A 72,089-nucleotide genomic window follows, 5' to 3' on the forward strand; every position below is an offset into this window, starting at 1 on the left:
AGAAAGTATACCCCAGAGGGAAAATAAGGGTGCCTGTTGTATACAACGGCAAGGAAATACAGGAGTTGTATTTATACGTTCTGCAAGATGGTGGTCCACCGTTGTTGGGACGTGAATGGATCAGAAAGATACGTTTAGACTGGCACTCCATTCAGGCACTGACGGTGACCAGTAAGAAAAAAAACGATGATGACGTCATACCTGGACGATTAAAAGAAATCTTGGCTAACGCCAAAGAAGTGTTTCAACAGGAACTAGGAACCCTGAAAGGCGCCACCGCCTCAATAAAAGTGGAAGATGCGGCAATTCCCAAGTTTTTTAAGGCAAGGCCGGTGCCATACGCAATTTGTCCAGCCGTCGAGGCAGAGCTGGAGAATTTGGAAAAAGCAGGCGTGTTATCCAAGGTAGATTGGAGCGAGTGGGCAACACCCATCGTCCCGGTCATGAAGAAAACGTTGAATAATGATAAATCTGAAGAACAGAGAAAAGTTTGCATCTGTGGGGACTTCAAGGTGACTGTAAACCCGGTTCTTCACACGGTACAGTATCCTCTTCCGAGGATAGAAGATATTTTCACCTCACTATCCGGAGGGAAACGTTTCACCAAAATTGACTTAGCACAGGCATATCTACAGATGGAGGTTGAGGAGGCCTCTAAAAAGTATCTCACGATAAACACACACAAAGGCCTGTATCAGTAAAATCGACTGGTTTTCGGAGTGGCATCAGCTCCGGTTATCTGGCAAAGAGCTATGGAGCAAGTCCTGCAAGGGATTCCGGGGACTCAATGCTACCTAGATGACATCCTTGTAACAGGAGAAAACGACATCGAGCACCTTGCCAACTTGGAGCAGGTGCTCACGAGGCTGAGAAAACGGGGCCTATGAGCAAATTGCCCCAAGTGCGAATTTTTCCAGAAACAAATATCATATTGTGGCCATGTCATTAACGAAGAAGGGTTGCATAAGTCACCTGAAAAAATTGAAGCGGTCGTAAAGGCCCCAGCGCCTGAAAATGTCTCACAATTAAGGTCGTTCCTGGGATTAGTAAATTACTATCATAAATTTTTACCAAACTTGTCGACGGTTCTGCACCCTCTTAACGCACTGCTACAAACAGGAGTAGTTTGGAAATGGAGCGAAGACTGTAAACGTGCCTTCCATAAATGCAAAGGCTTGATCACGTCCAGGGAAGTGTTGGCTCATTACAACCCATCACTGCCAATCAGACTGGCGTGCGATGCATCCCCTTACGGCGTGGGAGCGGTATTATTGCATAGATTCCCTGATGGCTTGGAGCGGCCGATAGCTTTTGCGTCACGCTCATTGAACTCAGCTGAGCGTAACTATGCCCAGATCGACAGGGAGGCACTCAGCCTGGTGTGGGGGGTGAAGAAATTCAACCATTACCTACATGGACAAAAATTTACCTTGTTGACTGACCATCAACCCCTCGTCTCCATATTCAACCCTAAAAACGGCGTTCCCATTATGACAGCGCAAAGGCTACAGAGGTGGTCCCTTTTCCTAGGGGCACACCAATATGACATAGAATATAAAGGAACAAAACAGCATGGGAATGCTGATGGGTTATCGCGCCTACCGTTGCCAACGGTGGAAGAGGCGCCTACAGTGGACATGTTCCACTCGACCATAGTGGAATGTCTACCGGTGACAAATTCTACCATTGAAAAGGAAACGCGAAATGACCCGACTCTCTCACGAGTCTACGATTTAACGGTGAAGGGATGGCCAGCACATGGCGAACCACTGTTGCCAGCATTCTCGCAAAGAAGAGAACAGCTGTCAGTGTGCCGAGGAACCTTGATGTGTGGATCCAGAGTGGTGATTCCACCCAAACTCAAGGATAGAGTGCTAAAGGAGCTTCACGAGGAGCATCTGGGTGGAGTGAAAATGAAGAACTTAGCCAGAGCGTTTGTGTGGCGGCCAGGTATTGATGGAGACATCGAAGAAATGACCAAGAGCTGTCTAGGATGCCAGAAAGTCCAAAACGCCCCACCACAAGCCCCTCTACATCCATGGGAGTGGCCCTCATCTCCATGGCAAAGGGTACATATCGACTTTGCTGGTCCATTTATGGACTCAATGTTCTTAATCGCGGTGGATGCACACCCCAAGTGGCCGGAGGTAATAAAGATGTCCTCCACCACCACGGAAAAAACCATCACAGTATTAAGGACCATATTCGCCAGGAATGGGCTGCCTGAACAGATCTGTTCTGATAATGGACCGCAATTTGTATCCGAAGAATTCAGGAAGCTCTTAAAAAACAATGGGGTTAAGCACTACACGTCCGCCCCATACCATCCCGCCACCAATGGATTGGCTGAAAGGTTTGTCCAGACCTTCAAGAAGGCCATAAAGGCCATGGGTAATGAAGACATAAATCTACAACATAAGGTAGATAACTTCTTGTTTGCGTACAGGAATGCAACACATGTGGTTACAAACCAAACCCCTGCCATGATGTTTTTCAATAGAAGACTAAGATGCCGGCTGGATTTGGTCAAGCCAAACATCAGAAGGGACGTAGAGAACCGGCAATTTCAAAGCATGAATGAAAGGCCAACTAGAACCTTCCAGATAGGTCAACCAGTTTTGGCCCGGGACTACCGTACCGAGAAATGGCAGCCTGGAACTATTTGCACACGACTAGGATCGCTGATGTATACCGTGGACATTGGAGAAAGCATAATAAGGCGCCATGCTGACCAGATCATAGAGTCATCCGAAAAAGGACAACCTACACCACAACTCTATACGCCTAGTGATGAAGCAGAGATACCCATAGTATCTACCTCCGATCCGGTGATACTGGAACCAGATGAACCCGACACTGGCATTGAAGCCGAATCGACCCTGCCAAAAGAACCTACTACACCACCGAAACCTACTACACCACCGAGGCGTTATCCGGACCGAGTCAGGAAGCCTCCAGAGAGACTGAATTTGTAATTGATTAACTTCAGCAAATGTGTATATTATTGTTCTTGTAAAAATTTTATTTAATGATTACTTAAAACGTTATGTACTATTTATCTAAAAGGGGAGGAATTGTAGTGTATGTACCTTTAAGAGGAACTATGTTTTTGAAGCCCCTGTATACTGTAGTATCAGTAGTGACCACTCGGGTATATAAGCCTGTGTAGCATCTTGTGTAGTTAGTTCACCTCCAAACTTTGTTCAGTAAACACTTGTTAAATCAACTCCTGCATTCCGTGTCTCCATTAACACACGGATCTAACAAAGACCACTGGCACCTCAACAGGATAGAAACCTTTTCTATTCACAAGTATCATGGAGTTGTTGTTAGGGCCCGATGGCCACACATGTTCCATCAATGACATCCTGCACTTTTGGGAAACCTACCAACTGGAAAGGTCTTGTTCTACTTTCTTCTTTCCACGGGGAAAGTATTTTCCAGGTAAACAAGGCTTTGGGCACATGTTTGATACATCAGTGTGCAGAAGACTGACTGATTTGACAAATGTCTGGTGAAGTGGTTTGGAAGGATCCAGTAGCGTAGAAAGTTAATGCAGTGGTGATCTTCCTAGCCACAAGCAGAGCTGTCCCTGTGGTGGAAGTTGTCTGGAGGTTGGGCATGAGGATAACTTGGTGACTGCCTGCCTCGTGATGGGTAATGGAGGCAGATCTCCACTGGTGAGCCTAGGTCTTAACACATGACTCTTGAGACAAGGGCGAATGGGTGTCAGCGTAATTGTAGACCAATTCAACGAGACAACCAATATGGTAGCAATCAGCAATTTTAATAACCAAATACAACTAGTTACACACAGTGACAAGACAGTAAGTACAAAAGATGGGTATCAGCCCAATCCTTTGGAGAGCAGATGTTCAAGCTGTCTGACCCTTTGTTCTGACTGCTTCTACTCTGCCCATCCCCCCAAGGCGGTTCTTTATATGCACCAACTCCATGACCATGAAATAATCCAGTCTCAGCCAATCAGTGGCACTGTAGCCAATTTTACCCATTCCGGTTGCCTGTCACTTTAATTCTCCGCTCCACTCCCACTCTGATCTCTCCGTCCTCGGCCTCTTACACTGTTCCAACGAAGCTCAACGTAAGCTCGAGGAATAGCACCTCATCTTTCGATTAGGCACTTTACAGCCTTCTGGACTCAACATCGAGTTCAACAATTTCAGACTATAACCTCGGCCCCATGTTTTCTTTTCTCTCTCACATGGCAGCTGTCGGTCATTCTGCCATTGCCATTTACACCTCATCAGAGTCATCTTTTGTTTCTTAACTTGTCCCTTTACCATCTCCTTTTGCCTTGCACCATTATCACTTTTGTCTTTTAATATCTCCTGCCTTCCAGCCTATCACAGGCCTTCCTTTTTGTTCTTTCCTCCCCTCCTCCCTTTCCCTGCCCCGCACTTGTTTAAAAATCTGTTACATCTCTAATTTTTTCCAGTTCTGATGAAGGGTCATCAACCTGAAACGTTAACTCTGTTTCTCCACAGATGCTGCCTGAGCTGCTGAGTGTTTCCAGCATTTTCTGTTGTTGTTTCAGATTTCCAGCATCTGCAGTATTTTGCTATTGTATTGGTAACTTTGGTTTGGGAGCAATTTGCATAAGATTGCCTTAAATTAGGAGCTGTAATGAGGCTTTGGATTCTTGCGAGGCATGCTAAATGTGTTGTTCTCTCCATTGTCATTGGCCCATATTTTCCGATCGCAGGCCTCCCGCGGGCGGAGGCCTGCGATCTGGAAAAATCTATGCCCTTACCTGAGGGCTCCCGGGACGCACACGCTTCCGATCCTGGGTCTCTCCAAACTCCAAATGTGCAGGGCCCACGTATCCCAGGGGTGCATGTAGTTCGCAGCATCCCTGGGATCACGTGGGCCATGGGGTGCCAATCAAAGAAAGGAATCTCCCTTCATACACTTGACAGGAAGACCTGTCAAAAAGAATGGAGATCACCCCAAAAACATAGTAAAACTTTAAATAAATTTTTAAATGATAAATCAGTGAAAACATTTTTTTTTTACTTCTTTCAACTCTTATCCTGGCGTAAGAATTGTAAGGGTTTTCTGTGGGTGGAGGGTCACCAAAAAGCAGAACTACCTGCCCACAGAGGCCCTTCTCCAGGGCAGCCAGAGGATCTGTCAAGACCATTCTTGACAGATTGGAAATGCCGGTTTTCAGCGCATGCGCTGTTCATACCTGAAACCGGCATTTCCGATGTCCCTATGCGTACACAGTGCGTACCCACCCGTAGGCATCGGAGTATCTGGGTCATTATCTATTTCAGTCTGTCTACTGTCTACCTTCTTTCTCTCTCACACACACCTTTCTCTCTCACTCAGTCTCTCTGCTCATTATCTCTCTATTACATGCTTTCTCTCTGCATCTTTCTCTGTTTTTTCTGTTGGTTACTCTCTCAGTCTTTCTGTTGGGTTGCTCTCTCAGTCTGTCTATTCATTGTTCTCTCTCTCTCCATCTCTCGCTCAATGTCTTTTTTGTTGCTCCTTTGAATTTTTCTGCCTCTCTCGCTGTATCTATTGGCTGCCCTCTGTATCTCTGCATCTCTCTTTCAGTCTCTGTCGGTTGCTCTCTTTCTAACTCCCTATTAATTCCTCTGACTCTCTGTGCCTCTCTGAGTCTCTTTATTAGTTGCTCTCTATCACTCTTTCTCTCTTTCAGTTGATTTTCAAAAAATGTTTTTAGAGCCACAATTAATGGTGTAAAATGTCCGTGGGAAATTCATTCCGGGAATAAAAGGACTCCAACTCACTTGGGTCCACAATTAAGAAACGTTGAGAGATATGTTGAACTTCAATAACAATGGCCAGCTCCCACACAGTTTCCAGAAAAATAGACTCATTTGTTTCCAAACAAGAAATCTGAGGAGCCTATTGCCTCAGGACGATTGGCCATTCAATCCCTCAAATGTGCTCTTTCTGTCTTGATTTTTTTTTAAACCAGCTGCACGTTCCTCTTCGAGTTTTTTCCCCTCTGTTCTGGAAGGTGCTGTAACATACCGAGGTCGTGCTTCCCCATGGCCAGCAGATTTGTGTACCTCCCCCGAGTGACCATATGGAAGGCTGGACACGGTGCTCTGGTCAGACGGAGCACTGCGTCAGTTCTGGGCTTCACACCTCAGGAAGGAAATCTTGGCCTTGGAGGGGGTGGAGCGCAGATTGAACGGAATGGTGCCAGTTCTGACGAAAGGTCATCGACCTGAAACGCTAACTCTCTTTCTCTCTACACAAATGTTTCCTGACCCGCTGAGTACTTCCGGCATTTTCAGTTTTTTATTTTAGATTTCTAGCGTCTGCAGTATTTTGCTTTAGTGGTATGGCTGCTGCCTGGCTGAGGCCAGCGATCTCTGGTCATACCAGGGATTGAACCTGGGCTCTTCCTGCGTTGTATGGCTCAGTTTCACAATCTATAGTGCAGTTACTAATTGAGCCACAGGGAGGCGCTCTAAAGTGCTTTTTTTTCTTCAGGTTCAATAGTGGCATTGGAGAGTTAAAGCAGGACAGAAGCTGTAGAAAGAAACAACTTGTATTTTTGAAGCGCCTTTCATGACCACGAGAGATCCCAAAGCGCTTCATAGCTAATTAACTACTTTTCAAAGCGTAGTCACTGATATAATGTAGAGAACGTGGCAAGATCCCACAAACAGTAAAAATAGAAACATAGAAGATAGGAGCAGGAGTAGGCCATTCGGCCCCTCAAGCCTGATCCGCCATTCAATGAGATCATGGCTGATCATCCAAATTCAGTACCCTGTCCCTGCCTTCTCCCCATATCCTTTGATCCCTTTAGCCTTAAGAAATATATCTAACTCCTTCTTGAATATATTTAATGAATTGGCCTCAACTGCCTTCTGTGGTAGAGAATTCCACAGGCTCACCACTCTCTGGGTGAAGAAATTCCTCCTCATCTCTGTCCTAAATGGCTTACATAAGAACATAAGAACATAAGAAGTAGGAGCAGGAGTAGGCCATACTCCTTATCTTTAGACTATGACCCCTGGTTCTGGACTCCCCGCCATCAGGAACATCCTTCCTGCATCTAGTCTGTCTAGCCCTGTTAAAATTTTATAAGTTTCAATGAGATCCCCTCTCATTCTTCTAAACTCCAGCGAGTATAAGCCCAATCAACCCAATCTCTCCTCATACGTCATTCCTGCCATCCCAGGTATCAGTCTGGTAAATCTTCGCTGCACTCCCTCCATGGCAAGAACATCCTTCCTCAGATGAGGCGACCAAAACTGCAAACAATACTCAAGGTGTGGTCTCATCAAGGCCCTGTACAACTGCAGCAAGACATCCTTGTTCCTGTACTCAAACCCTCTCGCTACGAAGGCCAACATACCATTTGCCTTCTTAACTGCCTGCTGCACCTGCATGCTTACCTTCAGCGATTGGTGCACAAGGACACCCAGGTCTCGTTGCACTTCCCCTTCTCCCAATCTATTGCCGTTCAGATAATAATCTGCCTTCCTGTTTTTGCCACCAAAGTAGATAACCTCGCATTTATCCACGTTATATTGCATCTGCCAAGCATCTGCCCAATCACCCAACCTGTCCAAATCATACTGGAGTTTCTCGGCATCCTCCTCACAGCACACACGCCCACCCAGCTTTGTGTCATCTGCAAACTTGGAGATATTACATCTAGTTCCCTCGTCTAGATCATTAATATATATTGTGAATAGCTGGGGTCCTAGGACCGATCCCTGTGGTACCCCACTAGTCACTGCCTGCCACTTGGAAAAAGACCCGCTTATTCCAACTCTTTGCTTCCTGTCTGCCAACCAGTTCTCTATCCAATTCAGTACCTTGCCCCCAATCCCATGTGCCTTAACTTTACACGCTAATCTCTTATGCGGGACTTTATCAAAAGCCTTCTGAAAGTCCAAATACACCACATCCACCGGTTCTCCCTTATCTATTCTACCAGTTACATCCTCAAAAAATTCCAGTAGCTTAGTCAAGCACGATTTACCTTTTGTAAATCCATGTTGACTTTGTGCGAACCTGTCACTGTTTTCCAAGTGCTCTGCCATTTGATAATGGACTCTAGCATTTTCCCCGCTACCGATGTCAGGCTTACCGGTCTATAATTCCCCGTTTTCTCTCTACCACCTTTTTTGAACAGTGGGGTAACATTAGCTACCCTCCAATTCATGGGAACTGTTCCAGAGTCTATAGAATTTTGGAAGATGACCAGCAATGCATCTACTATTTCTAGGGCCACTTCCTTAAGTAGCCTAGGATGTAGATTATCAGGCCATGGGGATTTATCGGCCTTCAATCCCATCAATTTCCCTAACACCATTTCCCTACAAATACTGATTTCACTCAATTCCTCCCTCTCATTAGACCCTATGTTCCCGACATCTCTGGGAGGTTATTTGTGTCCTCCTTTGTGAAGACAGAAACAAAGTATGTATTTAATTGTTCTGCCATTTCTTTGCTCTCCATTATAAATTCCCCTGATTCTGACTGCAAGGGACCTACGCTTGACTTCACCAATCTTTTTCTCTTCACATATCTATAGAAGCTTTTACAGTCAGTTTTTATGTTCCTGAAAGCTTACTCTCATATTCTAATTCCCCCCTCTTAATTAATCCCTTTGTCATCCTTTGCTGAATCCTAAACTGCTGCCAATCCTCAGGTTTACTGCTTTTTCTGGCCAATTTGTATGTCCTCTCCTTGGATCTTATGCTATCCCTAATTTCCCTTGTTAGCCACGGTTGTGTCACCTTTTTTGTTTTATTTTTATGCCAAACCGGGATGAACAAATTCTGTAGTTCCTCCATGCGATCTTTGAATGTTTGCCATTGTCTATCCACCGTCAACCCTTTGAGTAACATTCCCCAATCAATCCTACCCAACTCGCGCCTCATACCATCATAGTTTCCTTTATTTAAATTCAGGGCCCTAGTCTCTGAGTCAACTACTTCACTCTCCATCTTAATGAAGAATTCTATCATATTATGATCGCTCCGCCCCAAGGGGCCTCGCACAACAAGATTGCTAATTACTCCTTTCTCATTACATAATACCCAGTCTAAGATGGCCTGATCGCTAGTTGGTTCCTCAACGTATTGATCCAGGAAACCATCCCGTATACATTCCAAGAATTCCTCCTCCACAGTACTGTTACTAATTTGGTTAGCCCAATCTATATGTAGATTAAAGTCACCCATGATAACTGCGGTGCCCTTATTGCACGCATTTCTAATTTCCCGGTTGATGCCATCCCCAACCTCCACATTACTGTTTGGGGGTCTATATACAAGTCCCACTATCGTTTTCTGCCCCTTGGTATTTCTCAGTTCTACCCATACAGATTCCACATCATCAGAGCTAATATCCTTCCTTACTATTGTGTTAATCCCCTCTTAACCAGCAATGCTACCCCACCTCCTTTTCCTTTTTGCCTGTCTCTCCTGAATATTGAATACCCCTGGATGTTGAGTTCCCAGCCTTGGTCACCCTGGAGCCATGTTTCCGTAATCCCAATCATATCATATCCGTTTACCTCTATTTGCGCAGCTAATTCATGCACCTTATTACGAATGCTCCTCGCATTAAGACACAAAGCCTTCAGGCTTGTTTTTTTAACCCTCTTAGACCTTTTAGAATTATTATTTACTGTGGCCATGTTTGATTTAAACCCTTGATTTCTCTGACTGCCACCTTTGCTTTTCTCCTTCCTGTCTTTTGCTTCTATCTTTGTTTCCCTTTCCTCTGTCTCCCTGCACAAGTTCCCAACCCCCTGCCATTTTAGTTTAAACCCTCCCCCAGAGCACTAGCAAACACTCCCCCTAGGACATTGGTCCTGGTCCTGCCCAGGTGCAAACCATTTGTTTTGTACTGGTCCCACCTCCCCCAGAACTGGTTCCAATGTCCCAGGAATTTGAATCCCTCCCCCTTGCACCATTCCTCTAGCCACATATTCATCTGAAATATCCTTCTATTTTTACTCTGACTAGCACGTGGCACTGGTAGCAATCCTGAGATTACTATCTTTGAGGTCCTATTTTTTAATTTACCTCCTAACTCCCTATATTCAGCTTTTAGGACCTCATCCGTTTTTTTACCTATATCGTTGGTACCTATATGCACCACGACAACTGGCTGTTCACCCTCTGTGAGATAATGACCAGATAATCTATTTTAGTGATGTTGGTTGAGGGATAAATATTGGCCAAGACACCTGGGAGAACTCCCCTGCTCTTCTTCCAATAGTGCAGTGGGGTATTTTACATCCATCTGTGGAGACAGGCGGTGCCTCGGTTTAACATCTCATCTGAAAGACGGCACCTCCGACAGTGCTGCACTCCCTCAGTACTTGCACTGGAGTGTCAGCCTGGATTTTGTGCTCAAGTCTCTGGAGTGTGACATGAACCCACAACCTTCTGACTCAGCAGCAAGAGTGCTACCCACTGAGCCACCTGACAGTTAATAGGTAAAGAGATGACAGCTGTCAATCAAAGTGATGTGACTGAGCACTTCAGTGGACCCAGACATCATCACAAATGCTCCATCATAATGGTGAGCATTCAATGGGTGATGGAACATGAGGAAAAACAAAGGGAATCTTACCTTCCAATTTAAAAAAAATCATGTAATCATTTAGCTCTGCTGAGCCATACAGCCCAGGAAGGTTCGTGGTTTGATTCCTCATCTGTGCTGATCTCAGTAGGCGAGACAGCTGTGGGGCAACAAATGGCCTCAGTGCCCCATAGGTTACGGAGCGGACAAGATAGCTCCTGATCACCACTCAGTGACAACCCGCTTGAAAGCGCCCGTGTGTGGATGCCGAGCGAGGACAGGATCGGACTGGCTTGTGATACCCCCCTGCTGTTGAATAGCCCGCGCGCGCTCAACCGCCTCGGCTCACGGGTGAAGAACGGCCATCTGGAGGAGGTGGCGTAGGATGGACAGCGGGGGTAAGCGAGCGTGGGTGAGTGCGAGAGGGGGTGTATAAACCCGCACCGTAGTGTGTAGTGTAGCAGTGTCCCAGTGGGATGTGAAACACAGTGTGCGAGAAACATTAGAGTCCATTTGAAACACTAATTCCATCATTAGTAACACATGGCCACCTTTACCTTGGGAAACTCACACTGACAACAGAAAATAATTAAACGGAGAAAGCGCCTAGAGACTTTGTGGATTAAAATGCAAATAAGGAAGCTCAGTCAGCCATCAGTGCGCCCAGTAATGACTGGGAAAAACGTTCCCTAGTATATATTTAACCTATATTTCCTCCTGGTGTAGGCATAATGAAAAGACCTCACCTGCGTTTATACAGTGCCTGAACAAGTCGCAAAACACTTCACACACAATTAATTACTTTGACAGCGCCATCACCCCTGCCATGTAGGCAAAGGCGACGGCCATGTTTCACAAAGCAAGATCCCAGAAACAGAAATGAAATGAATGGCTGGTTAACATGGCTTTGAATATTTGTAGACTCTGCACAGCCCAGAGACACAATGCTCAGCAGGGGGTTGGCCAGATGGTACAACTTGCGCTGAGGGGCAGGCCATTCACACATATTGGCCCAGAACTTGGTGTCGGGGGCTTGCCGCGCGTGCAAGCCCCCTGATGTGCACTTACCCGGCGCGCCGACATCTGAAACCTGGCCCGCAGTGGATTTCCTGTCAGTGGCCCGGTTCTGATGTCGGCGCGCTGTGCTAACCTGACCCAGCGGCGTAGTTAGTGCAATGTGCCGGCTGGGATCAGGTGAGCACTGTTCAGCCAATCAGGGGAGGGGAAACTTCATTCATAAGTTTGAGAGTAAGAACTGTCAAACTCATGAGAAGTACTGCACCCCAAAACACTACTTAAACTTTAAATAAAATTTTAAAAAACATCCCAATCATTAAATTAAGTATAAATAAGTTTAAAAAAATAATTTAAACAATAATTTTTTTTTTTGAAAAAAATAAATTTTTAATAAAAAGGGTCTAAAACTAAACTGACCTTATTGTAGATTCTTTAAAATAATAAACCTGTGGAAAAAAAATTCTAAATTGCAGTAAAACACCACTTACCTGTAAAAATAAATACTTACGTGCGCTTTTTACAAGCGTAAAGACCGGAGGCCTTTACACATGCGCAAATCCCCCAAAACAGAGGAAATCCAAGACGCACGCACTGCCCCCTACAGCGCACGTGCTAGCCTCTTCACCTCTTGGGTTAGAAGAGAGGAAATGCCGGTTTTCAGCGCATGCGCTGTGCATGCTGAAAATCAGCGCTTCCTCCGGCCAGACGCGTGAGTACCCCTTCCGTACTCACGCGTTTGGGGAGGAATTACTGCCCCATTGTGTGTCAAGTTCTCCCCAGCGCTTGATGAGGGGAAGCCAAACTCTGCCAGATCTAAAAAAACCATCATTAGTTTTACACCAAAGGACCATTTCAGATCATTATAGGGTTGCAATTGGCACAAAATCAGAAAGCATGGAACGGGAGGCCAATCGACCCATCAAACCCGTCCCACCCACAGACCATCTACCACCCTGGTCCACTCCTCTATCACCCCCAGCACCCCTTCCCCTTCACCCGGCACCTTCCCGTGCAAGCGCAGGAGATGCAACACCTGCCCATATACCTCCCCCCTTCCCACTGTCCAGGGCCCCAAACACTCCTTCCAGGTGAAACAGCGATTTACTTGTACTTCTTGCAATCTAGTATAGAAACATAGGCCACTCGGCCCTTCGAGCCTGCTCCACCATTCAATGAGATCATGGCTGATCATCCAAGTTCAGTACCCTGTCCCTGCCTTCTCCCCATATCCCTTGATCCCTTTAGCCTTAAGAAATATATCCAACTCTTTCTTGAATATATTTAATGAACTGGCCTCCACCGCCCTCTGTGGCAGAGAATTCCACAGGTTCACCACTCTCTGGGTGAAGAAATTCCTCCTCATTTCAGTCCTAAATGGCTTACCCCTTATCCTTAGACTATGACCCCTGGTTCTGGACTCCCCAGCCATCAGAAACATCCTTCCTGCATCTAGTCTGTCCAGGCCTGACAGAATTTTATAGGTTTCGATGAGATCCCCTCTCAATCTTCTAAACTCCAGTGAGTATAAGCCCAATCGACACAATCTCTCCTGATACGTCATTCCTGCCATCCCAGGTATCAGCCTGGTGAATTTTCACTGCACTCCTTCCATGGCAAGAACATCCTACCTCAGGTAAGGCGACCAAAACTCCACACAATACTCAAGGTGCGGTCTCACCAAGGCCCTGTACAACTGTAGCAAGACATCCTTGTTCCTGTACTCGAACCCTCTTGCTACGAAGGCCAACATACCATTTGCCTTCTTAACCGCCCGCTGCACCTGCATGCTTACCTTCAGCGACTGGTGCACAAGAACACCCAGGTCTCTTTGCACTTCCCCTTCTCCCAATCTATTGCCATTCAAATAATAATCTGGTGGTAGATGGTCTGTGGTTGGTAAAATGTTGGAGTCCATTATTAAGGAAGCAGTAACAGGACATTTGGATAAGCATAATTTAATCGGACAGAGTCAGTATGGTTTTATGAAGGGGAAGTCATGTTTGACAAATTTGCTCGAATTCTTTGAGGACGCAACAAACAGGGTGGATAAAGGGGAACCAGTGGATGTGGTGTATTTGGACTTCCAAAAGGCATTTGACAAGGTGCCACACAAAAGATTACTGCACAAGATAAAAAAATCACGGGATTGGGGGTAATATACTGGCATGGGTGGAAGATTGGCTATCTAACAGAAAACAGATAGTTGGGATAAATGGTTCATTCTCGGATTGGCAATCAGTAACTAGTGGTGTTCCGCAGGGGTCAGTGCTGGGACCCTAACTCTTTACAATCTATATTAACGATTTGGAGGAGGGGACCAAGTGCAACATATCCAAGTTTGCTGACGATACAAAGATGGGAGGGAAAGCAGTGAGTGAGGAGGACATAAAAAACCTGCAAAAGGACATAGACAGGCTAAGTGAGTGGGCAGAAATTTGGCAGATGGAATATAATGTTGGGAAGTGTGAGGTTATGCACTTTGGCAGAAAAAATCAAAGAGCAAGTTATTATCTAAATGGAGAGAAACTGCAAAGTGCTACAGTACAAAGGGATCTGGGGGTCCTGGTGCATGAAACACAGAAGGTTAGTATGCAGGTACAGCAGGTGATCAGGAAGGCCAATGGAATCTTGGCTTTTATTGCAAGGGGGATGGAGTATAAAAGCAGGGAAGTCTTGCTTCAGTTATACAGGGTACTGGTGAGGCCACACTGTAGGTTTTTTTTTGGTATGGGATATTTGCCTGATCAGTCAGCCGTGTGTCTGAGCTGTTCCAGCTCCATGCGGATCGAATCGCTTCCCCTTTGGTTCTGACCGCCGGACTTATTTCAGTTGTGATGTAGACAAGACAAGACCAGTGGTTGGGTGCAAAGAAAATCAACGTTTATTGAAATAAAGAATAAATTGCTATACAGCGAAAATTATTATGAATACAGCACACTTTTACTTAATGGGGAGGAGAAAAGACGGACACATCGAGGGAAAATTGACTAAAATAACAATTTAACAAAATTCCCCTTTAGTTCCCACCCCTTTTACCTATCTAGGTTGCCTTATAATGGGCCAGAAAGTTTATGCTCACCAGTCTACGATGTTGAAATGCCTGCTCCGTGCCCTGCAGTCTGCCTTGGATTTTTCACCGTCCGAAGTAGATACCCCAGTGATTCAAAAGTAACTGCGGGTATTCCACTTCTTTGGGCGGGCTGTGACGTTCCTCTTGAAGGCAGGGCACCAGAGGCGAGGTGGTAGAGAGAGAGAGAATGGCTTCCTGAGTGGCTACCTTTATACCCCATTAGGAGCCCTTATCTTCGCGCCCAAATCTGGACGTAGCTGGGTTACACAAAAGGGACCGATCTGGTACACCAGTTTATACGGTAATGTGGCATTGCATTATGGGTATGACTCAGAGGTTGACCCTCCATCTTGGCTCATGCAATAAGAAATGTGCCTGGCCTCCAGCTGGTAAGAGATATGTCTCTCTGCTACACCGTGTAAAAAAACAGTTGGGTTTTGTTCCTAATATCTCGCTTCTCTCAGTTTTTGACCTGACCACTCGGATATCACATATTGGCGATGAGGATAAACAGATCACATCTTGAGAAAGAAAAAAAAAAAAAGGAACACTGAATAACGGATCATGCCTGCTACAGTAGGAAAGATCTCAGCTTTTGATGTTCAGATGCAGACCTAGGATGAATACTGCGAGGTGTTGATGCATTTCTTTGATGCAAATGATATAATTGAGGTCGGGAAAAGGAGAGCTATATTGCTCACTTCCGTGGGAAGTCAGATGTATAGTTTAATGAGAAACTTATGCAGTCCTACAAAGCCTGGAGACAGATCATTTGCTGACTTAGTGGCCTTGCTAAAGGACCATTTCAATCCCAGACCGAGTGAGATTGTACAGCGTTTCAAATTTAATTCACGGAACAGAAAACCAGGAGAGACTGTATTGGATTATGTAGCGGTGTTGAGGAAATTGGCACACAATTGCAATTACGGCAACAACCTGAATGACATGCTGAGAGATAGGCTAGTTTGCGGGATAATGGCTAATCGAATGCAGCGGAGATTATTGTCCGAGACTGGGCTTACGTATGAAAAAGCATTGGAACTTTCTCAAGCCATAGAGACAGCGAACCGAGATGTAAAAGAAATACAAAGTTCAGACTGGGCTACTACAAAGCAAGTTGCAGGTCAGGTTATTGTGCACAAGTTAAATATGCGTCAGAAACCACAATGTGAGCATGTAAAGGCATGTTATAGATGCAATGGCGATCACCTGGTGAGGGAATGCAGGTTTCTGGAGGAAAAGTGCCACAAGTGTGGGAAAAAAGGGCACATAAAACGTGCATGCAGGGCAAAAGCAATCGTGGAGGAATACAAACCAAAAGGAGGAGGAAAGCTGTGGTGATTATTCCTTGATTAGTAAAAGTATTATGATTCGTTGTTTGTTAACTGCCTTGGGATATGTGTTGTAATCTCATTGGTAGTTGATGATCACATGATGTGTTGTGGCTACCTTAAATTCAGTCCTTTTCTAGCCTTAGTTGGGACTGGATGTAGAAAGATATGCTGCTAATTTTAACGTTAATAAAGTCTAACTTTGGAAGGCAAATCTATTCTTTATTTCAATTTATTAACTTTAAGTTAGAATGGAGCAATATCTTCAACCAGAACGATTCAAGGCTGACCCCAATTCTGCTGGAGTGGATGATAAATGGAAACATTGGTATTGTACATTTAAAAACTTTTTGGGCGTGTTGGATCAAGAGGCTCTAAATAAGCGTGTTGGATCAAGAGGCTCTAAATAAGCTGAATATGCTGATCAACTACATTGACCCGGATGTCAATTTCTGCTGCATTTGCTCATGGCCTAAACAAAGCTATAGTTATGGCTCAAGTTAATGGGTTGGAAGTGAAGGCCCTTATAGATACGGGCAGTACTGAGAGTTTTATAAGTCTTCAGTTTGCGAAGGAGAAGCATTTGAAAATTTCGCCTGTTACGTATCAGGTGTGTATGGCTCAGACGACCCTTATTTCACAAATAGCTGGTTGTTGCTTTGTGAAAATGGTTCTTCTGGGTAATACGTATACTGAATTACACCTATCTGTTTTGCCTAATCTCTGTGCGGATATTTTGATTGGACATGATGTGCTTCGGTTACACGAGTCTCTTAGTCTTTCATTTGGCGGGACTAAGCCACCTTTATCTATTTGTGGATTAACCTCTTTATCTATTCCTCCATTATCACTTTTTTCTAATTTGATGTCGGATTGTAAGCCAATTGCTACCAAGTCAAGAAGATATAGTAGTCAGGATAGAGAATTTATTAATTCTGAAGTTCAACGTCTCTTATTGGAAGGAATCATTGAACCTAGTTGTTCGCCTTGGCGAGCACAGGTAGTTCACAGAATCACAGAATCACAGAAACCCCACAGTGCAGATAGAGGCCATTTTGGCCCATCAAGCCTGCACCGACACATATTCCACCCGATCCCCGTAACCCCTGCACCAGCACATATCCCACCCTATCCCCGTAACCACACGTATTTAATCCCCCTAACACTAAGGGTCAATTTATCATAGCCAATCAACCTAACCTGCACATCTTTGGACTGTGGGAGGAAACCGGAGCACCCGGAGAAAACCCATGGAAACACGGGGAGAATGTGCAAACTCCACACAGACAGTCACCCGAGGCCGGATTCGAACCTGGGTCCCTGGCGCTGTGAGGCAACAGTGCTAACCACTATGCCACCGTGCCGCGACTAATGAGAGACACAAGAAACGAATGGTGATAGACTATTCCCAAACTATTAATAGGTATACTCAATTAGACGCGTACCCTTTGCCTAAGATTGATGAGCTTATCAATAAAGTATCTCAGTATAAAGTTTTTAGCACTATTGATTTAAAGAGTGCTTATCATCAGATTCCTATTGTTAAGAAGGATCAACCATATACGGCCTTTGAGGCTGGTGGAAAGCTGTATCAGTTTTGCCGAATACCATTTGGTGTTACTAATGGTGTTGCTTGTTTTCAACGGGCAATGGATGCTTTTATAAGTGATAACTCCCTCTCTGACACCTTTTCATACTTAGATGACATCACAGTGTGTGGCAAATCAAGGGTGGAGCATGATTCTAATTTAAAAAGATTCCTTCAAGCTGTGGAAAAAGTTGGTTTAACTTTTAACAAAGAGAAATGTGTCTTTTCGACTACTGAGGTAAATCTATTGGGGTATATTATTTCGGGAAATAAGATTAAACCAGATCCAGAACGTCTGCGACCATTGATCGATTTACCTTGTCCTACTAATTCTAAGGCTTTGCAACGAGTTGTTGGACTGTTTCCTTATTATTCTAATTGGATTGCAAATTTTTCACGGAAGATCTGGCCTCTTATTCGGGTTACGACATATCCTCTATCATGGGAGGCCAGGACATGTTTTGAGAATTTTAAAAAGGATATTTTAGGAGCAGTTGTGCATTCCATTGATGAGCAGGTTCCCTTTGTGATTGAGACGGATGCTTCGGATTTTGCAATTGGGGCTACTTTGAGCCAAAATGGAAGACCTGTGGCCTTTTTCTCACGTACTTTGAATAATAGTGAAAAAAGACATTCCTCAATAGAAAAAGAGGCATACGCAATAGTAGAAGCATTGCGTAAATGGAGACATTATTTATCGGGGCGACATTTCACGCTGGTAACTGACCAAAAATCTGTGTCCTTTATATTTGATGTTAAACATTTTGGAAAGATTAAAAATGATAAAATAATGAGATGGAGGATTGAGTTGGCATGTTACCATTTTGACATAGTTTATTGTCCGGGGAAGGATAATGTTGCTGCTGATGCACTGTCGAGGGCTTATTGTTCGGTGACTCACGGAGATACGCTTATTAATCTTCACAATGCCTTATGTCATCCTGGGGTTACGAGGATGATACACTTTGTACGCAGTAAGAACTTGCCTTTTTCAGTTGAAGACGTCAAGCGGATGACTTCATCATGTTCTATCTGTGCTCGGTGTAAACCGAATTTTTTTAAGCCTCAACGAGCTCATCTTATAAAGGCTACTTCTCCTTTTGAACGTTTGAGTGTTGATTTTAAGGGACCTCTTCCTTTAACTACTCAAAACTGATATATATTTACTGTTGTGGATGAGTTTTCAAGGTTCCCTTTTGCTTTTCCTTCTGCAGATGTATCAGCTGCTACAGTTATTAAATGTTTGACTCAACTTTTTGTCATCTTTGGGATGCCTGCGTATATCCATTCGGATCAGGGAAGTTCTTTTATGTCTTCCCAGTTGAAGGAATACCTTCAGAGTCGGGGAATTTCTACTAGTAGAACTACCCCGTATAATCCCCAGGGTAATGGACAGTGCGAACGATACAATGGGGTGATCTGGAAGGCAGTTATGTTGGCGTTGACATCCCGGAACCTTAAGAATACACAGTGGTAAATGGTGCTGCCTGATGCCCTGCATTCCATTAGATCATTGCTTTCAACGGCTACTAATGTGACCCCCCATGAAAGGCTCTTCAACTATCCGCGGAGATCTACTACGGGATATTCGGTACCTTCATGGCTTACTATGCAGGGACCTGTGTTGCTTCGACGCCATGTTAGATTGTCAAAATATGACCCCTTGGTGGAGGAGGTGGAGCTGTTGGAGGCAAATTCCCAATATGCTCATATTCGATTCCAAGATGGGAAAGAAAGTACTGTTTCAATTAAAGACTTGGCTCCTTGTGGGGGCCAGCCCTCTTCTGAGGATATTAATAATGGTCATGATTCGGATAAGGTGGATGTTGTTACAGATACTACGAATATTTCCAATCCGATTGCAGATAATCATACTTCTATTAGTCAGCCTTTGATAGATGTTTATGACCGTCCCAGTTCATCTTCTGATGAGATTTCTAATCCGGAAACCATTGAGAATCGGGATATGGATAGCCTTCCTGTTGAAGATACTTCTGTGCCTTCTGGCATGGGAGGGCAAGGAATTTCACCAAGGTTAAGAAGGTCGACACGAACAAGATATCCGGTCGACCGATTGAAAATGGACTTTTAAATTGATAATGTTTTAAAAATTGTTGAAATATTATAGTATATTGTTTTAGTTGAGAGATACTTAATACTTATGCATAATGTTATTATTTGTTGTTGTTCATTTAGTATTGTGTTATGTAAATAGTTTTATTCTCGTGCATAGTTTAGTTGTAAATAATTAATTGTAAATTGTAAAAGTTATTAGGTTGGAGTATATTTTAAAAGGAGGGGTGAATGTGGTGATTATTCCTTGATTAGTAAAAGTATTATGATTCGTTGTTTGTTAACTGCCTTGGGATATGTGTTGTAATCTCATTGGTAGTTGATGACCACATGATGTGTTGTGGCTACCTTAAATTCAGTCCTTTTCTAGCCTTAGTTGGGACTGGATGTAGAAAGATATGCTACTAATTTTAAAGTTAATAAAGCCTAACTTTGGAAGGCAAATCTATTCTTTATTTCAAAAGCAAAACCTAGGAAGAGAAGTGAAAAAACAGGGAGCACATCACATCAGCAGAGAAGCTGAGAAAGAAGACGACATGTTCATAATGCATAGTATGGTAGAGAACATTCCAAAAGTGGATCCTATCACTTTGCAACTGACAGTAAATGACTCTAAGGTCAACTTTGAAGTGGATACAGGATGCGGGGTGACCATAATGAATAGGGAGGAGTACTCAAAATTGTGGAACCGTGCAAAAGTTCCAGAGTTAAAGGCTTGCTCTATGCAGCTTAAAACATATACCGGTGAACGAGTGGCGATATTGGGTACAGCTACTGTAACTGTGCAACACAGGGACACCGTGGAACGGCTACCTGTAATTGTAGTATCGGGTTCCGGACCAAACCTGTTAGGTAGGGGCTGGATACAAGAACTTAAATTAGATTGGGGAGCAATAAATCAAATAGAGGGAGGCAAACAGTTGTCTTTGCAAGAAGTGTTGATTGAACATGAGAACGTGTTCACGGAAGAACTTGGCACATTTAATGGCCCCCCAGCTAAGATTTATGTAGACAAGGAGGCACTGGCAAGGTTTTTTAAACAACGACCTGTGCCATAAGCCATGAAACCGAAGGTAGAGGCTGAGCTTGACTGTCTTTTGAGAGAGAACTTTCTGGAATCCGTGAAATGTTCAGAATGGGCAGCTCCCATTGTACCTGTTTTAAAACCGGACAATTCGGTAAGACTCTGTGGAGATTATAAATTGACAGTAAATAGGGTGTCTAAACTAGAACAGTATCCTATTCCCAAAACATAGGATCTCTTTGCAAACCTGGCTGGAGGGAAGAAATTCACCAAGCTGGATATGAGTCATGCATACTTGCAGATTACACTAGATGAGGAATCCAAGAAGTATGTAACCATAAATACACACAAGGGTTTGTTTACCTATAACCACTTACTATTCGGTGTCTCATCTAGTCCAGCTATTTTCCAGAGGACTATCGAGGGTGTACTGCATGGAATCCCACATGTTTCAATCTATCTGGATGACATTCTGGTGACGGGAAGAACCGACCAGGAGCATCTGAGCACTCTGAGAGAGGTACTACAAAGATTGGATAAGGCTGGGTTACGGCTCAAGAGGAGTAAGTGCACTTTCCTGGGGAATGAGGCAGTGTTCCTGGGACACAGAGTGGACGCCACCGGGCTCCATCCAATCAAGGAGAAGGTAAAAGCACTGCAGGAGGCCACAGCTCCTACCAATGTGACTGAGTTAAAAGCTTACCTGGGACTGCTAAACTATTATAACAGATTTTTACCAAACTTGGCAACAGTGTTAGCACCTCTTCACAAACTTCTGCGCAAGGAGACACAGTGGCGGTGGGAAGAGGAACAGAGGGTTTCATTTGCACAGTCCAAGAAACTGATGCTGTCCTCGGATGTGCTGGTTCACTACAATGCAGAGAAAGACATCATTCTCTCTTGTGATGCTTCACCTTACGGGGTGGGGGCGGTTCTTTCACACAGCTTGGAAGATGGAACAGAAAGACCAATAGGGTTTATGTCTTGAACTCTGACACCAGCGGAAAAAAACTATTCCCATGTGGCGGAGCCACTAAGAGACACAGGGCAATTAGTAATCATCCCTTTAACTACCGTGTAGTGCAGCTGTGGACTGCAGCATTAAACTGTATGTACTTTCTTGCATTTCCACGTGATGACGTCATGACGCTGATCACGTGACCACCAGTTGACGCAGAGAACGTGATGACGTCATGACGTCAGCTTCCAGTACTTTGCAGCAGTCTTTGAGGTGCTGGCAGGCTGCAAGGACCTGTGTACATCTTCTCCTGTAGTGTTATCAGTTAAGTCGTTTGTTCAATAAACTTAGTTATTTTATTTCGCTGGGTCGAACTTCATTATTCAGATAGGAGCCTCCATTCCTATATTGGTGACCCCGAGCTCGTCGGACAACTTTCGTCGAGATATTGATAATTAACACGAACGCCGTCGCCCTTAAATTGCCGCAGTTCTGGGAACAGCAACCAGCAGCATGGTTTTTCCAGGCAGAAGCCCAGTTCGCACTCCAGGAGATTACAGTGGATTCGAGCCGTTATTATTACGTGGTCTCTGCTCTCGACAGCGCCACGGCCTCGCGGGTCGTTAGCCTCGTTGGCAATCCACCGGCAGAGGGCAAGTATGAAGCTCTAAAAATTTGTTTACTACAGGTGTTTGGTTCAAATAAGTCGGCACGTGCACGCAGGCTTATTGCTATGCCGGCCTTGGGGACTCAAAACCATCGGAATTGATGAGCCAGATGCTCACGCTTTTGGGTTCGGAGCCTCAATGTTTTTTGTTTTGAGAACTCTTCCTCTGCCAGCTACCTGAACCAATTCAGGCAGCCTTGGCCAGTTCTGCGATTACGGACTGTGCCGAGCTAGCTGCAGAGGCAGACACGATTTTTACGGTCACACAGCAGAGTTGTGCAGCCACGAGGTGCCTTTATCCTATGCGAGCGAAGTCCAGCCCTCCTTCAGCAGGCTGGTGTATGTAATACACGCCCGTTTTGGCGCCAAGGCTCGACGCTGCTGTCCTCCCTGCAGTTTCGCTGAAAAAAAATCTCAAGCCAGCCCGCGAGCTGCGATGAGTATGACAGGGTCTGAAAAACACACCCAGTTCACCATGGCAGTCGGTTCAGCGGGAAAACTCCTCTACATTACGGATTCCATGACGGGGCGACGATTCCTGTGTGACACTGGTTCGCAGTGCAGTATTTTGCCAGCTTCAAAGCTGGAGCTGCAATCCGGCGGTCACGGTCCTTCCCTCGAGGCAGCCAATGGTGCGGCCATTCGCACGTTCGGTAAACGGACAGTTAATTTAACTCTCGGAGGTCAGCGTTTTGTGTGGGAGTTTATAACGACTAAAGTATCACAGGCCATCCTGGGGGCTGATTTTCTCTGTGCCAATGGCTTTCTGGTCGATGTTCGACATTGTCGACTCATTAATGCGTCCACTTTCCACACGGTGCCTTGCCACCACAGCACCACTGTCTCCTGGTCGGTCGCCTGTGCGGTTCCATCGCAGGAAGGGTTTATGCGCCTACTCGGCGAGTTCCCGGAGCTCACCAGGCCTACATTTTCGGCAGCAGTCGCGAGGCACGGTGTGGCGCATCACATCACCATGACGGGATCGCCTGTTTACGCTCGGGCATGAAGATTGGAACCCGGAAAGCTTGCAGCTGCAAAGGCGGAGTTTCAGACCATGGAGCGCCTTGTGATTGTCTGACGCTCTGATAGTCCTTGGTCCTCCCCACTACACATTGTACCTAAACCAGCTGGCGGCTGGAGGCCTTGTGGGGATTACAGACGCCTTAACGAAGCCACTATGCCGGATAGGTATCCAATACCGCATATACAAGATTTTTCGGCCCATCTGGCTGGCAACTCAGTATTTTCCAAAGTAGATCTCGTCCGTGGATATCACCAAGTTCCTGTGCACCCTCAAGATGTCCCCAAAACGGCGGTCATCACACCGTTTGGCCTTTTTGAGTTTCTCTGAATGCCGTTCGGATTGGAAAATGTGGCTCAGGCCTTTCAGCGACTCATGGACTCTGTGTTATGGGACCTTCCCTTCATTTTCATTTACTTGGATGACACTCTCATCGCTAGTAAGGATACGAAGGAGCATATGGCCCATTTGCGTACACTCTTTGCCCGTCTCAGCCAACATGGCCTCATCATAAACCTAGCCAAATGCCAGTTTGGGTTAACCAGCATTGACTTTCTGGGGCATAGGATTACCTCAGAAGGCGCCGTCCCACTGGCCACCAAGGTAGTGGCAGTTACGGCATTCCCACCGCCTCACACACTCAAATCTCTTCAGGAGTTCCTGGGGATGGTAAATTTTTATCATCGTTTTGTCCCCAAGGCACCCCAGTTGATGCAGCCGCTGTACGAAGCACTCAAAGGGAAGTCGGGCAAAGATGTTATCATTTGGACACCGCAGATGGACCAGGCGTTCCTTGACACCAAGGCGGCATTGGCAGACGCAACTATGCATGCACACCCACTCCCGGGCGCGACCATCGTCCTTACTACCGATGCCTCCGATTACGCCATTGGGGCGGTTCAAGAACAATGGGTCGACGGGACTTGGAAGCCGTTGGCTTTTTTTAGCCGCCAACTGCGCAAGAACGAGCGAAAATATAGCACTTTTGACAGGGAGTTGCTGGCCCTAATTTTGGCCATCCGGCATTTCCGTTTTCTCCTAGAAGGGCGCCCGTTCACTGCGTTCGTGGACCATAAGCTGCTCACTTTCGCAATGGCCAAAACGGCGGAGCCGTGGTCAGCTCAGCAACAGCGTCACCTTACATTTATATCCGAATTTATGACGGATTTACGACATGTGTCCGGCAAAGATAATCTCGTGGCTGATTGCCTTTCACGTGCCCCAGTCCAGGCAGTTCACCTGGGAATTGATTTCGTCGGGTTTGTGGAAGAACAACTGGCAGATCCCAAAGTTCAGGCGTATCGGACTACAACTTCCAGTTTGCAGGTAGCCGATGTTATGTTCCAATCAGCAGGAACCACGCTCTTGTGTGACACATCCATGGGAGTGCCCCGGCCCATTGTGCCAATTGAATGGCGTAAGAAGATTTTTCAGGCTATACACGGCTTATCACACCCGGGGATGTGAGCTTCACAACGGCTCATGTCCCGCAAATTTGTTTGGAAGGGAATGCATTCGGACGTTTGGGACTGGACAAACAATTGCGTGGGCTGTCAAAAATCAAAGGTCCATCGTCATGTTAAGGCTCCAGTGGCCATCTTCCCGGTGCCAGAACGCCATTTCGATCCCGTTCATGTGGACTTAGTTGGTCCCCTCCCCGCTTTGTGGGGTTTTATGCATCTCCTGACAATAGTGGACCGCACTACCAGGTGGCCAGAGGCGATTCCTTTGGTTGCTACCACTGCAGCGGACGTATCCAGGGCATTTATTTCATCGTGGGTGGCCCGGTTTGGGGTGCCATCAGACATCTCCTCTGACCGAAGTCCACAAATCACGTCAGAGTTGTGGAATGCAGTTGCACAGGGCTTGGGTACCAAGCTGCACCGTACCACCGCTTACCATCTGCAAGCGAACGGTCTATGCGAGAGGTTTCATCAGTCTCTCAAGGCGTCCCTCCGTGCCAGCTTGCGTGGTCCCAACTGGGTGGACAGACTCCCCTGGGTGATGCTAGGCCTCTGCACAGCCCCCAAGGATGACCTCCAGGCTTCATCGGCTGAGTTAGTCTACGGTCAAGCACTTCGAGTACCAGGGGATTTCCTCCCTCCACATACAGAGCCGTGGTCGCCAGCTCAGCAGCTCCTTCAGCATCACGAGATGGCAAAGAATTTCCTGCCTATTCCAACCTCGCATCAGAGCCTACAGAGGCCTCATGTTCCGGCAGAACTTATGAGTTCCGATTACGTTTTTATTCGGCAGGACGCTCATAGAGATACACTCAGACCACCTTATGCTGGACCGTTTCGTGCCATCTCATCGGGAGAAAAATTTTCACGGTCAAAGTGGGAGGCAAGTCCGATACTATCTCTATCGACTGACTTACACCAGCCCATCTAGATTGGAGTGAACCAGTTGTTGCCGCCCAGCCACCTCGCCGTGGACAACCGCCGTTGACTGCCAGACCAGTTATGCAACAGCCCACCATTGAACTGCCTGCTTCTGCCTCATCCTGGCCCACACCTTCTGCTACTGTTTCCTCCACCCCGGATGCGCTGCTTCAGACACAGCCAAGCACCGGCTCGTCTCCCAACATTCCACTGCCTGAAGCTCGTAGTCGTTCGGGAAGGATCATCAAACCTCCTGTTCGTCTGACACTGTCTGTTAAAGAGAATCCTGAGGGGGCGCCTGTGGCGGAGCCATTAAAAGACTCAGGGCAATTAGTAATCATCCCTTTAACTACCGTGTAGTGCAGCTGTGGACTGCACCTTTAAACTGTGTGTACTTTCTTGCATTTCCGCATGATGACGTCATGACGCCGATCACGTGACATAGAAACATAGAAACATAGAAGATAGGAGCAGGAGTAGGCCATTCGGCCCTTCGAGCCTGCTCTGCCATTCAATGAGATCATGGCTGATCATCCAAATTCAGTACCCTGTTCCTGCCTTCTCCCCATATCCCTTGATCCCTTTAGCCTTAAGAAATATATCCAACTCTTTATTGAATATACTTAATGAACTGACCTCCACCGCCCTCTGTGGCAGAGAATTCCACAGGTTCACCACTCTCTGGGTGAAGAAATTCCTCCTCATTTCAGTCCTAAATGGCTTACCCCTTATCCTTAGACTATGGCCCCTGGTTCTGGACTCCCCGGCCATCAGAAACATCCTTCCTGCATCTAGTCTGTCCAGGCCTGACAGAATTTTATAGGTTTCAATGAGATCCCCTCTCAATCTTCTAAACTCCAGTGAGTATAAGCCCAATCGACACAATCTCTCCTCGTACGTCATTCCTGCCATCCCAGGTATCAGCCTGGTGAATCTTCGTTGCATTCCTTCCATGGCAAGAACGTCCTTCCTCAGGTAAGGCGACCAAAACTGCACACAGTACTCAAGGTGTGGTCTCACCAAGGCCCTGTACAACTGCAGCAAGACATCCTTGTTCTTGTACTCGAACCCTCTTGCTACGAAGGCCAACATACCATTTGCCTTCTTAACCGCCTGCTGCACCTGCATGCTTACCTTCAGCGACTGGTGCACAAGAACACCCAGGTCTCTTTGCACTTCCCCTTCTCCCAATCTATTGCCATTCAAATAATAATCTGCCTTCCTGTTTTTGCCACCAAAATGGATAACCTCACATTTATCCACATTATAGTGCATTTGCCATGTTTCTGCCCAATCACCCAACCTGTCCAAATCGTACTGGAGTTTCACAACATCCTCCTCACAGCATACCCTCCCACCCAGCTTTGTGTCATCTGCAAATTTGGAGATATTACATCCAATTCCCTCGTCCAGATCATTAATATATATTGTGAACAGCTGGGGTCCTAGGACTGATCCTTGCGGTACCCCATTAGTCACTGCCTGCCACTCGGAAAATGACCCGTTTATTCCAACTCTTTGCTTTCTGTCCGCCAACCAGTTCTCTATCCAAGTCAATACCTTGCACCCAATCCCATGTGCCTTAATTTTGCATGCTAATCTCTTATGCGGGACCTTATCGAAAGCCTTCTGAAAGTCCAAATACACCACATCCACTGGTTCTCCCTTATCTATTTTACCAGTTACATCCTCAAAAAATTCCAGTAGATTAGTCAAGCATGATTTACCTTTTGTAAATCCATGTTGATTTTGTCCGACCCAGTCACTGCTTTCCAAGTGCTCTGCTATTACATCTTTTATAATGGACTCTACCATTTTCCCCACTACCGATGTCAGGCTTACCGGTCTATAATTCCCCGCTTTTTCTCTACCACCTTTTTTGAATAGTGGGGTAACATTAGCTACCCTCCAATCCATGGGTACTGTTCCAGAGTCTATCGAGTTCTGGAAGATGACCAGCAATGCATCTACTATTTCTAGGGTCACTTCCTTAAGTACCCTGGGATGTAGATTATCAGGCCCTGGGGATTTATCGGCCTTCAGTCCCATCAATTTTCCTAACACCATTTCCCTACAAATACTGATTTCTTTCAGTTCCACCCTTTCATCAGACCCTATGTTCCCCGGCATCTCTGGAAGGTTATTTGTGTCCTCCATTGTGAAGACAGAACCAAAGTATGAATTTAGTTGGTCTGCCATTTCTTTGTTTCCCATTATAAATTCCCCTGATTCTGACTGCAAGGGACCTACGCTTGACTTCACCAATCTTTTTCTCTTCACATATCTATAAAAGCTTTTACAGTCAGTTTTTATGTTCCCTGAAAGCTTACTCTCATATTCTATTTTCCCTTTCTTAATTAATCCCTTTGTCCTCCTTTGTTGAATCCTAAACTGCTCCCAATCCTCAGGATTATTGCTTTTTCTGGCCAATTTATACGTTGTCTCCTTGGATCTTATGCTATCACTAATTTCCCTTGTTAGCCACAGTTGAGTCACCTTTTTTGTTTTATTTTTATGCCAAACTGGGATGAACAAATTCTGTAGCTCATCCATTTGGTCTTTGAATGTTTGCCATTGCCTATCCACCGTCAACCCTTTGAGTGCCATTCCCCAATCAATCCAACCCAACTCGCTCCTGAGACCATCGTAGTTTCCTTTATTTAAATTGAGGACCCTAGTCTCTGAGTCAACTACTTCATTCTCCATCTTAATGAAGAATTCGATCACATTATGATCGCTCCGACCCAAGGGGCCTCATACAACAAGATTGCTAATTAATCCTTTCTCGTTACACAATACCCAGTCTAAGATGGCCTGATCTCTGGTTGGTTCCTCGACATATTGGTCCAGGAAACCATCCCGTAAACACTCCAGGAATTCCTCCTCCACAGTATTGTTACTAATTTGGTTGGCCCAATCTATATGTAGATTAAAGTCACCCATGATGACTGCTGTGCCCTTATTGCACGCTTCTTTAATTTCCCTTTTAATGTCATCCCCAACCTCCCCCTTACTGTTGGGAGGTCTATATACCACTCCCACTAATGTTTTTTTCCCCTTAGTATTTCTCAATTCTACCCATGCAGATTCCACATCATCAGAGCTAATATCCTTCATTACAATTGTATTAATCCCTTCTTTAACCAGTAATGCTACCCCATCTCCCTTTCCTTTTTGCCTATCTTTCCTGAATATCGAATACCCCTGGATGTTGAGTTCCCAGTCTTGGCCATCCTTGAGCCACGTTGCCGTAATCCCAACCAAATCATATTCGTTTACCTCTATTTGCGCAGCCAATTCGTCCACCTTATTACAAATGCTCCTCGCATTAAGACACAAAGCCTTCAGGCTTGTTTTTTTAACGCTCTTAGACCTATTAGAATTATTATTTAATGTGGCCACATTTGATTTAAACCGTTGATTTCTCTGACTGCCACTTTTGTTTTTCTCCTTCCTATCTTTTGCTTTTATCCCTGTTTCCTTTTCCTCTGTCTCCCTGCTCAGGTTCCCAACCCCCTGCCATTTTAGTTTAAACCCCCCCGAACAGTGCTAGCAAACCTCCCCGCAAGGATATTTGTCACGTTCTCGTTCAGGTGCAACCCGTCCGACTTGTACAAGTCCCACCTTCCCCAGAAGCAGGCCCAGTGATCCAGGAAACTAAAGCCCTCCCTCCTGCACCAACTCTTTAGCCACACATTCATCTGCTCTATCCTCCTATTCCTACACTCACTAGCATGTGGCACCGGGAGTAATCCAGAGATTACAACCTTTGAGGTCCTGCTCTTTAATCTGCTACCTAGCTCCCTAAATTCTTGCTGCAGGACCTCATCCCTCTTCCTACCCATGTCATTGGTCCCAATGTGATCCACGACCTCTGACTGTTCACCATCCCCCTTCAGAATGCCCTGCATCTGTTCAGTGACATCCTTGACCCTGGCACCAGGGAGGCAACAAACCATCCTGGATTCACGTCTACAGCCACAGAAATGCCTATCTGTTCCCCTTACGATGGAATCCCCTACCACTATTGCTCTCCCACTCTTTTTCCTCCCTTCCTGAGCAGCAGAAGCACCCCTGGTGCCAGGAAGTTGGCTGCTGCTGCCTTCCTCTGGTAAGTCATCCCCCTCAACAGTATCCAAATCGGTATACCTGTTTGAGAGGGGGATGGCCACAGGGGTCCCCTGCACTACATGCCTGCCTCTACTGCTCTGCCTGATGTACACCGATTTCCCTTCTGCCTATGAAGCCTTTACCTGCGGTGTGACCAACTTACTAAACGTGTTATCCACGACCCTCTCAGCATCGTGAATGCTCCAAAGCCCATCCATCCGCAGCTCCAGTGCCGCAATGCGGTCTGCTAGTAGCTGCAGCTGGATGCATTTCTGGCACACATGGTCGTCAGGGACACCGGCAGTGTCCCTGAATTCCCACATAGAGCAAGAGGAGCATAACATGGGGCTGGGCTGTCCTGACATGACTTACCCTTTAATTAATTTAAATTAAATCAATACCACCAATTTAATGATATACTCAAGGGCGCTTGCCTGCCAGCAGTCCCCGCTACACCACAGAGACCCTAGAAACTGTAAACCACAGAATTTAAGTTTTGTAAAGAAGGAGAAAGAGTAAATACTTAACAACCAATCACTTACCCGCTTTCTGGTGACGTCATACCTCTTTCCTTCCCTCGGACTTCGGAGACTGGAGACTGGTACGCCTTACCTGGTCTCGGAGCTGTTTATCAACTCTCCGCCGCTCAGCCTCGTTCTCTCGCAGGTCTGCCTGCCTGCCTCCGCTGCTCTGAGGCATTACCTGGTCTCAGAGCTGTTTTAGAACTCGCCACCACTCAGCCTCATTCCCTCACAGGTCCGCCCACCTGCCTCCGCTGAATTCGCTGCTCACAATGTGGTCTCCTCTGCATTAGGGAGACCAAACGCAGATTGGGTGACCGCTTTGAGGAACACCTCCATTCAGTCCGTAAGGGGGCCCGAGCTTCCGGTCGCCTGTCATTTCAATTCACCACTCCACTCCCATTCAGACCTCACTGTCTGCGGCCTCTTGCATTGTTCCATGGAAGCTCAGCATAAACTCGAGGAACAGCACCTCATCTTCCGATTAGGCACTTTACAGCCTTCCGGACTCAATATTGAGTTCAACAATTTCAGATCATAACCTCGGCCCCTATTATATTTTTATATTTTTTATCCACACTTTTGGTTTGTGCCTTTTCCTTTCTTTTTTCTCTCTCCCATATGGCAGCTGTCTTTCACTCTGCCAGCGCATTTCACACTTCATCTAGAGCCATTGTTTGTTTCTTTACCTGTCCTATTACTATCTCGTGTCACCTTGAATATCTCTTAATGTCTCTTCTTTCATCCCCTCCCCCATTTCCCAGCCCCCAAACTGCCTTTTTATCTTTTCATTTCCTGCCTTTTTTTCATTATAGGGTTGCAATTGGCACAAAATCAGAAAGCATGGGAAGGTGCCGGGTGAAGGGGAAGGAGTGCTGGCAGTGACAGAGGAGTGGACCAGGGTGGTAGATGGTCTATGGTTGGTAAAATGTTGGAGTCCATTATTAAGGAGGCAGTAACAGGACATTTGGATAAGCATAATTTAATCGGACAGAGTCAGCATGGTTTTATGAAGGGGAAGTCATGTTTGACAAATTTGCTTGAATTCTTTGAGGATGTAACAAACAGGGTGGATAAAGGGGAACCAGTGGATGTGGTGTATTTGGACTTCCAAAAGGCATTTGACAAGGTGCCACACAAAAGATTACTGCACAAGATAAAAAAATCACGGGATTGGGGGTAATATACTGGCATGGGTGGAAGGTTGGCTATCTAACAGAAAACAGAGAGGGATAAATGGTTCATTCTTGGATTGGCAATCAGTAACTAGTGGTGTTCCGCAGGGGTCAGTGCTGGGACCCCAACTCTTTACAATCTATATTAACGATTTGGAGGAGGGGACCAAGTGCAACATATCCAAGTTTGCCGATGATACAAAGATGGGAGGGAAAGCAGTGAGTGAGGAGGACATAAAAAACCTGCAAAAGGACATAGACAGGCTAAGTGAGTGGGCAGAAATTTGGCAGATGGAATATAATGTTGGAAAGTGTGAGGTTATGCACTTTGGCAGAAAAAAATCAAAGAGCAAGTTATTATCTAAATGGAGAGAAACTGCAAAGTGCTACAGTACAAAGGGATCTGGGGGTCCTGGTGCATGAAACACAGAAGGTTAGTATGCAGGTACAGCAGGTGATCAGGAAGGCCAATGGAATCTTGGCTTTTATTGCAAGGGGGATGGAGTATAAAAGCAGGGAAGTCTTGCTTCAGTTATACAGGGTACTGCTGAGGCCACACTGTAGGTTTTTTTTTTGGTATGGGGTATTTGCCTGGTCAGTCAGCTGTGTGTCTGAGCTGTTCCAGCTCCATGCGGATCAAATCGCTTCCCCTTTGGTTCTGACCGCCGGACTTATTTCAGTTGCGATGTAGACAAGACGAGACCAGTGGTTGGGTGCAAAGAAAATCAACGTTTATTGAAATAAAGAATAAATTGCTATACAGTGAAAATAATTATGAATACAGCACACTTTTACTTAATGGGGAGGAGAAAAGACGGACACATCGAGGGAAAATTGACTAAAATAACAATTTAACAAAATTCCCCTTTAGTTCCCACCCCTTATACCTATCTAGGTTGCCTTATAATGGGCCAGAAAGTTTATGCTCACCAGTCTACGATGTTGAAATGCCTGCTCCGTGCCCTGCAGTCTGCCTTGGATTTTTCACCGTCCGAAGTAGAGATACCCCAGTGATTCAAAAGTAACTGCGGGTATTCCACTTCTTTGGGCGGGCTGTGACGTTCCTCTTGAAGGCAGGGCACCGGAGGTGAGGCAGTAGAGAGAGAGAGAATGGCTTCCTGAGTGGCTACCTTTATACCCCATTAGGAGCCCTTATCTTCGCGCCCAAATCTGGACGTATCTGGGTTACACAAAAGGGACCGATCTGTCCCCATTGACCGTAATGGGTTTGAATGCATTTCCCATTCATTTAACTGGTTTGTGAATGGAGCTGTCCCAGTTTTGAAATGTTGCGTTAGTTTCTTGAGTGCTCTGTAAACAGTACTTGAGCGCTCGTGTAAACAATCCTTTGTCCTGTGAGTGCTCGGCAAACAGTACTTGAGTGCTTGTGTAAACAACCATTTGTTCTGTGGTTACAGCCTAACCGCAACTAGATTGACAGCAATCACGTAAGCCCTTGAGTCAACACTGCTAAGGGCTTGTGCAAACAAACAATCCTTTGTTCCGTGTTGAAAACTTCCGAAACCGCAGTTGATTGACAGCTTCACGTACTTTAACATATTCACACAGGCTGTCTTTCTCTTTGCCACAAGGCTGGCTGCAGCCATCTTTGATGTCCTGGGTTTTTAAAATACATTCCAACTAGGTTTTCTTTAATCAAATAATCTTCGGGGGCTGCCGAAATTTTGCAAAGCTTACAACACCTGGAATACTGCGTACAGTTTTGGTTTCCATATTTAAGAAAAGATATACTTGCTCTCGAGGCAGTTCAGAGAAGGTTCACTCGGCTGATTCCGGAGATGAGGGGGTTGACTTATGAGGAAAGGTTGAGTAGGTTGGGCCTCTACTCATTGCCTCAGTAAACAGCAATTAACTATGACAGTAATCAATTTGTTGAGTCTCTCTATCCAATATCTTAATCCATTGATCTCTAACCATAATATTCTCCTTTATTAATAGTTTTCTTTCCGCATCACCACCAGTCATCCTCTCTTTTGTCATCATGCCTCCTTTCATTTCTCCACACTCAGGTACTCTGCCCTCCCAATTCCCTACCCCGACCCATCAGCATTCCTTGACCTTCCTGCTCTCCTGTCGCCATCTCAGGCTTGACTCCCTCTTAGATAAGCCCCCAGCCTCCCTCTGTGCCTGTTGGCATTCTCCGAAAGGCTCATTGAGGCACTCGTCACTGCCTCCTTACGAGCAGCAACCCCAACTGCCCCATCCTACTTTCTCGCCGACCTTCCCGCCCAGAGCACCCGCTGGGGGCTAATTTTGCCAACCTTCTTCCTGTCCCACTCACCTCTCCCGGTGCTGAACCCCCCGGACTCAGCCAGCGGATTGGCTACCACTGCCCCTCTCCGCATCTCACTCCAGAATGTCCGTTCACTTGTGAACAAGGCCTTTGCCATCCATAAGCTTATTGTGCTTGATTGCATCTACATCATGGCCTTGATGGAAACCTGGCTGAGGAGTGATGACACCTTCCCTCTAAATGAAGCTTCCCCGCCTGGCTATACCTTCCACTACATGCCCCGCACAAACCGCGGCGACAGAGGTGTAGTCCTTATCACCAAATCACATCTTGGTCTGTCCTCTTCCTTCTCTTTTGAGCATCTCACCTTGTTCCACCCCTCTCGCCTCTCATTTAAAATCTTTGTTCTCTACCACCCACCCAAGTACCACACAAAATCTTCTCACCGAAATATCATCATGCTTTCCTCCCTCAGCCTCTGCACCAAGCGACTTCTCAATCTCAGTGATTTTAATCTCCATCTCAACTCATCATGCTCTTGCTCCTCTGAGTTCACTGCCCTCCTATCCTCTCTTAATCTCTCCCTCCATATAAACTCCCCTACCCATATTCACGGCCATCCCCTCGACCTTGCCATCTCACGTGGCCTCGCTACTCCCATCGTGTCAGTGACAGATAAGGCCATCTCTGACCACTTCCCTGTATCCCTCTCCAGCCAAATCCCCCTCCCAACTGCATGACCTTCTGTGTCCGCCCCGGTAAACACTTTCCCCCAAGTCACTTACAACTGCACTTTCAAATGCCCAACTGTCTAGCCTTTGGCCCTCCATTTATTATGATATTTCTGCTCAATCACACCCTCACCTCCACCTTTGATGCACTTGTCCCCATTAAAAACACTACTCTCTCTCACCCTGGTCGTTCCCCCGGTATGGCCTTCATCTCCACTCCCTTAAGCCCAAGGGACGCAGACTTGGACATCTGGCTTAACCATTCATCGCCAGATCTGAAATAAAAATAGGAAATGCTGGAAATACTCAGCAGGTCAGGCAGCATCTGTGGAGAGAGAAACAGAGTTAACGTTTCAGGTCGCTGATCTTTTGTCAGAACTGGATTTATTTCATGGTCCAGGAGGAGGTGTCAGAGAGTTGGTGTTCACTTCCGCAAGGTAGAGGTCAGTTCGTCCAACAACAGCACCACCCTTGTGAGTGGGTTTAGTGACAAGGTTAGGGTTGGACCTGATTGAACGGAGTCCTGCAAGTTCAGAGGGAGGTAGGTTAGTATAGTAATCTGGGATGTAATGTTTAAGTTATCCACCAGATGGAGACAAATATTAAGGTTTCACATTCACCAGTATTTAAGGTAATGGGTCATGTATTCAATGTCCTGGTACACCAGTTTATACGGTAATGTGGCATTGCATTATGGGTATGACTCAGAGGTTGACCCTCCATCTTGGCTCGTGCAATAAGAAATGTGCCTGGCCTCCAGCTGGTAAGAGATATGTCTCTCTGCTACACCGTGTAAATAAACAGTTGGGTTTTGTTCCTAATATCTCGCTTCTCTCAGTTTTTGACCTTACCACTCGAATATCACATATTGGCAACAAGGATAAACAGATCACATCTTGACGAAGAAAAAAAAAGAAAAGGAACATTGAATAACGGATCATGCCTGCTACGGTAGGAAAGATCTCAGCTTTTGATGTTCAGACGCAGACCTGGGATGAATACTGCAAGGTGTTGATGCATTTCTTTGATGCAAATGATATAATTGAGGTCGGGAAAAGGAGAGCTATTTTGCTCACTTCCGTGGGAAGTCAGATGTATAGTTTAATGAGAAACTTATGCAGACCTGCAAAGCCTGGAGACAGATCATTTGCTGACTTAGTGGCCTTGCTAAAGGACCATTTCAATCCCAGACCGAGTGAGATTGTACAGCGTTTTAAATTTAATTCACGGAACAGAAAACCGGGAGAGACTGTATTGGATTATGTAGCGGTGTTGAGGAAATTGGCACACAATTGCAATTACGGCAACAACCTGAATGACATGCTGAGAGATAGGCTAGTTTGCGGGATAATGGATGATCGAATGCAGCGGACATTATTGTCCGAGACTGGGCTTACATATGAAAAAGCGTTGGAACTTGCTCAAGCCATAGAGACAGCGAACCGAGATGTAAAAGAAATACAAGGTTCAGACTGGGCTACTACAAAGCAAGTTGCAGGTCAGGTTATTGTGCACAAGTTAAATATGCGTCAGAAACCACAACGTGAGCATGTAAAGGCATGTTATAGATGCAATGGCAATCACCTGGTGAGGGAATGCAGGTTTCTGGTGGAAAAGTGCCACAAGTGTGGGAAAAAAGGGCACATAAAACGCGCATGCAGGGCAAAAGCAATCGTGGAGGAATACAAACCAAAAGGAGGAGGGAGGCAAAACCTAGGAAGAAAAGTGAAAAAACAGGGAGCACATCACATCAGCAGAGAAGCTGAGAAAGAAGACGACATGTTCATAATGCATAGTATGGTAGAGAACATTCCAAAAGTGGATCCTATCACTTTGCAACTGACAGTAAATGACTCTAAGGTCAACTTTGAAGTGGATACAGGATGCGGGGTGACCATAATGAACAGGGAGGAGTACTCAAAATTGTGGAACCGTGCAAAAGTTCCAGAGTTAAAGTCTTGCCCTATGCAGCTAAAAAATATACCGGTGAAAGAGTGGCGATATTGGGTACAGCTACTGTAACTGTGCAACACAGGGACACCATGGAACGGCTACCTGTAATTGTAGTATCGGGTTCCGGACCAAACCTGTTAGGTAGGGGCTGGATACAAGAACTTAAATTAGATTGGGGAGCAATAAATCAAATAGAGGGAGGCAAACAGTTGTCTTTGCAAGAAGTGTTGATTGAACATGAGAACGTGTTCAAGGAAGAACTTGGCACATTTAATGGCCCCCCAGCTAAGATTTATGTAGACAAGGAGGCACTGGCAAGGTTTTTTAAACAACGACCTGTGCCATAAGCCATGAAACCGAAGGTAGAGGCTGAGCTTGACTGTCTTTTGAGAGAGAACTTTCTGGAACCCGTGAAATGTTCAGAATGGGCAGCTCCCATTGTACCTGTTTTAAAACCGGACAATTCGGTAAGACTCTGGAGATTATAAATTGACAGTAAATAGGGTGTCTAAACTAGAACAGTATCCTATTCCCAAAACATAGGATCTCTTTGCAAACCTGGCTGGAGGGAAGAAATTCACGAAGCTGGATATGAGTCATGCATACTTGCAGATTACACTAGATGAGGAATCCAAGAAGTATGTAACCATAAATACACACAAGGGTTTGTTTACCTATAACCACTTACTATTCGGTGTCTCATCTAGTCCAGCTATTTTCCAGAGGACTATCGAGGGTGTACTGCATGGAATCCCACATGTTTCAATCTATCTGGATGACATTCTGGTGATGGGAAGAACCGACCAGGAGCATCTGAGCACTCTGAGAGAGGTACTACAAAGATTTGATAAGGCTGGGTTACGGCTCAACTTGGCAACAGTGTTAGCACCTCTTCACAAACTTCTGCGCAAGGAGACACAGTGGCAGTGGGAAGAGGAACAGAGGGTTTCATTTGCACAGTCCAAGAAACTGATGCTGTCCTCGGATGTGCTGGTTCACTACAATGCAGAGAAAGACATCATTCTCTCTTGTGATGCCTCACCTTACGGGGTGGGGGCGGTTCTTTCACACAGCTTGGAAGATGGAACAGAAAGACCAATAGGGTTTATGTCTTGAACTCTGACACCAGCGGAAAAAAACTATTCCCATGTGGCGGAGCCACTAAGAGACTCAGGGCAATTAGTAATCATCCCTTTAACTACCGTGTAGTGCAGCTGTGGATTGCAGCTTTAAACTGTATGTACTTTCTTGTATTTCCGCGTGATGACGTCATGACGCTGATCACGTGACCACCAGTTGACGCAGATAATGTGATGACGTCATGACGTCAGCTTCCAGTACTTTGCAGCGGTCTTTGAGGTGCTGGCAGGCTGCAAAGACCTGTGTACATCTTCTCCTGTAGTGTTATCAGTATTATGTCCATGTATGATTGAGAGACGGACAGCAGGAGTTGAACAAAGCAAGTCTTTACTGAAAGGAGCCAATCGGGAAAACTGAAACTACAGAGGCTTACTAGCGCCTTTTATACAGGGGTGGCCACTGCCGGTACTGCAGTCTGAGACCAGTTATTCTCTTAAAGGTACATACACAACAATTCCTCCCCTTTTAGATAAACAGTACATAACATTCATTTAACAACTAAATGATAACTAATTACAATCACAATTACGGTTGCTAGATACAATGGTTAAGTTTAAGCAATTATAAGTTCAGTCTTTGAGGAGGCTTCCTGATTCTGTCTGGATAACGCCTCTTTGGGGTATCTGGTTCCTCTGGCAAGGTTGAGTCGGGATCAATGTCGTTGTTTGGTTCATCTGCTTCCAATATCACCGATTCTGCGGTAGCTCCAATTGGTACGTCGATTTCATTGCCAGGTGTATCAGATCGTGATGTGGAGTTGACGTTTTCCAGTGACTCTAGAATCTGGTCAGCATGGCGTCTTACAATGCTCTCTCCAACGTCCACGGTATACATGAGAGGTCCTTGCCGTGTACAAATCGTTCCTGGCTGCCATTTCTCAGTGCGGTAGTCCCGGGCCAAAACTGGTTGACCTATCTTAAAAATCCTGGTCAGCCTTTCATTCATATTCTGAAACTGCCTGTTCTCCACATCTCTTCGGACGTTTGGCTTAACCAAATCCAAGCGGCATCGTAGTCTTCGATTGAAGAACAACATGGCTGGAGTTTGGTTGGAAACCGCATGTGTCGCATTCCGGTAGGCAAACAAGAAGTTGTCCACCTTGTGTTGTAGGGGTATATCTTCATTACACATTGCCTTGATAGCCTTCTTGAATGTTTGAACAAACCTCTCTGCCAATCCATTAGTGGCTGGATGATATGGGGCAGATGTGTAATGCTTAACACCATTGTTCTTTAAGAACCTCCGGAACTCTTCAGACACAAACTGTGGTCCATTGTCAGAGCAAATCTGTTCAGGCAGCCCATTCCTGGCAAATATGGTTCGTAAAACTGTGATAGTTTTTTCCGTGGTGGTTGAGGACATTTTTATTACCTCTGGCCACTTTGAATGTGCATCCACCGCAATTAAAAACATCGAGTCCATGAAGGGACCAGCAAAATCAATGTGCACCCTTTGCCATGGAGATGAGGGCCACTCCCATGGATGTAGAGGAGCTTGTGGTGGGGCGTTTTGGACCTTCTGGCATCCTGCACAGCTCTTGGTCATCTCTTCGATTTCTCTATCGATTCCCGGCCACCACACAAACGCTCTGGCTAAGTTCTTCATTTTTACCCCACCCAGATGACCCTCATGAAGCTCATTGAGCACTCTATCCGTCAACTTAGGTGGAATTACTACTCTGGATCCACACATCAAGGTTCCTCTGCACACTGACAGCTGTTCTCTTCTCGGCGAGAATGCTGGCAGCAGTGGTTCACCATGTGCTGGCCATCCCTTCACCGTTAAATCATAGACCCGTGATAGTGTCGGGTCATTCCGTGTTTCCTTTTCTATGTTTGCATTCGTCACAGGGAGACATTCGACTATGGTCGAGTGGAATAACTCCATTGGATCCACTGCAAGGTCTTCTTCTTCCACCGTCGGCAACGGTAGGCGTGACAATCCATCAGCATTCCCATGCTGTTTAGTTCCTTTGTACTCGACGTCATATTGGTGTGCCCCTAGGAAAAGGGACCACCTCTGCAGCCGTTGCGCTGTCATTATCGGTACGCCCTTCTGAGGGTTGAAAATGGAGACAAGAGGTTGATGATCAGTTAGTAGAGTAAATTTTTGACCGTGCAGGTAGTGATTGAACTTCTTCACCCCCCACACTAGGCTGAGGGCCTCTCTGTCAATCTGGGCGTAGTTACGCTCGGCAGAAGTTAACGAACGTGACGCAAAAGCTATCGGCCTCTCTAAACCATCAAGGAATTTATGTGACAGTACTGCCCCAATGCCGTAGGGAGACGCATCACACGCCAGTCTGATCGGCAGTGCTGGGTTGTAGTGAGCCAATACTTCTCTTGAAGTGATTAAGTCTTTACTCTTCTGAAAGGCCCGCTTACAGTCATTGCTCCATTTCCATGCTACTCCCGTTCATAGCAGGGCATTCAGTGGGTGCAGGATTGTCGACAAATTCGGCAAAAACTTCACCAATCCGAGGAATGACCTCAGTTGCGAAACATTTTCAGGCGCTGGGGCCCTAACAACCGCTTCGATTTTGTCAGGGGACTTATGTAACACCTCTTCATCAATCACGTGGCCACAATACGATATCTGTTTCTTAAAAAACTCGCACTTGGGGCGGTTGGCTTGTAGCCCATGTTCCTGTAGTCTAGTGAGCACTTGTTCTCGGTTGTTAAGGTGTTCACTGTCATCTTCACCTGTCACAAGGATGTCGTCCAAGTAACACTGAGCCCCCGGAATACCTTGCAGGACTTGTTCCATCGCTCTTTGCCATATCGTCGGAGCCGATGCTACTCCGAATACCAATCGATGATACTGGTAAAGATCTTTGTGAGTGTTTATCGTGAGATACTTCCTAGAGGATTCTTCAACCTCCATCTGCAAATATGCTTGTGCTAGGTCAATTTTTGTAAAACGCTTCCCTCCAGACAGTGAGGCGAAGATGTCTTCTATCCTAGGAAGAGGATATTGTACTGTGTGAAGGACTGGGTTCACCGTCACCTTGAAGTCCCCACAGATGCGAACCTTCCTTGGCTCCTCAGACTTATTGCTTAACGTTTTCTTCATGACAGGAATGATGGGTGTCGCCCACTCGCTCCAGTCGACCTTAGACAACATGCCTGCCTTCTCCAGATTCTCCAGCTCTGCCTCGATGGCTGGGCGAATTGCATATGGTACTTGCTTTGAAAAACTTGGGAATTGCATTCTCTTCTATTTTTACCGAGGCGGTTACGCCTTTAAGAGTGCCCAGTTCTTGTTGAAATACCTCTTTGGCATTAGCTAAGATTGTTGACAATCGTCCAGGAGTGACGTCTTCATCTTTTTTACCGTCCACCGTCATTGCATGAATGGAGTGCCAATCTAAGCTTATCTTCCTGATCCATTCACATCCCAATAACGGTGGTCCACCATTTTGCAATATGTAGAGATACAATTTCCGTATTTTCTTGCCGTTGTATTCGACAGGCACCCTTATTTTTCCTCTGGGGTATACTTTTTGCCCCGTATACATCGTCAAGACGATGGATGTCTCTCTCAAGGGTATGTGTGAGAATAGCCACTCGTAGTCTCATCAATTCATGACGGTTAGCGCTGATCCTGTATCCAATTCCATTTTAACTTGGGACCCTGCTATCGTGAGGGTGACCCAAATGGTTCGGTGATCCTCATTTGCGATTACATTGTGAAGTTTGAGACAGCTTAGTCTCCTGTTCCCGGATTCACTATCGCTCATCTGGTTTTCGGAACTACTGTCCGTCATCTTTTGTACTTTCTTGTACGGTTCCTTAGTAGCCTTTTTGTTGTCGCTGGTCTTCCCAGACCTGCAAACTCGTGCAATGTGTCCCATCTTTCCGCATTGCCTGCATATTTTGTCCTTGGACCAGCAGTCCTTCTGGTCATGGCTAGTTCTGCCGCAGCGATAACATTTTGCAAATCCCCGTGTCATTTCGTGGGTGCCATATTCCTGTGGCTTTTGTTGAATTTCCACAGCTCCCCTGGCTGCTGCTTCGTACGATACTGCCACGCTGAAAGCCTTATCTAGCGTCAGCTCTTTCTCTGAGAGTAACATCTTCTGTGTTCCTTCACTCAGGAGTCCACAGACAAATTTGTCCCGTAGTGTATCTGCCAGTCCTGCTCCGAACTGGCAGTGCTTTGATAGTTTGCGTAGTTCCGTAAGGTACTCAGCATTGCTCTCATCTTTATGCTGAATTCTCCTGTGGAATTTAAGTCTTTCTGCTATCAACAGCGGTGTAGGGTTTAGGTGTTCCTGTAGGACAGCAACAATTTCGTTAAAACTCTTCGCCTCCGGTTTGGCTGGAGTAATCAGGTCCCGCAATAGGCCGTACGTTCTAGCGCCCATTAAGTTTAGCAATACCGATGCCTTTTTCTCATCGGCTATTTCGTTTGCCTCGCAATATACCTCGGCTCTTTCTACATACGTGGTCCAGTCCTCTATTGTATTATCAAAGGCAGTGATACAGCCAGTCTTCGGCATCTTGAAAATCTAAAATGGCACCTCCCGCGCTTTGCCTTCTTCCCCATTTAACAAAATGGCGCCTCCCGCGCTTTGCCTTCTTCCCCGCTGATTAAGATGGCGCCTCCCGCGCTTTGCCTTCTTCCCCGCTGTTGCTAGCGCTGCTTTCTGCAGTTTCCGTTGCAACCTGCAGCTCCTCGCGGTTTCCTGCGTGTTTAATATTCCTTTTTTTTATTATTTTCCCGTCGTGGAACAACGCTGTGGGACTCTTGCCTCCCTCTTCTCGGGTCTATACGCAGCCCGGCTTCGTAGCACCAGCCGCGCCCTGTATGCTCCACCCTCTCTCTCTCCTCTTCCCGACAACGCTGCTCAGCCCCGTTGCAAGCCACCCGCTCGAGCTCGCGACTGCCGCAGCCCAGGAAGGATCAGTGTACTACCTGCCACCAGCCCGATTAGCTGAAGCACCGTCGACAGGAACCAGGCCCCGCTTTCGACAGCTTCTCCAGCAATCTTGAACTCCGCTAACACAGGGGCGGATGCCCACGGTCAACGCCCGTTTCTACTGCTTCTTTCTTCCTTCTGGCCTCGACCTCTGCTCACTTCGCTGCAGGAATGGATCCCATGAGGTGGTGCAGACTGTAGGTAAGTTCGTATCTGCTCGTCGCCAGTATTATGTCCGTGTATGATTGAGACACGGACAGCAGGAGTTGAACAAAACAAGTCTTTACTGAAAGGAGTCAATCGGGAAAACTGAAACTACAGAGGCTTACTAGCGCCTTTTATACAGGGGTGGTCACTGCCGGTACTGCAGTCTGAGACCAGTTATTCTCTTAAAGGTACATAAACAACAATCAGTTAAGTCGTTTGTTTAATAAACTATGTTATTTTGTTTCACTGCGTCGAACTTCATTATTCAGATAGGAACCTCCGTTCCTATATTGGTGACCCCGAGCTCGTCGGACAACTTTCGTCGAGATATTGATAATTAACACGAACGCCGTCGCCCTTAAATTGCCGCAGTTCTGGGAACAGCAACCAGCAGCATGGTTTTTCCAGGCAGAAGCCCAGTTCGCACTCCGGGAGATTACAGTGGATTCGAGCCGTTATTATTACGTGGTCTCCGCTCTCGACAGCGCCACGGCCTCGCGGGTCATTAGCTTCCTTGGCAATCCACCAGCAGAGGGCAAGTATGAAGCGCTAGAAACACGTTTACTACAGGTGTTTGGTTTAAATAAGTCGGCGCGTGCACGCAGGCTTATTGCTATGCCCGGCTTTGGGGACTCAAAACCATCGGAATTGATGAGCCAGATGCTCAAGCTTTTGGGTTTGGAGCCTCAATGTTTTTTGTTTCGAGAACTCTTCCTCTGCCAGCTACCTGAACCAGTTCAGGCAGCCTTGGCCAGTTCTGCGATTACGGACTGTGCCGAACTCGCTGCAGAGGGAGACAAGATTTTTACAGTCACACAGCAGAGTTGTGCAGCCACGAGGCGCCTTTCTCCTATGCGAGCGAAGTCCAGCCCTCCTTCAGCAGGCTGGTGTATGTACCACACCCGTTTTGGCGCCAAGGCTCGACGCTGCCGTCCTCCCTGCAGTTTCGCTGAAAAAAAATCTCCAGCTGGCCCGCGAGCTGCGATGAGTATGACAGGGTCTGAAAAACACACCCAGTTCACCATGGCAGCCGATTCAGCGGGAAAACTCCTCTACATTACGGATTCCATGATGGGGCGACGATTCCTGTGTGACACTGGTTCACAGTGCAGTATTTTGCCAGCTTCAAAGCTGGAGCTGCAATCCGGCAGCCACGGTCCTTCCCTCGAAGCAGCCAATGGTGTGGCCATTCGCACGTTCGGTAAACGGACAGTTAATTTAAATCTCAGAGGTCAGCGTTTTGTGTGGGAGTTTATAACGACTAAAGTGTCACAGGCCATCCTGGGGGCTGATTTTCTCTGTGCCAATGGCTTTCTGGTCGATGTTCAACATTGTCGACTCATTAATGCGTCCACTTTCCACACGGTGCCTTGCCACCACAGCACCACTGTCTCCTGGTCGGTTGCCTGTGCGGTTCCATCGCAGGAAGGGTTTATGCGCCTACTCGGCGAGTTCCCGGAGCTCACCAGGCCTACATTTTTGGCAGCAGTCGCGAGGCACGGTGTGGCGCATCACATCACCACGACGGGATCGCCTGTTTACGCTCGGGCACGAAGATTGGAACCCGGAAAGCTTGCAGCTGCAAAGGCGGAGTTTCAGACCATGGAGCGCCTTGGGATTGTCCGACGCTCCGATAGTCCTTGGTCCTCCCCACTACACATTGTACCTAAACCAGCTGGCGGATGGAAGCCTTGCGGGGATTACAGGTGCCTTAACGAAGCCACTATGCCGGATAGGTATCCAATACCGCATATACAAGATTTTTCGGCCCATCTGGCTGGCAACTCAGTATTTTCCAAAGTAGATCTCGTCCGTGGATATCACCAAGTTCCTGTGCACCCTCAAGATATCCCCAAAACGGCGGTCATCACACCGTTTGGCCTTTTTGAGTTTCTCCGAATGCCGTTCGGATTGAAAAATGCGGCTCAGGCCTTTCAGCGACTCATGGACTCTGTGTTACGGGACCTTCCCTTCATTTTCATTTACTTGGATGACACTCTCATTGCTAGTAAGGATACGAAGGAGCATATGGCCCATTTGCGTACACTCTTTGCCCGTCTCAGCCAACATGGCCTCATCATAAACCTAGCCAAATGCCAGTTTGGGTTAACCAGCATTGACTTTCTGGGGCATAGGATTACCTCAGAAGGCGCCGTCCCACTGGCCACCAAGGTAGAGGCAGTTACGGCATTCCCACCGCCTCACACACAAATCTCTTCAGGAGTTCCTGGGGATGGTAAATTTTTATCATCGTTTTGTCCCCAAGGCAGCCCAGTTGATGCAGCCGCTGTACGAAGCACTCAAAGGGAAGTCGGGCAAAGATGTTATCATTTGGACACCGCAGATGGACCAGGCGTTCCTTGACACCAAGGCGGCATTGGCAGACGCAACTATGCTTGCACACCCACTCCCGGGCGCGACCATCGCCCTTACTACTGAAGCCTCCGATTACGCCATTGGGGCGGTTCAAGAACAATGGGTCGACGGGACTTGGCAGCCGTTGGCTTTTTTTAGCCGCCAACTGCGCAAGAACGAGCGAAAATATAGCACTTTTGACAGGGAGTTGCTGGCCCTGATTTTGGCCATCCGGCATTTCCGTTTTCTCCTAGAAGGGCGCCCGTTCACTGCGTTCGTGGACCATAAGCCGCTCACTTTCGCAATGGCCAAAACGGCGGAGCCGTGGTCAGCTCGGCAACAGCGTCACCTTACATTTATATCTGAATTTACGACGGATTTACGACATGTGTCCGGCAAAGATAATCTCGTGGCTGATTGCCTTTCACGTGCCCCAGTCCAGGCAGTTCACCTGGGAATTGATTTTGTCGGGTTGGTGGAAGAACAACTGGCAGATCCCGAAGTTCAGGCGTATCGGACTACACCTTCCAGGTGCAGGTAGCCGATGTTATGTTCCAATCAGCAGGAACCACGCTCTTGTGTGACACATCCATGGGAGTGCCCCGGCCCATTGTGCCAGTTGAATGGCGTAAGAAGATTTTTCAGGCTATACACGGCTTATCACACCCGGGGATGCGAGCTTCACAACAGCTCATGTCCCGCAAATTTGTTTGGAAGGGAATGCATTCGGACGTTCGGGACTGGACAAACAATTGCGTGGACTGTCAAAAATGCAAGGTCCATCGTCATGTTAAGGCTCCAGTGGCCATCTTCCCGGTGCCAGAACGCCGTTTCGATCACGTACATGTGGACTTAGTGGGTCCCCTCCCCACTTTGTGGGGTTTTATGCATCTCCTGATAATAGTAGACCGCACTACCAGGTGGCCAGAGGCGATTCCCTTGGTTGCTACCACTGCAGCGGACGTATCCAGGGCATTTATTTCATCGTGGGTGGCCCGGTTTGGGGTGCCATCAGACATCTCCTCTGACCGAGGTCCACAATTCACGTCAGAGTTGTGGAATGCAATTGCACAGGGCTTGGGTACCAAGCTGCACCATACTATCGCTTAGCATCCGCAAGCGAACGGTCAATGCGAGAGGTTTCATCGGTCTCTCAAGGCGTCCCTCCGTGCCAGCTTGCGTGGTCCCAACTGGGTGGACAGACTCCCCTGGGTGATGCTAGGCCTCCGCACAGCCCCCAAGGATGACCTCCAGGCTTCATCGGCTGAGTTAATCTACGGTCAAACACTTCGAGTACCAGGGGATTTCCTCCCTCCACATACAGAGCCGTGGTCGCCTGCTCAGCAGCTCATTCAGCATCACGAGATGGCAAAGAATTTCCTGCCTATTCCAACCTCGCATCAGAGCCTACAGAGGCCTCATGTTCTGGCAGAACTTATGAGTTCCGATTACGTTTTTATTCGGCAGGACGCTCATAGAGATACACTCAGACCACCTTATGCTGGACCGTTTCGTGTCATTTCATCGGGAGAAAACATTTTCACGGTCGAAGTGGGAGGCAAGTCCGATACCATCTCTGTCGACCGACTTAAACCAGCCCATCTAGATTGGAGTGAACCAGTAGTTGCCGCCCTGCCACCTCGCCGTGGACGACCACCGTTGACTGCCAGACCAGTTATGCAAAAGCCCACCATTGAACTACCTGCTTCAGCCTCATCCTGGCCCACATCTTCTGCTACTGTTTCCTCCACCCCGGATGTGCTGCTTCAGACACAGCCAAGCACCGGCTCGTCTCCCATCGTTCCACTGCCTGAAGTTCGTAGTCGTTCGGGCAGGACCATCAAACCTCCTGTTCGTCTGACACTGCCTGTTAAATAGAATTCTGGGGGGGCGCCTGTGGCGGAGCCACTAAGAGACTCAGGGCAATTAGTAATCATCCCTTTAACTACCGTGTAGTGCAGCTGTGGACTGCACCTTTAAACTGTGTGTACTTTCTTGCATTTCTGCATGATGACGTCATGACGCTGATCACGTGACATAGAAACAGAGAAACATAGAAGATAGGAGCAGGAGTAGGCCATTTGGCCCTTCGAGCCTGCTCCGCCTTTCAATGAGATCATGGCTGATCATCCAAATTCAGTACCCTGTCCCTGCCTTCTCCCCATATCCCTTGATTCCTTTAGCCTTAAGAAATATATCCAACTCTTTCTTGAATATACTTAATGAACTGACCTCCACCGCCCTCTGTGGCAGAGAATTCCACAGGTTCTCCACTCTCTGGGTGAAGAAATTCCTCCTCATTTCAGTCCTAAATGGCTTACCCCTTATCCATAGACTATGACCCCTGGTTCTGGACTCCCCGGCCATCAGAAACACCCTTCCTGCATCTAGTCTGTCCAGGCCTGACAGAATTTTATAGTTTTCGATGAGATCCCCTCTCAATCTTCTAAACTCCAGTGAGTATAAGCCCAATCGACACAATCTCTCCTCATACGTCATTCCTGCCATCCCAGGTATCAGCCTGGTGAATCTTCGCTGCACTTCTTCCATGGCAAGAACGTCCTTCCTCATGTAAGGCGACCAAAACTGCACACAATACTCAAGGTGTGGTCTCACCAAGGCCCTGTACAACTGCAGCAAGACATCCTTGTTCTTGTACTCGAACCCTCTTGCTACGAAGGCCAACATACCATTTGTCTTCTTAACCGCCTGCTGCACCTGCATGCTTACCTTCAGCGACTGGTGCACAAGGACACCCAGGTCTCTTTGCACTTCCCCTTCTCCCAATCTATTGCCATTCAAATAATAATCTGCCTTCCTGTTTTTGCCACCAAAATGGATAACCTCACATTTATCCACATTATAGTGCATTTGCCATGTTTCTGCCCTATCACCCAACCTGTCCAAATCGTACTGGAGTTTCACGACATCCTCCTCACAGCATACCCTCCCACGCAGCTTTGTGTCATCTGCAAATTTGGAGATATTACATCCAATTCCCTCATCCAGATCATTAATATATATTGTGAACAGCTGGGGTCCTAGGACCGATCCTTGCGGTACCCCACTAGTCACTGCCTGCCACTCGGAAAATGACCCGTTTATTCCAACTCTTTGCTTTCTGTCTGCCAACCAGTTCTCTATCCAAGTCAATACCTTGCCCCCAATCCGATGTGCCTTAATTTTGCACGCTAATCTCTTATGTGGGACCTTATCGAAAGCCTTCTGAAAGTCCAAATACACCACATCCACTGGTTCTCCCTTATCTATTTTACCAGTTACATCCTCAAAAAATTCCAGTAAATTAGTCAAGCATGATTTACCTTTTGTAAATCCATGTTGACTTTGTCCGATCCAGTCACTGCTTTCCAAGTGCTCTGCTATTACATCTTTTATAATGGACTCTAGCATTTTCCCCACTACCGATGTCAAGCTTACCGGTCTATAATTCCCCGCCTTTTCTCTGCCACCTTTTTTGAATAGTGGGGTAACATTAGCTACCCACCAATCCATGGGTACCGTTCCAGACTCTATTGAGTTCTGGAAGATGACCAGCAATGCATCTATTATTTCTAGGGCCACTTCCTTAAGTACCCTGGGATGTAGATTATCAGGCCCTGGGGATTTATCGGCCTTCAGTCCCATCAATTTTCCTAACACCATTTCCCTACAAATACTGATTTCTTTCAGTTCTACCCTTTCATCAGACCCTATGTTCCCTGGCATCTCTGGGAGGTTATTTGTGTCCTCCTTTGTGAAGACAGAACCAAAATATATATTTAGTTGGTCAGCCATTTCTTTGTTCCCCATTATAAATTCCCCCGATTCTGACTGCAAGGGACCTACGCTTGACTTCACCAATCTTTTTCTCTTCACATATCTATAAAAGCTTTTACAGTCAGTTTTTATGTTCTCTGCAAGCTTACTCTCATATTCTATTTTCCCTTTCTTAATTAATCCCTTTGTCCTCCTTTGTTGAATCCCAACCTGCTCCCAGTCCTCAGGATTATTACTTTTTCTGGCCAATTTATATGGCCTCTCCTTGGACCTTATGCTATCCCTAATTTCCCTTGTTAGCCACGGTTGGGTCACCTTTTAAAAAAAAAATTTATGCCAAACTGGGATGAACAAATTCTCCAGTTCATCCTTTCGGTCTTTGAATGTTTGCCATTGCCTATCCACCGTCAACCCTTTGAGTGCCATTCCCCAATCAATCCTACCCAACTCGCTCCTCAGACCATCGTAGTTTCCTTTATTTAAATTGAGGGCCCTAGTCTCTGAGTCAACTACTTCATTCTCCATCTTAATGAAGATTTCGATCATATTATGATCGCTCTGACCCAAGGGGCCTCGTACAACAAGATTGCTAATTAATCCTTTCTCCTTACATAATACCCAGTCTAAGATGGCCTAATCTCTGGTTGGTTCCTCGACATATTGGTCCAGGAAACCATCCCGTAAACACTCCAGGAATTCCTCCTCCACAGTATTGTTACTAATTTGGTTGGCCCAATCTATATGTAGATTAAAGTCACCCATGATGACTGCTGTGCCCTTATTGCACACTTCTTTAATTTCCCTTTTAATGCCATCCCCAACCTCCGCCTTACTATTTGGAGGTCTATAAACCACTCCCACTAACGTTTTTTCCCCTTAGTATTTCTCAATTCTACCCATACAGATTCCACATCATCAGAGCTAATATCCTTCATTACAATTGTGACCACCAGTTGGCGCGGAGAACGTGATGATGTCATGACATCAGCTTCCAGTACTTTGCAGCAGTCTTTGAGGTGCTGGCAGGCTGCACAGACCTGTGTACATCTTCTCCTGTAGTGTTATCAGTTAAGTCGTTTGTTTAATAAACTTTATTATTTTGTTTCACTGCGTCGAACTTCATTATTCAGATGGGAACCTCTGTTCCTATACCCAGTTAGCTAAAGAGGGGTTAGCAGTCATGTTTGGGTTACAGAGGTTTCACAAGTACATATATGGCTGGAAATTCACCATATGCTCTGATCATAAACCTCTTCTATCTCTTTTTAATGAAATGAAAGCAGTACCACAAATGGTGTCACCCCGGATCCAGAGGTGGGCATTGACGTTGAGGGCATATGAATTTGTCATCGTTTACAAGGCGGGCAAGTACCATGGGAACGCAGATGCCTTGAGCCATCTTCCACTGCCAGGTACACCTATCCGTGCAGCTCCAGAGGACAGAGTTTTGATGTTGGAGGACACGGACACGGCAATTGTGACCGCAGAACAAGTAAGGACTTGGACTGGTAAAGATCCAGTACTGTCTAGAGTCCGAGAATATGTGATGAGGGGTTGGCCATAGCATCCGGAAGGGACTGATTTCATACCTTACAGTGTCAGGAAGACAGAGCTGTGTGTGCAGGATGGTTGCGTGTTGTGGGGAGCACGAGTGATTATTCCACAGCCAGCATGACAGTCTATCCTAGGGCAACTACATCAGTGTCATCCTGGAGTTTCGCATATGAAAGCCTTGGCAAGGAGTTACTTGTGGTGGCCAAAGCTAGATGAGGAGATAGAAAATCTAGTCAAGACATGCAGCACTTGTCAAGTACACAGGAAGGCACCAGCAGCGGCTCCTCTCCACCCCTGGGAGTGGCCGGATAAGCCATGGAGAAGATTACATGTAGATTATGCGGGTCCATTCATGGGAAAGTTGTTCCTCATAATCATTGATGCCCATTCCAAATGGATGGATGTTTATCCTGTAAATTCTGCTTCATCTACTGTTACTATAGACTGCCTGCGTAGGAGTTTTATTAATCAAGGGCTACCGGAGATCGTAGTAAGTGACAATGCCACGTGTTTTGTGAGTACAGAAACAAAAGAGTTCATGAGAAACAATGGCATAGTGCACGTGACCTCAGCTCCATATCATCCGTCTTCAAATGGACTTGCGGAGAGAGCTGTACAAACATTTAAGGAGATGATGAAAAAAAGTGCGGAAGGGAGTTTGGCAGCCAAGGTGTCACGAGTTCTGTTCAGCTACAGAATAACACCTCAATCTACCACAGGACTCTCTCCTGCTGAGCTGTTGTTAGGACGTCGACTACGCTCCACTCTTGACCTGGTTCACCCAGATCTAAAAAGGAAGGTGGAAAACCGACAAATCAAACAAAAGGAGAACCATGACAGAAGGACAAAGAGCCGCAGTTTTGGAGAAGGAGATGCAGTCCTTACCAGGAATTTCAGTTATGGTCCAAAATGGATTCCTGGTGTCATAGATTCAATGACCGGCTCAGTATCATATACGGTCATGGTGGGAACTGGTCAGGTAGTACGCAGACATGTAGATCAGATACTGACCAGACAAGGGGAAATTGAAATGGAGGTTCCAGAGGAGATGTCAGAGGACAAGTTGGCCCTGTTATCCAAATGCATCGGTGGTACCACCACCACGAACAGAGCCAGTTCCACCTGGACCCCTTCGTCAAGAGGAAACCATCGTAGCAGAGTCAGATACTCTGAGTACTGCTCAGGAGCAGCAGATGGCTCTACCACAACCAAGCAGGGACTTGACTGTAAGACATTCACCAAGGTCTCACAAGCCGCCAGAGAGATTGATAACGAACTGCTAGATTCATTCAGTATGGACTATCGTTAAAGGAGTTTCCTTATGGGACTTTTTAAGAGTGTGGTTAAGAAATTAATGTTCAACTTAAGAGGGGAGGGATATAGTAATCTGGGATGTAATGTTTAAGTTATCCACCAGATGGAGCCAAATATTAAGGTTTCACATTCACCAGTATTTAAGGTAATGGGTCATGTATTCAATGTCCTGGTACACCAGTTTATACGGTAATGTGGCATTGCATTATGGGTATGACTCAGAGGTTGACCCTCCATCTTGGCTCGTGCAATAAGAAATGTGCCTGGCCTCCAGCTGGTAAGAGATATGTCTCTCTGCTACACCGTGTAAATAAACAGTTGGGTTTTGTTCCTAATATCTCGCTTCTCTCAGTTTCTGACCTTACCACTCGGATATCACAGTTAGCGTGAGTGAGGGAAGCAGAGAAATTGAGATGGCCGATGTCATGCCGGCAGTTCCCAATGAAAAGATCTAGAGAGGGTTAGAGGCCAGGGGGAGGGTTCCAGGTGGAATGAGAATTCTGGAGACTGTGCGGGGAAGACTCCTGACCAAAGATGTGGATGCGAAAGCGACAGAAGAAGAACTCAGTGTCGTGCCGAGCTCAAATTTCATTGAAGTGGGGGCATAAGGGGATCCTAGAATCATAAAATAAAGAATGGTCACAGCACGGAAGAAGGCCATTTGGCCCATCGAACCCGTGCCGACTCTCAGCTAGTCCCGCTCCCCCGCCCTTTCCCCGTAGCCCTGCAAAAATTTTTCCTTCAGATACTCATCCAACTCCCTTTTGAAAGATAAGATTGAGTCTGCCTCCACCACCCTTTCAGGCAGTTCATTCCAGAGCTTAACCGCTCGCTGCGTAAAAAATATTTTTCTTACGTCGCCTTTGGTTCTACTGCCAATCACCTTAAATCTGTGTCCTCTGGTTCTCAAACCTTCTACCAATGGGAACAGTTTCTCTCTATCTACTTTGTCCAGACCCCTCATGATTTTGAACACCTCTATCAAATCTCCCCTCAATCTTCTCTGCTCCAAGGAGAACAACCCCAGCTTCTCCAGTCTATCAACATAACTGAAGTCCCTCATTCCTGGAATTATTCTCGTAAATCTTTTTTGCATCCTCTCTAAGGCCTTCACATCCTTCCTAAAGTGCAGTGCCCAGAATTGGACACTGTACTCCAGTTGGGGCCGAACCAGTGTTTCATACAGGTTCATCATAATTTCCACACTTTTGAAGCTGAGGCCTGGCTAGATCTGGCTGGACTACAGAAAGCAGTATTGGGTCCTGCTCTTCTCTGCCAAAACTGTCCACTATTCCAGGATCATCCTGGGATGCAAAGATATCACCCCGGCTTCTCTTCTTAAACCCCTCTCCCCGCTTCCTCCATCCTCACTTCCAACAACAAGTGCAAGGAGCTCATGGGCTTCTTTGTCACAAAGATTGAGACCATCCATTCAGCTGCCTCTGCTGCTTCTCTCCAACTCCTAGCCCACCAAGCCAAAGTTCCCCTAAGGTTGCCCCCTGCCCTACCACTGAACTCACATCTTTCTCTAGTTTCTCTTTTATCTCCCATCATGCCCTCGCTGAGTTCATCTTGTCCTTGAGACCCACTTCCTGCTCCCTCAACCCTATTTCAACCAAACTGCTGACCGCCCAACTTCCCTTCCTGGACCCCATGTTACCTGGGGGGAGAAATTCGGTATCGCCCCATTTGGGGCGCAATTATCGGCCGGGCGCAAAGATTAGTGCCCGGCGCAAATTATCACCACCTACTGCGAAATTGGTCTGTTTCGCCCCTGGAGCTGATTGCAGCGCTAAATCAGGCGCTGCACGACTCTCTTAAGGTGCTAAGCCAGAGGAGCGAGGCGCTAACTCAGTGGACGGGCGCAGCACAGGTGCTGTCAGTTAGCGATTGCACACAGACACGCTGGCGCCGGTCAGCTCTTAAAGGGGAGGGTCGATCTTGATTTGCAGCCTCACCCTGCGCATCGGAGCCCTGGATCTCGGCCTGGACAGACCTGTTGCCAAATCCTGCAGCCAAGGACCATGGAGAGGGCCAGGGAGCGAACACAGCGTTTCAGCGAGGGGGCCTTGGAGGCTCTGGTTGGCGCGGTGGAGCGCAGGTGATCTCTCCTGTACCCGGAGAGTGGCAGGAGGCCTCTGCCCAGTGAGTACCGAAAAGCTTGGAGGGAGGTGGCTCACAGAGTGACCTCCAGCAGCATGGTGCCTAGGACCCCTGTGCAATGCAGGAAGAAGTTCAACGACCTCACTCAGGTCGTCAGGGTGAGTGCCTTTTTCAGAAACCTCTTCATCCCTCCATCTCGACCTCGCTTTATGGCCAAAGGGTCTTGAAAGCCCCAATGCCCAGCACTCCTCCAACACCTATGGCCCTTTCAGGAAACTCACACGCACATTCAGCACTTTGTATACAGTAAGGGCTATTCGACCATGGGAGGCATTTCAGCCAAGATCATGGCTGCATCTTTACTCAGACCCCGTCCATTTTCTTGCAGGGCAAGCTGGCGCATAATAGGTGACAGCAGCAATGGACCGGGGGAGGCCAGCCTCACCTTCAAGCCCTGACCAATCTGGAGCAGCGAGTCCACCGGATTGTGGCAAGCCGGATGCTTGGCCCCATCGCCACTGGAGACGCCGACCCCATTCTGGCCAGCAATGGTATGGTCATCACCTTTTTGACCTTTCTCCTTTCACTTGTTCCTCACAACAGCATCCTTTGACAATTTCGATCCAAATCAGTACATTGCTGTACTCATGCCTCCCTTACTGCCACCCTGTCCTCACGCTAAAGCCACTCTTGGACCTCCCTGCTTTCAGATACTGATTCACCAGGTGAGGAGGCGGGCCCTCAAGCTGCCACTGGGAGTGAATCTGAAGGCGAGGAGGAAGAGGAAGCCGGACCATCAGCACAACCCTCTGCCGAGGCAGCCCATGGCCATACTGGGGACACGCCTTCCCTGGAGGGGAGCGGGGGGGAATGGTCTGATGAGGGTGAAGCTTCAGGACCCAGCCTGCAGCAAGGCGAGGGGGGTAGGGAAGCTCGGGATCCTTCTCCCCGGAGGGAGAGTATGGCCTCGAGTCCTGCTACAGTGAGTGCAGAAGAGGTGCGGCTCCTCACTGAAATGAACGCCTAGGTGGAGCAAAGGCACACTGAGCTCATGGCTGCAGTGGCAAGGATGCCCGAATCCATTGAGTCACTGGCAAGGAGTGTCCAGGACTTCGGTGCAGCACAGGCGTCTGCCACGCAAATGCTAAGTGCTGCAATGCAGTCAGTGGCTGGTCTCATGCAGACGCAGATTCAGGCCACGCGAGCACTAACTGATGTCACCCTCGCTGGATCGGGCAGGTTTCCCCGGGACCCTCCCCACGCCGCAGCAGGCCAGCAATCTGTGCTCCCGCAGATTGCTCCGCATGCTGAAGTGCTGCCCCGTGGGAGTGCCAGTGTGTCAGTCGAGCGGGGAGTTGCTGTCCTCTCTCAGGATGACAGCATTCCTGCTGCCAGCACTGTTACTTCTCCACTGCAGTTGCCACCACCTATAGGACAGACTGCTGCCACCCATGCAGAGTTGGAGCAGTCAGCAGCCGGGCCCTCCAGGCCCAGAGCTAGTCCAGGCCATCCCTTAAGGGCATCTGCAGTCTCAGTTTCTGACACTCAGCAGCCTTCCCCCAGCCTTGCTGCAGCCACTGGGGTCCCAGTGCGGCGGAGCTGCAGGGTGGGAAGGGGGCAATTTCGCAAGGGAAGCAGATCACCCTCGAAGGGCAAAAAGTAGAAGGTGTGGCAAAATGTTGTTCATTGTTTTATTGAAGGCCGAGGATCGTGGTCATATTTTTGTTACTGTTTTGGACATTGTCTCCAGGTTGTGAGAGCCAGTTATGTGATTGATTGTTTCTTTGTGTGTTTCTTTCTATTACTTTGTCATGCGGGAAGGATACACAGTTTTGTAAATAAAGAAGTGTCTTTATTCAAAATGTGCATGTTTGCTCTTTGCACTCATTGTTGCCTTGACCGGCTTAGAGGTTGTGGCATGGTTCCATTCAGGTTCTTTGAATGGCAGAAGCAATTCCCTCAGAGGGGCCTAGAAGCGACTTGCTATAAGCCTTTGACGGGCGGCCCTTGCACTTTGTGCCTCTCTCCTGTCTTGGTGCTGCTGCTCCTCCTCCTCCTCCTCTGCTGGTGCTCCAAGGCCCGGTAGCATTGGCTGGGTCCTGAGGATTGCCAGGTTATGCAGCATGCAGCACACAACAACGAAGTGGGAGACTCGCTCAGTGGCATCAGCATCTGAAAGCAGGGAGGTACAAGAGTGGTCCAGATAGCGGAACGGTTGCTTGAGCATGCTGATTGTGTGCTCAACGATGTTCCTGGTAGCTTGATGGCGCTCATTGTATCATTCTTCTGCAGGGGTACTGGGCGAACGGAGCGGGGTGATCAGCCAGGTGCACAGAGGATAGCCCTTGTCCCTGAGAAGCCAGCCTCCTGGGTGAAGCGGGGCCTCAAAAAGGTTTGCCACAGAAGTCTGGCGCAGGATGAAGGCAATGTGGCTGCCGCCTGGAAAGTGGGTATTGACAGCGAGTATCAGCTGTCTGTGGTCACAGACCAACTGGACGTTCAAGGAATGGAAGCCCTTTCGGTTGTGGAAATCCTCGGCATTCTCTTGCGGCGCCCGCAAAGCCACATGGGTGCAGTCAATGGCGCCCTGCACCATGGGGAAGCCCGCTATTCTTGCAAAGCCCACTGCGCGCTCTTGCTGCTTGTCCGGGGTCATGGGGAAAGAGATGTACTCTCATCTCCTTTTAAAGAGGGCATTTGTGACTTGATGGATGCAGCAATGCACCGCGAACTGGGAGATATTGGCAATGCCCCCAGTAGCAGATTGGAAGGAGCCGGTGGCATAAAAGTTGAGAGCCACTGTTATCTTCACTGCCACCGACAGAGACGTCCTGCTCCTCAGTTGAGGTTGCAGATCTGGCTGAAGGAGGTGGCAGAGCTCAGTGACCACCTCCTTGCTGAATCGCAGCCTTCACAAACACTGCTCCTCAGACATATTGATGTATGAGAACTGTTGTCGAAAAATCCTGGGAGGGTAAGGTCTCCTGTACCGACGCCTGTTGGCCCTCCTCCGTCTGGCCATGATTGCCACTCTCTCTCTGCGTCTCTGTGCCCTCTCAATGTGATGGAGAAGCATGATGTTCCCATCCATTGCAGCCCCCATAATATGTGGGCAATCAAAGTTATGCCGGTGAAAAAGCAAAGCAACTACAAAGTTATGGTCAGAAGCCAAAACTACCTCAGACAGCGTTGACTCAGTGCAGAAGTCTCTCTTTCTCCCTTTGTCTCTCTGCAAATCTCTCTCTCTCTCTCAGAATGAGTGGTCCAAAAATGGCTACCACACAGAAGACAGGAAGAGCCCCCTTTAAATAGCACCCCCCCCAGCCCCACAGCGACTGGGAAGCATTCCAGTCAACCTGTTTTTGGTAGCGACAGGCGGAAAGGAGGGGGGTGCCATTGAATTTGCGGTCTGGGGCGCCCCAAGGGCGTTGCACTCTGGAATGACGTCAAGATCTGCATGCGCAGGAGACCGGGCGGTATGGTTTAACGCCGCTGCTAAATGTCCGCTCAATTTCGCGAGAGGCGCAGGTATTGCCGTGCCCGGGCGCTAGTTGGTTAGCGCCCCACTTATCGCCCTCTTAAGGTGCTAATGGGTGGTGCTAACAACTGAATTTCTCCCCCCTGGTATTTTAACGGTTCTCTCTCCTCAGGTACTGTCCCCCTCCGCTTCAAATCCTTGCAAATTACTGCCCCATCTCCAACCTTCCTTTCCTCTCCAAAGACCTTGAATGCGTTGTCACTTCCCACATCTGTACTCAACTTTCCCGCAACTCCATGTTTGAACCCTCCAATTGGGTTTCCGCCCCGCCACAGTTCCAAAACGGCTCTTATCAAAGTCACAAATGACATCCTTTGTGACTGTGACCATGATAAAGTATCCTGCCTCAGCCTTATTGACCTATCTGCAGCCTTTGACACGGTTGACCACTCCATCCTCCTCCAACGTATTTCCTCCGTCGTCCAGCTGGGTGGGACTGCACTGGCCTGGTTCCATTATCTATCCAATCGTAGCCAGAGAATCACCTGCAGTGGCTTCTCTTCCCGCTCCTGCACCGTTACCTCTGGAGTCCCCCAAGGATCTATCCTTTGCCCCCTCCTATTTCTCATCTACATGCTGCCCCTTGGAGACATCATCTGCAAACAAAATGTCAAGTTCCACATGTACGCTGATGACACCCAGCTCTACCTCACCACCACCTCTCTCGACCCCTCCACTGTCTCCGATTTGTCAGACTGCTTCTCCGACATCCAGTACTGGATGAGCAGAAATTTCCTCCAACTAAATATTGGGACAACTGAAGCCATTGTCTTCGGTCCCGGCCACAAACTCCCATTCCCCAGTCACCAACTCCATCCCTCTCTCTGGCAACTGTCTGAGGCTGAACCAGACCGTTTGTAACCTTCGTGTCATATTTGACCCCAAGATGAGCTTCCGATCACATGCAGGATTTACTGTGGCTGCCCGGGTTTTCCAGGCCTCGGGAAACCCGGCAGCTGCAGCGAGGCGAGGCCAGGAGGAGCAGGAGTGCTTTGTCCCAGCCCCCCAAGCTCCCCCACCATTAGACATCGCCCCACCCCCACACACAAGCACTTCCCGGGACCGGACCCTCCCCAGATCAGGGATTGGACCCTCTTTCATGATCAGACCAAGTCTGTCTACTTCTAGCTCCACAACATCGACTGACTCCGCTCCTCGTGCTGCTGAAACCCTCTTGACTATTCCATTGCTCTCCTGGCCAGCCTCCCATCTTTCACCCTCCATAAACTTGAGCTCATCCAGAACTCTGCTGCCCGTATCCTAACTCGCACCAAGTCCCGTTCACCCATCATCCCTGTGCTCGCTGACCTACATTGGCTCCCGGTCCGGCAACGCCTCGATTTTAAAATTGTCATCCTTGTTTTCAAATCCCTCCATGGACTCGCCCCTCCCTCTCTCTGTAACCTCCTCCAGCCCTAGAAGCCATCAAGATCTCTGCGCTCCTCCAATTCTGGCCTTTTGTGCATCCCTGATTTTAATCGCTCCACCATTGGCGGCCGTGCCTTCAGCTACCTGGTCCCTAAGTTCTGGAATTCCCTCCCTAAACCACTACCCTTCTCTAACTCTCTCTCCTCCTTTAAAATCCTCCTAAAAATCTTACCTTTTCTGTCCTAATATCTCTTTATATGGCTTGATGTCAATTTTTTTTTGATAACGCTCTTATGAAGCACATTGTTATGTTTTGCTATGTTAAAGGCGCTATATAAATGCAAGTTGCTGTTGTTGTCATTAAGGATGTCATGTCCCATGTCTTCCACTCGGTGCAGTATTGCACCATGAAATCTTGAGGTTCCTGCTGCCCCTGTGTCCGTGTGGAGGGAATTTTTACTTCCCGATGTGCTGGGGGTGGGGGGCAGAGGGGCAGTGGGAGGGGGGCCGGGGGGCGGGGATCCGGTACCACATGGGAAACCTGGAAGTCTAGGTTTCCGCGCATGCTGTGGAGATTTAACTCCACAGCGTGCGACTCTTCGCCCTCACAGGTTCCCCACCCGCAAGTCAGCCTTATTGAGAGGCCTACCTTCCAGTCCGGTGAGGAGCACTCTGGAGGAGGCTGCGGACCAGGTAGATCCGATCCCCAACCCTGGGTGGGTCTAATCCCTGACCCAGAAGGGTGGGGGGGGAGTCTGATCCCAAGGGGGGATCCAATCCCCAACCCGGTGCAGTCCGATTCCCGACCATGGGGGGTTCTGATCACTGACCCGGGTGGTCCGATTCCGAAGGAGGGTCCGATCTCTGACCAGGCGAGGAGTCTGACCCTGGGAAGGGTTTGTACGGGGGGGGTGGAGGATCTAGTGGTGGGGGAGCTTGGGGGGCTGGGATGAAGCACTTCAGCTCCTCCTGGCCCACAAGGAGTGCTCCCTGAGCCTGTCCTCACCTCACTGCAGCTGCCGGGTTTCCCAAGGCCTGGAAAACCCAGCCGGCCACAGTAAATCCTGCACAGCAGATTAAATCTGATACTTCCAGCCTCATTAACATACTTACAATGCCAACCCGCCTCCTGGGAGCGGGATGGTTGCCCGCCCCTTGTCCCGCCTCGGGTAAAACATTGAAGTTGGAGTCTTAGAGCCGGCTTCCCGACACACTTGGAATTTTTGTCCCACCTGTACACACTCCCACCCGTACACACTTCCGCCCATACACACTTCTGCCCATACACACTTCCGCCCGTACATACTCCCACCCGTACACACTTCTGCACATACACACTTCCACCCGTACACACTTCTGCCCATACACACTCCCACCCGTACACACTTCCGCCCATACACACTACCACCCGTACACACTACCACCCGTACACACTGCCACCCATACGCACTCCCACCCACTCTCTCATGTTGAAAATGCCCCCTGTATGTCTGTGTGTGTGTATGTCTGTGTTTGTGTTTATGCCTGTGTTTGTGTATGTTTGTGTGTGTACGTCTGTGTGTCTTTGAATGCGAGTGTGTGTTTGTGTGTGTGTGTATATCTGTGCATATGTGTCTGTGAGTGTTTGTGTGTATTTGCGTATGTGTGCATTTGTGTGTGTTGCATGTGTGCATGTGCATTTGTGTGTGTTTGTGTGTGTGTGTTTGCGTGTGTGTGTTTATGTGTGTCAGTGTGTGTGTGTTCGTTTGTGTGTGTGTTTGTTTGTGTGTGTGTTTGCGTGTGTCAGTGTGTGTGTGTTTGTGTGTGTGCGTCTGTGTGTGTGTGTTTGTTTGTGTGTGTGTTTGTGTGCATCAGCGTGTGCGTGTCAGTGTGTGTGTGTGTCAGTGTGTGTGTGTGCTTGGCCTTTGTGTGTGTGTGTGTTTTTGTGTGTGTCAGTGTGTGTGTGTGTTTGTTTGTGTGTGTCAGTGTGTGTGTGTGTTTGTTTGTGCGTGTGTGTTTGCGCGTGTGTGTTTGTGTGTGTGTGTATTTGTGTGTGTCAGTGTATGTGTTTGTGTGTGTCAGTGTGTGTGTGTTTGCGTGTGTGTCTTTGTGTGTGCGTGTGTTTGTCAGTGTGTGTGTGCCAGTGTGCTTGTGTGTGTGTGTGTGTCAGTGTGTGTGTGTGTCATTGTGTGTGTGTCAGTGTGTGTGTGTCAGTGTGTGTGTGTCTGTGTGTGTGTTTGTGTGTGTGTGTTTTTGTGTGTCAGTGTGTGTGTCAGTGTGTGTCAGTGTGTGTCAGTGTGTGTGTTTTTGTGTATCGGTGTGTGTGTTTGTGTGTGTCAGTGTATGTGTGTGTATTTGTCAGTGTGTGTGTGTGTGTGTGTCAGTGTGTGTGTGAGTGTGTTTGTGTGTGTGTGTTTGTGTGTGTGTCAGTGTGTGTGTGTATGTTTTTGTGTGTCAGTGTGTGCGTGTTTGCGTGTGTGTGTTTGTGTGTGTGTGTGCGTGTGTTGGTCAGTGGGTGTGTGTGAGTGTGTTTGTGTGTGTGTGTGTGTGTGTGTGTGCCAGTGTGTGTGTGTGTCAGTGTGTGTGTCAGTGTGTGTGTGTCAGTGTGTGTGTGTCTGTGTGTGTGTTTGTGTGTGTGTGTTTGTGTGTGTGTGTGTTTGTGTGTGTGTGTGTGTGCCAGTGTGTGTGTGTGTCAGTGTGTGTGTCAGTGTGTGTGTGTCAGTGTGTGTGTGTCTGTGTGTGTGTTTGTGTGTGTGTTTTTGTGTGTCAGTGTGTGTGTGTCAGTGTGTGTCAGTGTGTGTGTTAGTGTGTGTGTTTTTGTGTGTCAGTGTGTGTGTTTGTGTGTGTCAGTGTGTGTGTGTGTATATGTCACTGTGTATGTGTGTGTGTGTCAGTGTGTGTGTGAGTGTGTTTGTGTGAGTGTGTGTTTGTGTGTGTCAGTGTGTGTGTATGTTTTTGTGTGTCAGTGTGTGCGTGTTTGTGTTTGTGTTTGTGTGTGTCATTGTGTGAGTGTGTTTGCGTGTGTGTCTTCGTGGGTGTCAGTGTGTGTGTGTGTCAGTGTGTGTGTTTGTGTATGTCAGTGTGTGTGTGTTTGTGTGTGTGTGGTTGCGTGTGTATGTTCATGTGTGTCAGTGTGTGTGTGTGTGTGTCAGTGTGTGTGTTTGTGTGTGTCAGTGTGTGTGTTTGCGTGTGTGTGTTTGTGTGTGTTTGTGTGTGTGTGTTTGTGTGTGTGTGTTTGTGTGTGTCTGTGTGTGTGCGTGTGTATTTCTGTGTGTCAATGTGTGTGTGTTTGCGTGTGTGTGGGTATGTGTGTCAGTGTGTGTGTGTGTTTGCCTGTGTCAGTGTGTGTGTGTTTGCATGTGTGTGTTTGTGTGTGTGTGTTTTTGAGTGTGTTTGTGTTTGTGTGTGTGTGTTTGTCAGTGTGTGCTTGTGTGCGTCTGTGTGTGTGTGTCAGTGTGTATGTGTGAGTGTCAGTGTGTGTGTGTGTCAGTGTGTATGTGTGTGTGTGTCAGAGTGTGTGTGTGTGTCAGTGCGTGTGTGTGTCAATGTACATGTGTGTTTCAGTGTGTGTGTGCATGTCATTGTGTGTATGCGTGTGTCAGTGTGTGACTATGTGTGTGTGTCAGTGTGTGTGTGTCAGTGTGTGTGTGTGTCTGTCAGTGTGTGTGTGTTAGTGTGTGTGTGCATGTGTTTGAGTGTGTGTGCCATTTTATGTGTGTGTGTCAGTGTGTGTTTGTGTGTGTGTCAGTTTGTGTGTGTGTGTGTGTGTGTGTGAGTGTGTGAGTGTGTGTGTGTCAATGTGTGTGTGTGTGTCAGTGTGTGTATGTGTGTCTGTGTGTTTGTGTGTGTGTGTCAGTGTGTGATTGTGTGTGTATGAGTGTGCCAGTGTGTGTTTGTATGTGTGTGTTTGTGTGTGTGTGTGCATGTGTTTGTCAGTTTTTGTGTGTGCCAGTGTGTGTGAGTGTGTGTGAGTGTGCTTGTGTGTGTGTGTTTTTGTGTGTCAGTGTGTGTCACTGTGTGTGTTTGTGTGTCTCAGTGTGTGTGTTTGTGTGTATCAGTGTGTGTGTTTGCTTGTGTGTGTTTGTGTGGTGTGTGTGTTTGTCAGTGTGTGTGTGTGTGTCAGTGTGTGTCAGTGTGTGTGTGTCAGTGTGTGTGTGTGTTTGCGTTTGTGTGTGTTCGTGTGTGTCAGTGTGTGTGTGTCAGTGTGTGTGTTCATGTGTGTTAGTGTGTGTTTGTGTGTGTCAATGTGTGTGTGTTTGTGTGTGTGTGTGTTTGTCAGTGTGTGTGTGTGTGTCTCAGTGTGTGTGTCATTGTGTGTGTGTTTGCATGTGTGTGTTTGTGTGTGTCAGTGTGTGTGCGTTTGTGTGTGTGTGTTTGCGTGTGTATGTTCGTGTGTGTCTGTGTGTGTCTGTGTGTGTCAGTGTGTGTGTTTGTGTGTGTCAGTGTGTGTGTTTGCACGTGTGTGTTTGTGTGTGTTTGTGTGTGTGTTTGTGTGTGTGTGTTTGTGTGTGTCTGTGTGTGTGCGTGTGTATTTCTGTGTGTCAATGTGTGTGTGTTTGCGTGTCTGTGGGTATGTGTGTCAGTGTGTGTGTGTCAGTGTGTGTGTGTTTGCGTGTGAGTGTTTGCGTGTGTGTGTTTGTGTGTGTGTGTTTTTGAGTGTGTCTGTGTTTGTGTGTGTGTGTTTGTCAGTGTGTGTTTGTGTGTGTCTGTGTGTGTGTGTCAGTGTGTATGTGTGCGTGTCAGTGTGTGTGTGTGTCAGTGTGTATGTGTGTGTGTGTCAGAGTGTGTGTGTGTCAGTGTGTGTGCGTGTCAGTGTACATGTGTGTGTAAGTGTGTGTGTGTGTGTCAGTGTGTGTATGCGTGTGTCAGTGTGTGACTATGTGTGTGTGTCAGTGTGTGTGTGTCAGTGTGTGTGTGTGTGTCAGTGTGTGTGTGTCAGTGTGTGTGTGAATATGATTGAGTGTGTGTGCCATTTTGTGTGTGTGTGTCAGTGCGTGTTTGTGTGTGTGTCAGTTTGTGTGTGTGTGTGTGTGTGAGTGTGTGTGTGTCAATGTGTGTGTGTGTGTCAGTGCGTGTATGTGTGTCTGTGTGTTTGTGTGTGTGTGTCAGTGTGTGATTGTGTGTGTGTGTGCCAGTGTGTGTTTGTGTGTGTGTGTTTGTGTGTGTGTGTGCGTGTGTTTGTCAGTTTGTGTGTGTGCCAGTGTGTGTGAGTGTGTGTGAGTGTGCTTGTGTGTGTGTGTTTTTGTGTGTCAGTGTGTGTCACTGTGTGTGATTGTGTGTGTCAGTGTGTGTGTTTGTGTGTGTCAGTGGGTGTGTTTGCTTGTGTCTGTTTGTGTGGTGTGTGTGTTTGTCAGTGTGTGTGTGTGTGTCAGTGTGTGTGTGTGTTTGTGTTTGTGTGTGTTCGTGTGTGTCAGTGTGTGTGTGTCAGTGTGTGTGTTCATGTGTGTCAGTATGTGTTTGTGTGTATCAGTCTGTGTGTGTCTGTGTGTGTGTGTGTTTGTCAGTGTGTGTGTGTTTGTGTGTGTGTCTCAGTGTGTGTGTTAGTGTGTGTGTGTTTGTGTGTGGCAGTGTGTATGTTTGTGTGTGTTTGTGTGTGTGTTTGTGTGTGTGTTTGTGTGTGTATGTGTGCGCGTGTGTGTTTCTGTGTGTCAATGTGTGTTTTTGCATGTGTGTGGGTATGTGTGTCAGTGTGTGTGTGTTTGCGTGTGTCAGTGTGTGTGTTTGCGTTTGTGTGTTTCTGTGTGTCAGTGTGTGTGTGTGTTTGATTGTGTTTGTGTGTGTGTGTTTGTCAGTGTGTGTTTGTGTGTGTCAGTGCGTGTGAGTGTGTTTGTGTGTGTCAATGTGTGTGTGTGTCTGTGTGTCAGTGTGTGTGTGTTTGTCTGTGTGTGTGTGTTTGTGTGTGTCAGTGAGTGTGTGTGTGTGTGTGTGTGTCAGTGTGTATGTGTGCATGTCAGTGTGTGTGTGTCAGTGTGTATGTGTGTGTCAGTGTGTTTGTGTGTTTGTGTGTCAGTGTGTGTGTGTTTGTCTGTGTGTGTGTGTTTGTGTGTGTCTGTGTGTGTGTGTGTGTGTCAGTGTGTATGTGTGCATGTCAGTGTGTGTGTGTCAGTGTACATGTGTGTGTCAGTGTGTGTGTGTGCGTGTCAGCGTGTGTATGCGTCTGTCAGTGTGTGAATATGTGTGTGTGTCAGCGTGTGTGTGTCAGTGTGTGTGTGTGTGTGTGTGTCAGTGTGTGTGTGTGTGTCAGTGTGTGTGTGCGTGTGTCAGTGTGTGTGTGTGTCAGTGTGTGTGTGTCAGTGTGTATTTGTGTGTGTGCCATTTTGTGTGTGTGTGTCAGTGCGTGTTTGTGTGTGTCAGTTTGTGTGTGTGTGAGTCTGTATGTGCGTCAGTGTTTGTGTGTGTGTCAATATGTGTATGCGTGTGTGAGTGTGTTTGTGTCAATGTGTGTGTGTCAGTGTGTGTTTGTGTGTGTGTGTGTGTGTGTTTGTGTCAGTGTGTGTTTGTGTGTCAGTGTGTGAGTTTGTGTGTCAGTGTGCTTTTGTGTGTGTATGTCAGTGTGTGTGTGTTTGTGTATGTGTGTGTCAGTGTGTGTTTGTGTGTGTGTGCCAGTGCGTTTTTGTGTGTCAGTGTGTGTGTGTGTTTGTGTGTCAGTGTGCTTTTGTGTGTGTCCGTCAGTGTGTGTGTGTCAGTGTGTTTTTGTGTGTGTAAGTGTGTGTGATCATTTGTGTGCGTCAGTGAGTGCGTCAATGTGTCAGTGTGTAAGTGTGTGTGTCAGTGTTTGTGTGTGTCAGTGAGTGTGTGTGTCAGTGTGTGTGTTTGTTTGTGTGTGTGTTTTTGTGTGTGAGTGTGTGTGTTTGTGTCTATGTGTATGTGTCTGCGTGTGTGTTAATGTGTGTGTGTGTATGTGTGTGTGTCAGTGTGTGTGTGTGTGTCAGTGTGTGTGTGTGTGTGTGTCAGTTTGTGTGGGTGTGAGTGTGTGTGTTAGTGTGTGTGTTTTTGTGTGTCAGTGTGTGTGTTTGTGTGTGTCAGTGTGTGTGTGTGTATATGTCACTGTGTATGTGTGTGTGTGTCAGTTTGTGTGTGAGTGTGTTTGTGTGTGTGTGAGTTTGTGTGTGTCAGTTTGTGTGTGTCAGTGTGTGTGTATGTTTTTGTGTGTCAGTGTGTGCGTGTTTGTGTTTGTGTTTGTGAGTGTCATTGTGTGAGTGTGTTTGTGTGTGTGCGTTTGCGTGTGTGTCTTCGTGGGTGTCAGTGTGTGTGTTTGTGTATGTCAGTGTGTGTGTGTTTGTGTGTGTGTGGTTGCATGTGTATGTTCGTGTGTGTCAGTGTGTGTGTCAGTGTGTGTGTTTGTGTGTGTCAGTGTGTGTGTTAGCGTGTGTGTGTTTGTGTGTGTTTGTGTGTGTGTTTGTGTGTGTGTGTTTGTGTGTGTCTGTGTGTGTGCTTGTGTATTTCTGTGTGTCAATGTGTGTGTGTGGGTATGTGTGTCAGTGTGTGTGTTTGCCTGTGTCAGTGTGTGTGTGTTTGCATGTGTGTGTTTGTGTGTGTGTGTTTTTGAGTGTGTTTGTGTTTGTGTGTGTGTGTTTGTCAGTGTGTGTTTGTGTGTGTCTGTGTGTGTGTGTCAGTGTGTATGTGTGTGTGTGTCAGAGTGTGTGTGTGTCAGTGCGTGTGTGTGTCAGTGTAGATGTGTGTGTCAGTGTGTGTGTGCGTGTCAGTGTGTGTATGCATGTGTCAGTGTGTGACTATGTGCGTGTGTGTCAGTGTGTGTGTGTTTGTGTATGTGTGTGTCAGTGTGTGTTTGTGTGTGTGTGCCAGTGCGTTTTTGTGTGTCAGTGTGTGTGTGTGTTTGTGTGTCAGTGTGCTTTTGTGTGTGTCCATCAGTGTGTGTGTGTCAGTGTGTTTTTGTGTGTGTAAGTGTGTGTGATCATTTGTGTGTGTCAGTGAGTGCGTCAATGTGTCAGTGTGTAAGTGTGTGTGTCAGTGTTTGTGTGTGTCAGTGAGTGTGTGTGTCAGTGTGTGTGTTTGTTTGTGTGTGTGTTTTTGTGTGTGAGTGTGTGTGTTTGTGTCTGTGTGTATGTGTCTGCGTGTGTGTTAATGTGTGTGTGTGTATGTGTGTGTGTCAGTGTGTGTGTGTGTGTCAGTGTGTGTGTGTGTGTGTGTGTCAGTTTGTGTGGGTGTGAGTGTGTGTGTTAGTGTGTGTGTTTTTGTGTGTCAGTGTGTGTGTTTGTGTGTGTCAGTGTGTGTGTGTGTATATGTCACTGTGTATGTGTGTGTGTGTCAGTGTGTGTGTGAGTGTGTTTGTGTGTGTGTGAGTTTGTGTGTGTCAGTTTGTGTGTGTCAGTGTGTGTGTATGTTTTTGTGTGTCAGTGTGTGCGTGTTTGTGTTTGTGTTTGTGTGTGTCATTGTGTGAGTGTGTTTGTGTGTGTGCGTTTGCGTGTGTGTCTTCGTGGGTGTCAGTGTGTGTGTTTGTGTATGTCAGTGTGTGTGTGTTTGTGTGTGTGTGGTTGCGTGTGTATGTTCGTGTGTGTCAGTGTGTGTGTCAGTGTGTGTGTTTGTGTGTGTCAGTGTGTGTGTTAGCGTGTGTGTGTTTGTGTGTGTTTGTGTGTGTGTTTGTGTGTGTGTGTTTGTGTGTGTCTGTGTGTGTGCTTGTGTATTTCTGTGTGTCAATGTGTGTGTGTTTGCATGTGTGTGGGTATGTGTGTCAGTGTGTGTGTTTGCCTGTGTCAGTGTGTGTGTGTTTGCATGTGTGTGTTTGTGTGTGTGTGTTTTTGAGTGTGTTTGTGTTTGTGTGTGTGTGTTTGTCAGTGTGTGTTTGTGTTTGTCTGTGTGTGTGTGTCAGTGTGTATGTGTGAGTGTCAGTGTGTGTGTGTGTCAGTGTGTATGTGTGTGTGTGTCAGAGTGTGTGTGTGTCAGTGCGTGTGTGTGTCAGTGTAGATGTGTGTGTCAGTGTGTGTGTGCGTGTCAGTGTGTGTATGCGTGTGTCAGTGTGTGACTATGTGTGTGTGTGTCAGTGTGTGTGTGTCAGTGTGTGTGTGTGTCTGTCAGTGTGTGTGTGTTAGTGTGTGTATGCATGTGTTTGAGTGTGTGTGCCATTTTATGTGTGTGTGTCAGTGTGTGTTTGTGTGTGTGTCAGTTTGTGTGTGTGTGTATGAGTGTGTGAGTGTGTGTGTGTCAATGTGTGTGTGTGTGTCAGTGTGTGTATGTGTGTCTGTGTGTTTGTGTGTGTGTGTCAGTGTGTGATTGTGTGTGTGTGAGTGATCCAGTGTGTGTTTGTGTGTGTGTGTTTGTGTGTGTGTGTGCATGTGTTTGTCAGTTTTTGTGTGTGCCAGTGTGTGTGAGTGTGCTTGTGTGTGTGTGTTTTTGTGTGTCAGTGTGTGTCATTGTGTGTGTTTGTGTGTCTCAGTGTGTGTGTTTGTGTGTATCAGTGTGTGTGTTTGCTTGTGTGTGTTTGTGTGGTGTGTGTGTTTGTCAGTGTGTGTGTGTGTGTCAGTGTGCATCAGTGTGTGTGTGTCAGTGTGTGTGTGTGTTTGCGTTTGTGTGTGTTCATGTGTGTCAGTGTGTGTGTGTCAGTGTGTGTGTTCATGTGTGTCAGTGTGTGTTTGTGTGTGTCAATGTGTGTGTGTTTGTGTGTGTGTGTGTTTGTCAGTGTGTGTGTGTGTCTCAGTGTGTGTGTCATTGTGTGTGTGTTTGCATGTGTGTGTTCCTGGGTGTCTGTGTGTGTGTGTCAGTGTGTGTCTTTGTGTGTGTCAGTGTGTGTGCGTTTGTGTGTGTGTGTTTGCGTGTGTATGTTTGTGTGTGTCTGTGTGTGTCTGTGTGTGTCAGTGTGTGTGTTTGTGTGTGTCAGTGTGTGTGTTTGCGTGTGTGTGTTTGTGTGTGTTTGTGTGTGTGTGTTTGTGTGTGTCTGTGTGTGTGCGTGTGTATTTCTGTGTGTCAATGTGTGTGTGTTTGCATGTGTGTGGGTATGTGTGTCTGTGTGTGTGTCAGTGTGTGTGTGTTTGCGTGTGTGTGTTTGCGTGTGTGTGTTTGTGTGTGTGTGTTTTTGAGTGTGTTTGTGTTTGTGTGTGTGTTTGTCAGTGTGTGTTTGTGTGTGTCTGTGTGTGTGTGTCAGTGTGTATGTGTGCGTGTCAGTGTGTGTGTGTGTCAGTGTGTATGTGTGTGTGTGTCAGAGTGTGTGTGTGTCAGTGTGTGTGCGTGTCAGTGTACATGTGTGTGTAAGTGTGTGTGTGTGTGTCAGTGTGTGTACGCGTGTGTCAGTGTGTGACTATGTGTGTGTGTCAGTGTGTGTGTGTCAGTGTGTGTCAGTGTGTATGTGTCAGTGTGTGCGTGAATATGTTTGAGTGTGTGTGCCATTTTGTGTGTGTGTGTCAGTGCGTGTTTGTGTGTGTGTCAGTTTGTGTGTGTGTGTGTGTGAGTGTGTGAGTGTGTGTGTGTCAATGTGTGTGTGTGTGTCAGTGTGTGTATGTGTGTCTGTGTGTTTGTGTGTGTATGTCAGTGTGTGATTGTGTGTGTGTGTGTGCCAGTGTGTGTTTGTGTGTGTGTGTTTGTGTGTGTGCGTGTGTTTGTCAGTTTGTGTGTGTGCCAGTGTGTGTGAGTGTGTGTGAGTGTGCTTGTGTGTGTGTGTTTTTGTGTGTCAGTGTGTGTCACTGTGTGTGATTGTGTGTGTCAGTGTGTGTGTTTGTGTGTGTCAGTGGGTGTGTTTGCTTGTGTGTGTTTGTGTGGTGTGTGTGTTTGCCAGTGTGTGTGTGTCAGTGTGTGTCAGTGTGTGTGTGTCAGTGTGTGTGTGTGTTTGCGTTTGTGTGTGTTCGTGTGTGTCAGTGTGTGTGTGTCAGTGTGTGTGTTCATGTGTGTCAGTGTGTGTTTGTGTGTGTCAGTCTGTGTGTGTCTGTGTGTGTGTGTTTGTCAGTGTGTGTGTGTTAGTGTGTGTATGCATGTGTTTGAGTGTGTGTGCCATTTTATGTGTGTGTGTCAGTGTGTGTTTGTGTGTGTGTCAGTTTGTGTGTGTGTGTATGAGTGTGTGAGTGTGTGTGTGTCAATGTGTGTGTGTGTGTCAGTGTGTGTATGTGTGTCTGTGTGTTTGTGTGTGTGTGTCAGTGTGTGATTGTGTGTGTGTGAGTGATCCAGTGTGTGTTTGTGTGTGTGTGTTTGTGTGTGTGTGTGCATGTGTTTGTCAGTTTTTGTGTGTGCCAGTGTGTGTGAGTGTGCTTGTGTGTGTGTGTTTTTGTGTGTCAGTGTGTGTCATTGTGTGTGTTTGTGTGTCTCAGTGTGTGTGTTTGTGTGTATCAGTGTGTGTGTTTGCTTGTGTGTGTTTGTGTGGTGTGTGTGTTTGTCAGTGTGTGTGTGTGTGTCAGTGTGCATCAGTGTGTGTGTGTCAGTGTGTGTGTGTGTTTGCGTTTGTGTGTGTTCATGTGTGTCAGTGTGTGTGTGTCAGTGTGTGTGTTCATGTGTGTCAGTGTGTGTTTGTGTGTGTCAATGTGTGTGTGTTTGTGTGTGTGTGTGTTTGTCAGTGTGTGTGTGTGTCTCAGTGTGTGTGTCATTGTGTGTGTGTTTGCATGTGTGTGTTCCTGGGTGTCTGTGTGTGTGTGTCAGTGTGTGTCTTTGTGTGTGTCAGTGTGTGTGCGTTTGTGTGTGTGTGTTTGCGTGTGTATGTTTGTGTGTGTCTGTGTGTGTCTGTGTGTGTCAGTGTGTGTGTTTGTGTGTGTCAGTGTGTGTGTTTGCGTGTGTGTGTTTGTGTGTGTTTGTGTGTGTGTGTTTGTGTGTGTCTGTGTGTGTGCGTGTGTATTTCTGTGTGTCAATGTGTGTGTGTTTGCATGTGTGTGGGTATGTGTGTCTGTGTGTGTGTCAGTGTGTGTGTGTTTGCGTGTGTGTGTTTGCGTGTGTGTGTTTGTGTGTGTGTGTTTTTGAGTGTGTTTGTGTTTGTGTGTGTGTTTGTCAGTGTGTGTTTGTGTGTGTCTGTGTGTGTGTGTCAGTGTGTATGTGTGCGTGTCAGTGTGTGTGTGTGTCAGTGTGTATGTGTGTGTGTGTCAGAGTGTGTGTGTGTCAGTGTGTGTGCGTGTCAGTGTACATGTGTGTGTAAGTGTGTGTGTGTGTGTCAGTGTGTGTACGCGTGTGTCAGTGTGTGACTATGTGTGTGTGTCAGTGTGTGTGTGTCAGTGTGTGTCAGTGTGTATGTGTCAGTGTGTGCGTGAATATGTTTGAGTGTGTGTGCCATTTTGTGTGTGTGTGTCAGTGCGTGTTTGTGTGTGTGTCAGTTTGTGTGTGTGTGTGTGTGAGTGTGTGAGTGTGTGTGTGTCAATGTGTGTGTGTGTGTCAGTGTGTGTATGTGTGTCTGTGTGTTTGTGTGTGTATGTCAGTGTGTGATTGTGTGTGTGTGTGTGCCAGTGTGTGTTTGTGTGTGTGTGTTTGTGTGTGTGCGTGTGTTTGTCAGTTTGTGTGTGTGCCAGTGTGTGTGAGTGTGTGTGAGTGTGCTTGTGTGTGTGTGTTTTTGTGTGTCAGTGTGTGTCACTGTGTGTGATTGTGTGTGTCAGTGTGTGTGTTTGTGTGTGTCAGTGGGTGTGTTTGCTTGTGTGTGTTTGTGTGGTGTGTGTGTTTGCCAGTGTGTGTGTGTCAGTGTGTGTCAGTGTGTGTGTGTCAGTGTGTGTGTGTGTTTGCGTTTGTGTGTGTTCGTGTGTGTCAGTGTGTGTGGGTCAGTGTGTGTGTTCATGTGTGTCAGTGTGTGTTTGTGTGTGTCAGTCTGTGTGTGTCTGTGTGTGTGTGTTTGTCAGTGTGTGTGTGTTTGTGTGTGTGTCTCAGTGTGTGTGTTAGTGTGTGTGTGGCAGTGTGTGGCAGTGTGTATGTTTGTGTGTGTTTGTGTGTGTGTTTGTGTGTGTGTGTTTGTGTGTGTATGTGTGTGCGTGTGTGTTTCTGTGTGTCAATGTGTGTTTTTGCATGTGTGTGGGTATGTGTGTCAGTGTGTGTGTGTTTGCGTGTGTCAGTGTGTGTGTTTGCGTTTGTGTATTTCTGTGTGTCAATGTGTGTGTGTGTTTGTGTGTCAGTGTTTGTGTGTTTGTCTGTGTGTGTGTGTTTGTGTGTGTCAGTGTGTGTGTGTGTGTGTGTGTCAGTGTGTATGTGTGGATGTCAGTGTGTGTGTGTCAGTGTGTCAGTGTGTATGTGTGTGTCAGTGTGTTTGTGTGTCAGTGTGTGTATGTTTGTCTGGGTGTGTGTGTTTGTGTGTGTCTGTGTGTGTGTGTGTGTGTGTGTGTGTCAGTGTGTATGTGTGCATGTCAGTGTGTGTGTGTCAGTGTACATGTGTGTGTCAGTGTGTGTGTGTGTGTGTGTGTCAGCATGTGTATGCGTGTGTCAGTGTGTGAATATGTGTGTGTGTCAGCGTGTGTGTGTCAGTGTGTGTGTGTGTGTCAGTGTGTGTGTG

This window comes from Somniosus microcephalus, chromosome 11 (assembly GCF_052327205.1).
Source record: "Somniosus microcephalus isolate GS21.2 chromosome 11, FLI_Smic_1.0, whole genome shotgun sequence".
NCBI classification, from domain to species: domain Eukaryota; kingdom Metazoa; phylum Chordata; class Chondrichthyes; order Squaliformes; family Somniosidae; genus Somniosus; species Somniosus microcephalus.